The sequence below is a fragment of the Micromys minutus genome, assembly GCF_963924665.1.
Source record: "Micromys minutus genome assembly, chromosome: 4".
Lineage (NCBI taxonomy): Eukaryota > Metazoa > Chordata > Mammalia > Rodentia > Muridae > Micromys > Micromys minutus.
In genome coordinates this window covers 13,648,137-13,720,225 of record NC_137973.1, presented here as the reverse complement: position 1 = coordinate 13,720,225, position 72,089 = coordinate 13,648,137, and positions in this window count along the sequence as shown.

Genomic DNA, 72,089 nt, shown 5'->3' with positions numbered 1-72,089 from the left:
AACCGACAATCCACAGCACCTATTGTGTATCCAGCTCCTAAGAGACATGAAGTTATCCAGTGAAGTTTCGTAAAGACTGTGGATGACCTTGACCTTGTTATTGTCATATCAAGTGATCAATCATAAGTATCACTCTGATTACCTTAAAAACAAAGGATATGTATGCTGTTCCACCTAAAACTGCCTTAGCACACAACTGGGGAAATAATGCTTTATAGAATTGGGATTTTAAATCAAACTGAGCCAGGGTACAAAAGAACCTTCAGGAGGTTATCTCTGTAGCTGAGCATTTTGTTTCTTCACTATAGGAAGATAAGATGTGTCCAATTCATGAGAAACATTATGTCTTATTCCCAGTTATATATTGACAGGATTTGTATAACTTCCTTTCAAAAGGATGTAATTAGCTTCAGGATAAAGCGATATCCCTTTAGCCTAAGATCTCAACAGAATAATTGAGTAAAAAGGAAAGGTCAGAAGATGTCATTACTTCAGTGGCAGAATCCAAGTGTCATGTAATTCTGACAAGGTGTGATTTGTTTTTCTCTTAGTGTGTGCTGAGCTGTTTCTTTGGCTCTTTGTTAAAGGACAAAGTGTCAGGGCTGTTATCTATTAGAGAAGACAGGAAGTGATCCTGTGTCTAATCATTAGCAAGCCTAGAGATGTTTTATTGATAAATGAAGTACTAGGGTCCTATATCATCTTAATTGGCTTCTAAACTGTATCTTAGAATTGAATCAGAGTTTCCTGTTTCCAGTTGCTTACTTGTTTCATTGTGTGATTCTATGACAACATATTCAATTTAACTCATAGTTTATCATTGGTTTAATGTAATCATTAGGCTGATAACAATTACCTCTACTATTAGGGCAACTGTAGAGAATGCACTTCCCCATTTTACATGAATAAACTTAATCCTAGAATATATTACTGCTATATAGAGAAGAAATGAAAATAATCACTTTCTGTGTACATGTATTCTCTACCTATGCAACTTGTTTAAATATAGAACTCAAAAGAACACTGTCAGGCAAAAACAACCCCCTTTTTTACTAATAAAATATTCTTAAGAATTTGTGAATTCAAACATTATCTTTTATATTCTCTTAGCTATTTACTCCTTTTTCCTCTCTCTTGAACACATAGACCAAAGACAAAACTATGAACATCCCACACTTGTTCTGTATTCCTCCTGTCTGGTATCCCAAAATGAGGATTAAGCAGAATTATGTTTAGAATGAGCATCCTATGCTGGGGCTGGTTCATAGCCAACATATGGAGAAATGGTGGTGTTCATCCTTAGATTCCCAACTTAGCATCACAAGAACATCTAGAACGTTATCTAAAAGTCCAAACAAGTGTGTGTCCAAAGAGCCTTCATTTTGTGCCTGGAAGAAGCATTAGAAAAATTTACTACAGATGTGTTACAGATGAGAAAACAAGTGTAGTAGTTAAGCCTCATATCAAATTAGGGACAGCCGAGTTAAGAAAAGAGCTCATTTGATACTATTTCACAGACTTTGACCATTATGACATTTTTACTTGTGTTTTACTTAGATTTTTTTATTTGTGTGTATGTGAGAAGTATAAGTTTCTGGATGTGTCATGTGATGCAAACTCGTGGTGTTTTGAGCAATGGGAGGATGAGTGATGTCTGGAGAGAAAATAAAGAAGAATCATTATTTCGTCTCCAATGTGCACTTCATTGAGAAAGGAACAGTAGAGACCTTCTCAAAGCATCTTGGCTGGTTGTGTTGGGTGACAATGAACTGCTGGCATCCTGACAATGAAGATTGGAATGGCTCCGAAGAACTACTTCTAAACAGGTTGATACCCTCTTGTCCTATTTACCATTTTTTCTCCCCTCTCTTTGGACAGTAGACTATAAGGGGGATTGAAGCATCCAAGAACCCTTATTAAAGTGGGTTTAGAAAAAATCTGAGCCTATATATGTGTGCATCTGCATGAATTGAATCATGTGTGTGCAGGTGAGTTCAGAAAAGTGCCTCAAATCCCCTGGAACTGGACTTAGAGGTAGCTATGAGGCACACAATATGATTCCCTGCATGAAAATTGTGGTATATTTACACAATGGAGTACTACTCAGCTATCAGAAAGAATGACTTTATGAAATTCTTAAGAAAATGGATGCATCTAAAGAATATCATCCTGAGTGAGATAACCCAGTCACAAAAGAACAGACATAATATGCAGTCACTGATAATGGGATACTAACCCCAGAAAGCTCTGAACACCCCAGAAACAACTCACAGACTATATGAAGTTCAAGAAAAAAACAAAGCCCCCCCCAAAGAAAGAAAAAGAAAATAAAAAATCATTATGCTTAATCTTTGCATACCAAGAAAACTTTGACTATTTCCTGGTTACATCTTGTTTTACGTGTACTTTATGCTCATTGTAACTAGTAAGATCTTAATGCATACTATCAAACCTTTAAAAAATCAAGTACTGACAAAAAATGTACTCGTATACTTTTATGCAAAAATGCTTAAAATCTGTACATTTATCTTTGTGTTTTAAAATAAACTTCAATTAATAAAAGAGGTCTTAACCACTAAACTATCTCTTCCATCCCTGACTTTTAAATTTCAAAATTAATTTACTTATTGGTGATATGGATGTTCATATGATGCATGCATGGAAGAATGTGTCCCACAGGGATCCTGTAGACATCAGAGTATATCCCCCATGATTTAATTTTCTCTTTCTATCAGGGGTTCTAGGCATTGAAGTAAAGGTTCTAGGCTTACATGGCAAACACTCTTATCTGCTAAGCCATCTTCTGGCCATGACTTATCTTTTGGAATAGCAACAATATATATTCAATCTAGAAAGTTTTCTTTAAGAATTTTTACTGTGCACATATACAAATTTTTATAATGTGACTCTAATATGTCATAATTAGCAATCATTATATTTCATAGTTTATAGATCACTTTTATTATACCACTACCACAAGGCTTGATTTTAAAAGCATGATATAACACACAATGTTTTGTCATGGGGGGTTATATTTTCTAAGTCTTGGTCCTAGGTTGTATAAGAAAGCGAGCTGAGTAAGCTATGAAAAGGAAGTCAGGAAACAGTGCTCCCTCGTGGTCTGGGTTTCACTTCTTGTCTCCAGGTCCCTGTGTTATCTTCCCTCAGCATGAGTTATGATTGGGAAACTCAACTGAGATAAGTCCATTCCTTCCCAGTTTGCTTTTATGAAAAATTACACAAATGTAAAGATAACTTAAAAATTATCTGTATTAAATTTCTCTTTGTCAAGAAACATGGTATCACCATTTCTCTTTGGAATTGAGCATCTATGAACATCCTGGCTGAAATTCATTAATTTACTTCTTATTATACATCACTATCAAATAAGCATCATGATGTGTAGTGTCTGATAATTCTTAACCAAAAAAAATAGTACAAAGATTTGTACTTAAAATGGCCAATAACCTACTAAATTAACAAGGTATGAAGTTATCAGAAAGAAGCTATTCTGACAGTCTGACTCTTCCCAAAGATTTTCAATTTTCAAAAATCTAGTATTCATCTTTCTAGATACGACTTTATTTCCTGGCTTTTGTTCAAAGTTGTCTAATAATTCAGGCCTAATATATACTATTAATTGAATAGCTTGTGATGTGCTATATGTAATCTACTCAAAGACAGAATATATTCCCAAAAGTTGAAAATTTTGAGATTATTAATATTTTATTTCTATATCACAGTTAACAATGATGATTAAACTCAATTATTTATCAGTGAAGGAAAACATGCATTTTAGGAGTAGAACCATACATATTTAAGTTTAGACTTTCCAAAGAAGAGCTGCGAAAACTCATCTTTTTAAGAGCACTTTCTTCTAATCTCAAATTTTTATGATTTGCTAATGGCTAAGGATGCTGAACATTTAGGAGCCTCTTGGCCTTTTCAGATTCGGCTGTTGAGAATTCTCTGTTGAGATCTGTACCTCATTCTTACATTGGATTATTTGGTTTGTTGATGTCTATTTTCTTGAGTTCTTTATATATTTTGAAAATTAATCCTTGGTGAGATGTGGTATTGATAAGAATCATTACCCATTCTGTAGGCTGCTGTCATGTTCTTTTGACATTGTCATATGCCTTTCAGAAGCTTGCTTGGGTCCCATTTATTAATTGTTGACATCAGTATATGCATCATTGGTGTTCTACTCAAGAAGTCATGTTCCCTACCAATGTGTTCCAGGCTATTCTGCAGCTTTCTCTTCTATCAGGATCAGTGCATACAGTTTTATATTGTGTCCTTTGATCAACTTGCATTTCTATTTTGTGCAGACTGATAAATATAGATCTACTTGGTTTGTTCTACATGTAGTCATATAGTTGTAACAGCACCTTTTGGTAATGATGCCTTCTTTTATTTATTGTATAGTTCTTCCTTTTTTATCAAAACACAGGTGACCATAGGTTGTCCATTTACACCTGAGTATTCAATTCAGTTCCATTAGTCAACCTGTCTGTTTTATGGCAATACCACAAGGTTTTAAATATTATAGCTCTGTAGTAAAGCTTTAAATTCAGAGATAGTGATATTACTAGAAGTTCTTTTATTGTACAAGATTTTTTTAAACTTTATTTTAAAAAACAAAGATAAAAGAAAAAAAATTTTAAACATTTTTGCATAAATGTGTACAAATACAATTGTCTCAGTGCTTGGCTTTTTTTTTCTTTTTTCTTTTTAAGGTTTGATACTCTGCATTAAGGTCTTACTAGTTATTATGAGCAAAAAGTACATGTAAAACAGGGTGTAACCCGGAATTGGTCAACGTTTTCTTGGTGTGTAAGGATTGAGCATGACGTTTTTTGTTTTGTTTTGTTTTGTTTTCTTTTCTTTTCTTTTCTTTTCTTTTCTTTTTTTCTTGAACTTCACACAGTCTGTGAGTTGTCTCTGGGGCAGTCCCAGCCTCTGGGGTTAGCATCCCACTATCAGTGATTGCATATTATGTCTGTTCTTTTGTGACTGGGTTATCTCACTCAGGATGATATTCTCTAGATGCAACCATTTTCTTAAGAATTTGGTTAAGTCATTGTTTCTGATGGCTGAGTAGTACTCCGTTTGTAAATGTACCACAATTTTTTATCCATTCATTTACGGAAGGACATCTCGGGTCTTTCCATCTTCTGGCTATTATAAATAGAGCTGCTATGAACATTGTGGTGCATGTATCTTGGTTGTATATTGGAGTGTCTCTGGGGTATATGCCCAGAAGTGGAATAGCTAGATCTTCAGGTAGTACCAGTACCATGCAGTTTACAGCACAATTGCCTTGTACAAAGCTCAAGTGTAACTGGATCAAAGATCTCCACATTAAACCAGGTACCCTGAAACTATGAGATGAGAAAGAAGGGAAAACCTTAGAACTCATAGGCACAGGAGAAAATTTCCTGAACAGAACACCAGTGGCTCGAGCTCTAAGGTCAAAGTTTGACAAATGGAACGTAATGAGATTGCAAAGTTTCTTTAAAGCTAAAGACATTGTCAAGAAAACAAAATGGCAGCCAAAAGAGTGGAAAAAGAGCTTTACCAACTCCACATCAGAACAAGGCCTAATATCCAAGGTTTACAAAGAACTCAAAAAGCTAGACAACAGAGAATCAAACAATCCTATTAAAAAATGGGGTACAAAGTTAAACAAAAAGTTCTCAGTCGAGGAATATGTAATGGGTGAGAAACATCTAAGGAAGTGTTAAACATTTTTAGCCATCAGGGAAATGCAAATCAAAACAACCCTGAGATTCTACCTCACACCACTCAGACTGGCCAAGATCCAAAACTCAGAGGACAACAGATTCTGGCGTGGATGTGTACAAAGAGGAATACTTTTCCATTGTTGGTGGGATTGTAAACTGATACAACCACTCTGGAAATCAGTCTGGCGGTTCCTCAGACAAATGGACATAGTACTACCTGAAGAACCAGTTATTCCACTTCTGGGCATTTACTCCAGAGATGCTCCAACATACAACAAAGATCCATGCACCACAATGTTCATTGCAGCTCTATTTATAATAGCCAGAAGCTGAAAAGAACCCAGATGTCTTTCAGAAGATGAATGGATACAAAAATTGTGGTACATTTACTCAATGGAATACTACTCAGCCACCAGAAACAATGACTTAACCAAATTCTTAAGAAAATGGAGGCATCTAGAGAATATCATCCTGAGTGAGATAACGCAGTCACAAAAGAACAGACATAGTATGCAGTCACTGATAATTGTATACTAACCACAGAAAGCTCTGAACACCCCAGAAACAACCCACAGACTGTGTGAAGTTCAAGAAAAAAAGAATATATTTTAATTAAATTAGAACTTTATCACATCCCCCTTTCCTCTCCATAGCCCCTCCTAGTTTCTTTCCTCTCTTCTCAAATTAATAGCCTCTTTTCCTATATTATTGTTACATATAAACATATGTATATGTATATGTACCCACAAATACTTAATTTCAAACTTAAAAAATGTATTTGTATACTTTTATGCAAAAATGCTGAAAATTTGTCCATTTATCTTTGTTTTTTAAAATAAAGTTTTTCAATAAAGAAGTATAATTTAATGATTCGTTGGGTTTCCTCAATGTCTATTGTCATGTCCCACGTTTTGGTTTTCATTTTGTTAATTTGGTTATTCTCTTTGCCTTTATTTAGTTTGCATAAGGATTAATTTCTTTTATTTTCTCAAAGAATCAACTCTTTATTTACTTGATTCTGTGTACTGTTCTTTTTATTTCTGTTTTGTTGTTTTTTAGCTATCCATTTAGTCTTTCTTACCCTCTACTCTTCTTAGATGTGTTTGCTTTCTTTGGTTTTTGAGCTCATAGGTGTGGTATTGAGTTGCTAGCATGAGATTTTTCTAAGAAGATTTCCTCTCTTCTTTCCTTCCTTTCTTGTTTTATTTTTACACTCAAGGTTTTATTCTCTTCCCAGTCCAACTTTCTACTGTTTCACATCCCATACCTCCTCTCAAACCCCACCCCTGTATACATGAGGATGTCCCCATCCCACTCACCCTGCCACACCTCTAATCCCTTTGGAGCATCCAGTCTCTTGAGGGATTGATTGCATCTTCTCTGACTGAACCCACACCTGAGAGTTCTCTGATGTATATGTGTTGGGGGCCTCATATCAGCTAGTGTATGCTGCCTGGTTGGTGATGTACAGTCTAAGACATCAGGGTTCCAGGTTAATTGAAACTGCTGGTCCTCTTACAGGGTCAACCTCCTCTTCAGCTTCTTCCAGCTTTTCCCTAAATCAATCACAGGGGTCAGCTTCTGGTTGTTGGTTGGTTGGATGTACATATCTGCATCTGACACAGCTGCTTGTTGCATCTTTTGAAGGGCAGTCATGATTGGTACATTTTTGTGAGTACTGTATAACCTCAGTAATGGTTTTAGGCCTTGAGGCCTTCCTTTGAACTGGTTCCCTTTTGGGGCCTTTCCATGAACTTTCTTTTCCTTAAGCTTTTTTCTATATTTTTTTTCTGTTTTTTTTTTTTTTTTTTTTTTTTTTTTTTTTTTTGGAAATGAAAAATTATGGCTAAGAGTTTTGACTGTGTGATATCAAACCCATCTCTCACTTGATGCCCTGTCTTTCTGTTGAAGGTGGGCTCCACAAGTTCCCTCTCCCCACTGTAGGGCATTACATCAAGGGTCCTCTTCCTTTGAGTCCTGAGGGTCTCTTATATCTCTCTTTATAAAATCAATTAATGCTATGATTTTTTATTATGTTCCATAAGTCTAGGTATGTTAGGCATTCATTTTCATTGAATTCTAGGAAATCTTTAATTTATCTATTTCTACCTCAGTCTAACAGTTCTTTAGTAGAGAGTTGTTCATCTTCCATATTTATGAAAACTTGCTGTTGTTATGAAATCCAGCTTTAATCTGTGGTGGTCTGATTGAATACAGGGGGGTGTTTCAATTTTTGAATATTTGTTGAGGTTTGCTTTGTAACTAAGTATGTGATCAATTTGGAAGAAACGGGTGCTGAGAAAAATTTATATTCTTTTATGTTTGGCTAAAATGTCCTGTAGATATCTGCTATGTCCATTTAACTCATAATATCTGCTAGTTCTATTATTTCTATGCTTACATTTTGTCTGGATGATCTGTCCATTGATGAGAGTGGAGTATTGAAGTTTGCCACTATTAATGTATGTAATTCAATGTCATGTTTAAGTTTTAATAATGTTTGTATGACAAATGTAGGTGCCATAGCTTTGGGGGCATAACTGTTCAGAATTGTGATGTCACCTTGGTGGATTTTTCCTTTGATCAATGTGCAGTGTCCTTCTCCATTTCTTGATTAAATTTGGTTGGAAGTCTGTTTTGTTAGATATTAGAATACCCCTTCCAGCTCGTTTTTTAGTCCTTTTTTTGGAAAATCTTTTTTTTTCCAACCATTTACTCTGAGGTAATGTCTGACTTTGATATTGAGGTATGGTTCTTGCATGTAAACAGAAAGATTCTCTTTTCCCATCCTTTCTGTTAGCCTGTGTATATTGAATATGGAATTGAGTCCACTAATATCAAGGTATATTGGTAATCAATAATTTTTAATTCATGTCTTTTTTGTTGTTAGTGCTGATGGTAGTATGAATGTGATATTTCTCTTTATTTTGCTAATGTGAGATTTATAAATTTCCTGAGTTTCATGACTATACTTAACCTCCTTAGTTTGGAATTTTCCTACTAGTATTTTCAGTACAGCTAGATTTGTGGATAAATGTTGTTTAAATTTGTGTTTGTCATGAAATAAATATCTCATCTTCCCCATCTATAGTGACTGAAGGATTTAGTAGTTATAGTAGTCTTGACTAGCACATGTGGTCTCTTAGAATCTACAAGACATTTGTACAGGACCTTCTGTCTTTTAGAGTCTCTATTGAAAAACTGTGCACACATGTATACCTTTTTGTTTTTTCTGGTGTGAGATTATTTCCTATGTTTCCAAGGGTGTGGTTAGCTTTTTTGGGGATGGGGATTTTCTTTTAGTACCTTTTGTAGTGCTGGATTTTGTTTACATATTTTTAAATTCGACTTTATTCTGGAATATTTATGGTGATTAAAAGTTTTTCTGCATGCCTATGATCTCTTACAGTCTGCAAAGATCTATCCATGGCTTTTATTAGAGTCTGCACTGAGAAGGCAGTATAACTCTAATAGATATGCCTTTATATTTTACTTTTGCTTTTGTAGTTTTAAAAACTTCTTTGTTCTGTATGTTTAGTATTTTAATAGTATATGGTTGAGAAAATCTTTGTTCTGATTTATTTAGTTTTCTGTAACTTTCTTATATGTTTATAGGAATGTCCTCCTTGAGGTTAGAAAAGTTTTTCTGTAGAATTTTGTTTAAAATGTTTTTGGTCTTTGAGCTGGGAATCATCTTTTTCTCATATTCTATTACTCCCAGGTTTGCTCTTCTCAAAGTGACCCAGATATCCTGTTGTTTTGTTTCACAAACATTTATATGTAGAGTTTTCTTTGACCAATGTATCATTTTTTTTCTATCATATGTTCTGTGTCAGAGATTCTTTCTTTTCTTTCTGTATTCTGTTGGTGATGCTAGTGTCTGTGGTTCTTGTCTGTGGTTCCTGTTTGCTTACTTAGATTTTTTTCATCTCCAGGATTCTGTCAGTTTGTGTTTTCCTTATTGCTTCTATTTGCATTTTCAGATTTACTACAGCTTTATTTATTTTCTTTACCTTTTTGCTTGTTTTTCTTTTCTTGGCTTTCTTGGCTTACCTTAAAGGATTTCTTCATTTCCTCCCAGCATTTGCTTGTGTTTTTCTGGCTCTTTTTAAGGGATTTAATTGCTTCCTGTTTAAAGAGCTCAATTGTATTTGTAAAATTAGTTTTACAGTAATTTTGTTGAGTTTCAGCTGTGTTAGAATATGCAGGGCTTGCTATGGTAGGACAGCTGGGATCTCATATTGCCATATTGCTCTGGCTGCTATTGATGAGATTCTTATGCTGGCCTCTGGGCATCTAAGTTTGGGGTAACTACAGGTTTTTGTGCTGATTTCCTTTTATCTTAGTTCTATGGAATTTTATCTCTTCGTTTCTATTTTCTTTCTTGTCTTCTAGCCTGACTAGCCTGCAGTTTTGGTGACTACTGAGTCCTAAGGTTCAGTAGGTTGTGTCTGTTGGGTTTTTGGGAGACTGTGTGATCTCTTGGTTTTTGGGTGCCAGAGTTGCTTCTGGTGTTCTGGGTACTGCTGTGGTCTGTGGGCTTTTAGGTACCAGTACTGTCTCTGGTAAAGCAGGCGTCTATTGCCAGAGTTGAGGGTCTGGATATGGAGACAAGGGGAGGGGCTGCTATTGACGGAAGCTAGGCAGGCTCTAGGTAATGTGGGTTAGTTGTGGACAAGGTTTTATATAGGATTCTGGGGAGTGGTACGGCCTCCAGTAGAGCAGACCTTTTGCTGGGGTTTCCAGTTTGTTTTCTAATTAGAAAGAGCAACAAAATTTGTAGGATTGGGTAAGTGAGGAGATGGGAAAAAATCTGTGAGTATTTTGGCGAAAGAAAACTATAATTAATATATTGTACTAAATACTTTAATTTCAGTAAAATAAGTAAGAAGTTTGGGTTAAAGTGAAGGTGTATTTCTATAAAAGTATAAATTCTGTAGAAAACCTCATTTAAAAGTATAAAAGCTTTTCTCTAAGGAGTTAACTTGTTATCATTTTATTTTAGGTGTCATAAATTGTGTATTTCAGTGTTTACTTATGTAGTACTGTACACATGGGAAGCAATAACTAACAGTAATTGCAATATATGGATTGATAACATACCTAGTAAATTCTTAATGAGGATAGCTCAGTGAGTTTTATTGCTGTAGATACATGTGGTTCTGTAAGTTTTACACAATTATAAATTAGAGAGTTTTTCTAAAGAGCATAGATTCTGGCTCTTGTTTTCTCAAGATATTGCAGGTTCTTACTTAAACATTGCAGAATATGTGCTGTCACCTTTTCTTCTCTTACATATTTACTCCAGGGGGATAAAAACTCTGATTAACTAAGTTAGATTTGCATTTGCCCTTCCAACTACTATTTTACTCTGCACAGAGTGGTCTTCAATTTCCCTACAACTGGATCATAAAGTATTGGGTTGACAGTTAGCCAGGTTGGCAATTCAAATACACATTTCCGACCAAGGAGAACTGTGTTGGCCTAAAGAATGGTGAGCAGTGGTGCTGCATGGCTTTTGTCCCAGCACTGGGGAAACAACAACAGGAAGATCTCAGAATTCAAGGTCAGCTTAACCTACAGAACAAATTACAGGAAAGCTAGGATTGGGAAAAGATCTTTACCAATCCGACATCTAATAGAGGTCTAATATCCAATATATGCAAAGAACTCAAGAAGTTAGACTCTAGAGAATAAAATAATTCTATTAAAAATGAGGTACAGAACTAAACAAAGAATTCTCAACAGAGGAATAGTAAATGGCTGAGAAACACGTAAAGAAATGCTCAACATCTCTAGTCATCTGGGAAATGCAAATCAAAACAACACTAAGATTCCACCTCATACCAGTCAGAATGGCTAAGATCAAAAACTCAGGTGACAGCAGATGTTAGCTAGGAAATGGAGAAAAAGGAACACTTCTCCATTGTTGGTGGGGTTGTAAGCTGGTACAACCACACTGGAAATCCGGCAGTTCCTCAGAAAACTGGACATAGTACTACCTGAGGACACAGGTACCAGGCATATACTCAGAAGAAGATAGGACATCTAACAAAGACAAATGCTCCACCATGTTCATAGCAGCCTTATTCATAATAGACAGAAGCTGGAAAGAACCCAGATGTCCTTCAACAGAGGAATGGATATAGAAAGTGTGGTGCATATACACAATGGGGTACTACTCAGCTATTAAAAACAGTGAGTTAGTGAGTTTCCTAGGCAAATGGATAGAACTTGAAACTATCATCTTGAGTGAGATAACTCAGTCGGAAAAGAGCACTCATGGCATGTACTCACTGATAAGCCCAAAAGGCTCAGAACATTCAGGAAACCATCCATAAAACTTGTGAAGCTCAAAAAGAAGGAAGGCCAGAATGTGGATGCCTCAATCCTTCTTAGAAGAGAGAACAAAGCACTCATGGGAGGAAAGGACTGAAGAGCTGAAAGCGTCTGCAACTTCATGGGAAGAGCAACATCATCAACCAATTAAAGCACTGAGGTGGAGAGGGTGATTGGGACAGAAAGCACCTTCATGGAAGCAAGTTGAGGGGAGAAAGGGTAAAACTTTTGAAATGTAAATAAAAAAATATACAATAAAATTTTTAAAAAATTCTCCATTATATTTTAAAATGAGGAAGAAGGTGTAAATGAGGCCCTCATTTGATTACAACAAGTAATGGTCTATGACAAGTTGGTAGGTAGCACTGTGAAATATCAGCCATGAGTGTGGAAGTAAAGCTAGTCTTACCAGGATGTCAAAGATTAGTGGCCCCTGTCTTATGGCTCAAGATGAATCTGGGATTATGTATGGTTTTGCTTCACATATGCACACATGATACTTAAAATATGTTGGAGTCAGAATATAAGGTCCGCCACTGCTCAGTGCCAGTCTGAGCTGAAGTGAATTAACACAACTCTTCAGTCTTACATGGGGAATATATTCTAAGAAGTCTCATTTGTCTACCCCATAAATGCTACTTGGGCTGATAGTTGGCAGATGTACTTCAGTTTTATAGTTAATACATAAAATTTTAAATGCCACATTTAGTGGAGAGTTGTAAGAGTGGTCCTTGCTGTATATATCAACTTCTACCCATCATCAAACTTGACAGGCAGGTGTGATGGATACTTTCAAGGTCCGAGGATGTTATCTTTTACTAGGAAACACCACCATTGAGATGAATGACATTTCAAACAAACAAAATAAAGATATGTAACTATTTACCTCTGGCTATGCCAAGATATTGTTACTGGCTTATAAATGTATAAGCTATGCCTAATAAAGATTTGCTATAAAATATAGCAATTTCCTTTAGAAAGTTTGCTTTACCTCAGTAATAGTAGTAGCAATAACAACAGTTAAGCTAGAATAAGAATTTATTGTACAAACAAAATAGCTCCCTTGCTCTCTTGTGTTCCTGTTCTTTGCTCTCCTGCTCTTGCTCCACCCTTGTCCCTCCTCCTCCCATTCCCTTCCCCCACTCCATGTGTTCATGACCAGCCTCTACTTCTCTACTTTCCTCGGTATCTGCTACCCTCTTAACTTCCCTCCCTATGCCCTGAATAAACTCTATTCTCTTCTAAAAAAATAATTTACTGTACAAAATCAGCTAAGTGTTTTATATGCTCATTTTATTTAATAAGAATATAATGTTTTCATTTGATCTTTTAATTTTAATTTTTTGACATAGTTCCCCTCTTTTTACCTCCAAAGCCTTCTTTTAGCTCTTTTTAAAATTCATAAATATATTGATTTTTGAAGTAGGTAGTGGTATCATGTATATGTTCGGTACTAGACATCCTCTTAGTTATATTTCTTCATTTAAAACAACAACAACAAACTCCACAAAGTTTCCAGATTAAATGACACCCATGTAATGACTTGCGATTTGTTAACTAGAAGTCCAGGCTTTGTTCTCAGGATCTCCAATGTTGAAATCAAGATGTTGGCAAGGCTGCACTCTTTAGTAGCCCACTCTCTAGCACATTTATTTATTGGAAGGTCTCATTGTTGAGGTCCCTTACTAGTCCTCATCTTAAAATCACCCTAAATTTTTATAAGCTGTCCACACTGTCTTTCTATCTCTGAAGAAGGCAATGCACTTTTTTCAAATCTCTGGCTTCTTTCCTACTGACTATTAGATCCAGATTTAAAGAATCATTTTGTGGGGAAAGTCATCTATTTTTAAAGACAACTATGTCATGCCCATAGCCAAAGAGAAGAGAATTATGCAAGGGATATTTAATCCTTTGCCAGTGATACTTAATATTTGGCTTTTACTTCAAAACAACATAAACTGCCTTCCAGTGTACCTAAAACCTGACATCCAAGGGTCATAAATCCTTTGATTGGAACTAAAGATTTGACAAAAATACAGGTCCTACCTGTAAAATTTAAAGCTACAAAATAAGTGCAAATTTTCAGGTCATCATGTTGCCATTGATTCTTCAAGGATTTTCGTGGTCTTTATAGAGTATTTCTGTTTTGTCTTTTTATAGGGCAATACATACATACATACATATATATATACATATACATATACATATATAGTATACATATACATATACATATACATATACATATACATATACATATACATATACATATACATATACATATACATATACATCATATACATATACATATACATATACATATACATATATATGCATATACATATATATGCATATATATATACCTATATAGACATACATATACAGTATTGATACAAAACAGATATATAGAGTGTATTGTATGTGTATGTGTATGTGTATGTGTATGTGTATGTGTATGTGTATGTGTGTGCAGTCTGTGTATATGTTCATATACATGAGGAGGTGTATGAGTGCCAGAAGATGATGGGGAGTTGGGTATCTTGTTCTATAGCTATTTTAATTTTCTGTTTCCTTTTCTTTTCTTTTCTCTTCTCTTTCTTTCTTTCTTCCTTCCTTCCTTCCTTCCTTCCTTTCTTTCTTTCTTTCTTTCTTTCTTTCTTCTTTTCCCACAGGTTGACTTAGTTAGGGAGTTTTATTGCTATAAAGAAACTCCATGACCAGGACTACTGTTATAAAAGAAACCATTTAATTGAAGCTTGCTTATGTTCAGAGATGTAAGCATGCAGGCAGACAAGACACTGGAGAGATTGCTGGGAGTTCTGCACTTAGATCTTAAGACCTTAGGAAATAAAAGTGAACCACTGGACCTCACTTGAGCTTCTGAAGCCTTTAAGCCTACCCCAATGACACTTCCCCCAACAAGGGCACAGCTATTTCAACAGGGCCACCTGCCCGAATCATTTCAAAAAATGATACTTCTTATGAGCCCCTCAAGGAAGGCAATTTCCACTCAAACCACTGTGAGATAGGCCATGTACACAGAGCTCTGGAATTTATCTAGGCTGGCTGACCACTAAACTCTAGGAATTTCCCTACTTGTGCCTCTACACTTCCTGCATGAAGTGCAAGCTATCATGTACAGCATTTTTGGTGATTGCTAGCAATCCAAATTGAGGGTCTATGCCTATACACTGTGCCTTGTTAGGAGTCAATCCGGTTAAAGCTTTTAAAGATTTGCCAAGATACTAGAGGATAAACACGTTTCTTCAACATTTGTAGCATTTTGAATGACCTTTAAATATTTCAAGGAACACAACTACTCTTTTAAAAGATAAGAAGAAAGAACAAAATATAATTTAGTTGAAAGAACAATTTTTGTCACATTTAACAACAAGGTCCACAATTGGCAACTGTGAATGAAGGAGGTGGTCTAACCACACCAGTGACTGAAACTCCCATTGGATGATTTGGGAAGTAGGAAATACAGACATGCTTGACTGAATCATAGAGGTACAGTTGCTCTCTCAAAGAAGCAATTGATATTTTTAATTCTTGCCTTTTTGTAAACATCTCTTCACTAGCTCCCACTGTTAAACTTTCTACAAAGATTAAACAAAAGAAAAAGCCATGTGTCATTCACTTTAACCATATTTCTTAAAGTATTTAATATTTTGTTCTAAATAATTATCTTCTATTATCTTCCACTGTACCAGAGAAAGAGTAATGGTGAGGGAGATGGCAAATAGGGCCACTTTAGGGCTCTGATAATTAACAAAATCTACAGTATGTGTCTCCTTTGTCCTCTTCCTGGAAAAGCACACTTTCCAAAACTTAAATGCATCCTTGAATCCCATTGAAAATGACTCATTAAATCTTTTGAGATCCTTGGCATGATGCCACAAAAGCTTTTAAAATGGCATTTTAGGAAAGAAGGGTATTCTGGCCACCATCACCCACGGGCATAATCAAATTAGTGCCTCAAATTCCATGCTTTACTTTTCTCATTCTCCACCGAAGACCTCCAGTGACAAACAGTCTGGCCCTTGCACTAATTTCACAAATCCGGAGAAGGTTATTCAGCAGAACGTCAGCAACAAGTGTCCTTCTCTCCGGCTCTGGAGTCAAAAGTAGCAGCGACTGGTTCTGACTAATATGCAAACCTAAAGTCCTATATTTTGTTTTTTATAATATGGGCTGCACACAGAAATTAGTGATGGGAAGAGAGTTTAAAGTAGTATTACTTAGATAAGTGTGTTTTCTACCAGAACCAATCTTCAAGCTTTATTATGTCCTTATATTCCCATTATTTAAAATACATTTTTCCTAACAAAAATGTATCTGTTTTGTTTTTCTCCCTCTGTTATTGCCAGTGGCTCCGTCTCCCCTCCTATCTGCATCCACTCCTTTCTTTTTCTCACTGGAAAACAATTATGCTTCTAAGAGATAATAATAAAATAAAACAAGATAAGATAAAATAAAAGCCAAGTAACTAGAATAGGACAAAATGAAAAGAAGAAGACCCCAAAAAGGCATGAGAAACGGAGACTGTGTTCTGCATATTCAGGAATCCCATAAAAACTGGAGGTCATAATGAAAGTTCCATTACAGTTTTGCCATCATCTCAGACTTAACTCATTTCTGGTGCTAAGGCTCTGTCTCCCCCATTATTTGGTGATTTTATTTAGATCATGTTTATATATGTATATATTTGGAGAAGCTTTTACAGAATCAGGTTTCCATACTACCTTTTTACATTTAAGTGCACCTTAATTCTAGCCGTCTCTCTCCTGCATTAACTTCCGTGTACTTTTTTCTGCCCCAACACACTCGATCCTCCCATTCCAGCCCCCTTCTTGCATCATCCATGACTATCTTATTTCTCTTTCAGAGCAGGGAAGGGGGGGCTGGGTGGATGGTGGGGAAGAACCATCATAGAAGCAGGGGGAGGGAATAGGATGGGGGGGTCTGAAGGGGAAACCAGGAAAGTGGATAACATTTGGAATGTAAATATAAAAAAATTAAATAAAAGAAATCTATTTGTATCTCACATCACTTACTCCATACCTAACCTTTGTGCTTCTAGAGATTATAGTTCGATTATCGTTGCCCTAACAGTTTATATTCATATAAAAGCAATTACTTACTATACATGTCTTTCTGAGTCTGGGTTACCTCACCTAGAGTGATTCTTTTCTACTTTACTTATTTTCCTGTAAATTTAAGGATTTTGAGTTTCTTTTTAATTGTCTGAGTAATACTCAATTGTAAAAATATACATTCTCTTTATACATTCATCTGTTGATGATGGGTTTGGTTTGTTTCAATCTTCGACTACTATGAATAGAGCACCAATGAACACATTTGAGCAAGTGTTTCTGTGCTGGGATGAAGCGTTCTTTGAATATATGCACTCTGAATCCCCTCAAAAGGTGGTATATCTGGATCTTAAAGTAGATAAATTCCCGTCTTCCTTAGCAATTGCTACACAGATTGCCATATAGTCTACACAAATATAGATTCCTAGCAGAAATGAATGGGTGCTGCCCATCCACATCCTGGCCTACATGAGCTGTCATTTGTTTAATTGCTTCGTAATTCTGACTGGTATAAAATGAAATCTGAAAGTAGTTATCATTTTCAGTTCCCTGATGACTAAAGATCTTCAACATTTCTTTAAGTGCTTCTCAGCTATTCAAAATCCCTCTTCGGGAATTCTTTGTTTAGATCTGTGTCATATTTTCAATTGAGTGGTTTTCATATCTTCTTTTTTAGTTTTTTTATATGGTTTTGATATTAACCCTTTAGCAGATATGTGGTTGAAAAAAATAGTATTTTCCCATTCTGTAGCTGGCCAATTTTTCTGAGAGACAGTGTTCTTTGCCATGCAGATGTTTTCCAGATTCATGAGGTCCAACGTATTGAAAATTGATTAGTGCTATGCTAACGGTGATCTCTACAGAAGGTCTTTTCTTCTGCCAATGAATTCAAGGCTCTTCTCCACTTCTTACAAGGTTCAGTATGTCTAACATTAAGGTTATTGATTTACTTGTAGTAGAGTTTTGTGCCATAAGATTTTTATGACTCTATTTTCTTTTTAAAAATCAGGTTGTCCTGTCTGACCTTCAAGATTTGTTGAAGATGCTATCTTGTATCCAATGTGTATTTTTGGCTTCTTTATTAAAACAAATAAGTCCAGAGTGATACATAATTTTGAATGGGTCTTCAATTTGATTCCATTAATCAAGGTGCCTGCTTTTGCACCAAAATCATATAAAACATATTATATATAATATTATTATACCTCTGTACTAAAATTAGCCATCTGGTATACTAATATCTCCAGCAGATCTTTTATTATTCAGAATTTTATTAGCTATCCTGGATTTTTGTATTTCTCTATGAAGATGAAAATTGTTATTTAAAGATTTGCAAAGACTTATGTTGGAATTTTGATGAGGATATCCTTAAATCTATAGATTGCCTTTGGTAGGATGACAACTCTTACTAAATTTATCTTATTGATTCATGAATATAGGTGATCTTTTAATTTTCTGATAGCTCATTAATTTTTTCATACTCAAAGTTTGTAATATATTACATTTTCACTTCCTATATTTTTAGAGATATTGTGAAAATTGTTATTTGCCTTGTTTCTTTTTATATATGAATGCTAATGATTACTGTGAGTTAATTTAGTTTCCAGCTACTGTTCTGAAAGTCTTTATCTGTTGTAGAAGTTTCCTAGGGGCATTTTTAGTGTCACTTATGTATATTTTTATATCATCTGCAAGTAACAATATTTTGATTTCTTTGTTTCCTATTTGACTCTTCTTATCTCCTCCAGCAATCTTATTCTTCTAGCTAAGACTTCAAATTCTATATTGAATAGGTATGGAAAGAGTGGAAAACCTTGCCTTGTTCTCTTTTCTAGTGAAATTGCTTTAAGTATTCCTCCATTTAAGTTTATTTAGCTATGGGCTTTATGCAAACTGTCCTTACCAGGTCGAAGTATATCCCTTGTGCCCCTAATATCTCCAGGACTTTCATCATGATGTTGATTTTTTTCCCAAAGACTTTTTAGACATCTAATAAGATGATCATACCTTTATTTTACTTTAAGTTTATTCACGTGGTGGATTGCAATCATTGATTTAAGAGTGTTGAATCATCCCTTCATCTCTGGAATGAACCTGACTTGATCATAGTGGACAGTACTATGGATGTGCTTTTAAATTTGGTTTACATATCTTTTACTGAGTATTTTTGCATCTGTGTTTATAAAGGAAATGGTTCTATAATTCTCTTACTTTGTTGAGTTTTTATGTGTCTTGGTTTTTATGGTAACTAAATTTAAGAAATAATTCTGAAAATGTTTCTTTCTGGGGAAAAACAATCCCTCCCCAAGTGAAGACCAGCCCAGCTTTATCAGGACTGGAGACCTGTAGGTAGGTTACTGGGTGCTCAAAAGAGCCAGAGAAGGGCTCTAACTCCTGAGGCCAGGGTGTGAGGGCAGGGCGAGTCCAAACTCCCTCTCCACTCTCTATCCCAGGAGAGGCAGCCTGAAACTCTCAGGGTGCAGGTAGCAGTACTGCCTAGGAACAAAGCCAGCTCACTTGTATCAGAACTGGGCACTGCTATCAGAACTCACAGGCTAGTCAGAGGGCCAAACATTTGAAAGCAGTCTCCCTAAGGAGACCCACAGGAGAGACAATATCCAGTCAGAGCAAATATGATCACCTAGCATCACCCATAGCAATATGGCAAAAGGCAAGCACAAGAATCTAAGAAACGGAAACCAAGACAACCTGGCAATATCAGAACCCTGTTCTCTACCACACCAATAGTGGATAATCAATTCACCAGAAAAATGAGATTTAGACTTAAAAATCTTACTCCATTATGATCATGTAGATCCTCAAGAAGCACATAAGTAACACACTTTAAAAAAGTACAGGAAAGCCAGGAAAACAAACACAAACAAGCTGAAGGCCTTAAAGAGGAACCAGTAGAAAAAAAAAGTCACTTAAAGAGCTACAAGAAACCACAAACAAACAGGTGAAGGAATTGAAAACAGAAATAGAAATTACAAAAGGAGACAACCCTGAAGTTGGAAAATATAGGGAAAAAAATCAGGAGTCATAGTGGCAAACATTACCACCAGAATACAAGAAATGAAATAGAGAACCTCAGGGGCAGAAGGTACCATAAAAACATTGACACAACATTCAGAGAAAATGCAAAAATAAAAAAGATTCTAACCCAAAACATCCAGGAAATCCAGGACACAATGAGAAGACCAAACATAAGGATAACAGGTGAGTAAGAGAGCAAAGACTCCCAACTGAAAGGCCCAGTAAATATCTTCAACAAAATTATAAAAGAAACTTCCCTAACCTAAAGAAAGAGATGACCATGAACATACACGAAGCCTACAGAACCCCAAATAGATTGGACCAGAAGAAATTCTTCACAACCTGTTGTAGTCAAAAGAACAAATAATCAAAATGAATAAATAATACTAAAACAAATAAGGAAAAGGGACATGTAACATATGAAGGCAGACCAATTAGAATTACACCTGACTTCTCAACAGAAACTATGGAAGCTAGAAGATTCTGGACTGATGCCATACAGACCCTAAGGGAACACAAATGTCAGCCCAGGTTACTATATCCACCAACTCTCAATTAACATAGATAGAGAAACCAAGATATTCCAGGTCAAAAGGAAATTTACACAATATCTGTCACAAATCTAGCCCTGCAATGGATAATAGATGGAAAATACCAGTAAGAGAGAAACTTCTCCCTATGAAAAGCAAAAATTAATCTTTCTTGTAACAAACCCTCCAAAAAAGAAAAGCACACAAACATCATTCTAATTCTAATAACAAAAACAGCAGGAAACAATAATCACTATTCCTAAATATCTCTTCACATCAATGGACTCAATTCCTCAATAAAAAGACATAGACTATCAGACCGGATACATAAAAAGGAGCAAATATTTTGCTGCATACAAAAAAAAAAAAAAAAAAAAAAACCAAAAAAAAAAAAAAAAAAAAAACCAAAAAACAAAAAACAAAAAAAAATTCATCTCAGCAGCAAAGAAAGGAACTACCTCAGAGTAAAAGGTTGGGAAAAATTTTTCCAAGCAAATGGTCCTAAGAATTAAGCTTTAGTAGCTATCCAAATATCAAATAAAATAAATTTTTAACCAAAATTCACCAAAAAAGATAAGAAAGGACACTTTTTACTTATACTTATCAAAGAAAAAAATTATCAAAATGAACTCTCAATCCTGAACATTTATCCTTCAAAAACAAGTGCACCCACATTCATATAAGAATCTCTACTAAAGCTCAAAGCATATATTATACCACACAATAACAGTGAGAGACTTCAGCACCCCACTCTCATCAATGGACAGATCATGGAAGCAAAAACTGAACAGCAACACAGTAAAACTAGCATAATTTATGAACCAAGTAAATTTAACAGACATCTATAGAATATTTCATCCTAAAACAAAAGAATATACCTTCTTTTCAGCACCTCATTTGTACCGTCTCCAAAATTGACCATGTAGTCAATCACATAAGAGGCTTCAATAGATACAAGAACATCAAAATAATCCCAAGCATCCTATCAGATCACCATAAATTAAGGCTGGTCTTGAATAACAACAAACACAGCAAAAAGCCCACATACACATGGAAGCTAAGCAATGCTCTACTCAGTGATAACATGGTCAAGGAAGAAGTAAAGAAAGAAATCACAAACTTTTTATAATTTAACCGTAATAAAGGCACAACATACTCAAGCTAATAGGATACAAGGAAAACAGTGCTAAGAGGAAAACTCATAGCTCTGAGCGCCTCCAAAAAAGAAACTAGGGAGTGGATAGACTTGAAAACACACCTGAAAGCTTTAGACCAAAAAGAATCAGATACACCCAAGAGGAGTAGATGACAGGAAATAATCAAAATTAAAGCTGAAATCAACCAAATAGAAGTAAAAAGTACTATGCAAAGAATCAACAAAACCAAAAGCTGGTTCTTCGAGAAAATAAAAAAGATCGTCACATTAATAAAATAATAAAAATATTAGCCACATTAACTATAGGGTACAGAGAAAGTATACAAATTAAGAAAATCAGAAAGGAGAGGAGGGACATAACAACCAAAATGGAGAAAATTCAAGAAATCATCATATCCTACTACATAAGCCTATACACAACACAACTGGAAAATCTAGAGGAAATAGACAATTTTCTAAACAGATACTAGGTAAAAAAGCAAAATCAGGATTAGATAAATCATCTAAACAACCCCATATCTCCTAAGGAAATAGAAGCAATTATCAAAACCCTCCAAACTAAAAAAATCCCTGGACCTGATGGGTTTAGCGATGAATACAATCAGCCCTTCATTAAGGAGCTAATACCAATACTCTCCAATCTATTGAACAAAATAGAAACAGAAGGAACACTGACAATACTCATTATTTAAAGCAACAATGAAGTGCATTCCTAAACCACACAAAGGCCCTACAAAAAAAAAAAAAAGAAAGAAAACTTCAGACCCATTTCCCTCATGAACACTGATGCAATAATATCCAATAAAATTCTTACAAACAGAATCAAAGAGCACATCAAAACAATCATTCACCACAATCAAGAAGGCTTCATCTGAGAGACGCAGGGATGGTTAAATATACACAAATCCATCAATGTAATCCAGTATGTAAACAGACTCAAAACAACAACAAGATCGTCTCTTTAGATGCTGAGAAAGCATTTGAAAAATTTAACACCCTTCATGTTAAAAGTGTTGGAAAGATCAGAAATTTAAGGCTTATAACTAACCATAGTGAAAGGAATATACAGCAAACTAGAAGCCAACATAAAACTAAATGGTGAGAATCTTGAAGCAATTCCCAAAAAACCAGGGACGAGACATGGCTGTCCACTCTTCCCCTACCTATTCAATATAGTCCTGGAAGTACTAGCCAGAGCAACCAGGAAGAAAAAAGAGGTCAAAATGATACAAATTGAAAAGGAAGAAGTCAAAATATCACTATTTACATATGATATGATAGTATACTTAAGTGACCCCAAAAATTCCATCAGAGAATTTTCACAGCTGATAAACAACTTCAGAAAAGTGGCTTGAATATAAAATTAACTCAAATAAATCAGTGTCCTTTCTCTACTCAAAGAACAATCAGGCTGAGAAAGTTATTACAGAATCAAGACCCTTCATAATAGTCACAAATAATGTGAAATACCTAGGTGTGACCTAACTAAGGAAGTGAAAGATCTGTATGGCAAGAACTTCAAGTCTCTGAGAAAGAAAATTGAAGAAGACCTCAGAATATGGAAAGATCTCCCATGGTCATGAATTGGAAAGATCAACATAGTAAAAATTGGCCATCTTGCCAAAACAATGTATAGATGCAATGTAATCTTCATCAAAATTCCAATTCAATTCTTCATAGAGTTAAAAAGACCAACTTACAAATTCATTTGGCATAATAAAAAAACCCACGATAGCAAAAAACTCTTCTCCACATCAAAAAAACTTCCAGGGGAATCAACATCCCTGACCTCAAGATGTATTACAGATAAATTGTGATAAAAACTGCATTGTATTGGTACAGAGAAAGGCAGGTAGAACAATAGAACAGAATTTAAGAACCAGAAATAAACCAACACACCTATGGTCAGTTGATCTTTGACAAAAGAGTTGTAAACATTCAATGGAGAAAAAAACAGCCTCTTCAATGCATAGTGCTGGTTCAAGTGGCAGTCAGCATTCAGAAGGATAAAAATCATTCCATTCTTATCTTTTTGTACAATCCTCAAGTCTAAGTGGTTCCAAGACCTCCACATAAAACCAGGTACACCGAATCTGACAGAACAGAAAGTGGGGAAGAGCTTAGATTACATAGAAACAGGGGTAAATTTTCTGAACAGAACACCAATGGCTAATGCTCTAAGCTCAAGAATCAACAAATGGGACCTCATAAAATTACAAAGCTTGTGTAAGGCAAAGGACACTATCAAAGGACAAAACAGAAACCAACAAATAAAGAAAAGAGTTTTACCAATCCCACATATGATAAAGGGCTAATACTCAATATATATAAAGAACTCAAGAAGTTAAACTCAAGAGAATCAAATTATCCTTTAAAAATGGGGTACAGAGGTAAACAAAGAATTCTCTACTGAGGAATATAAAATGGCTGAAAAGCTCCCAAAGTAATGCTCAACATCTCTACTCATGAAGAAAATGCAAATCAAAACAACCCTGAGATTCCACCTCACACCAGTAAGAATGGCTAAGAGTAAAAATACAAAACAAAATAAAACAAAAAAACCCTCTGGTGACAGCAGATGCTGGAGAGGATGTGGAGAAAGAGAAACACTCCTTCATTATTGGTGGGATTGGGATTGTAAACTGATACAACGACTCTGGAAATCAGTCTGGTGGTTTCTCAAAAAACTGGACATAGTACTACCTGAGGACCCAGCTCTACCACTCCTGGGCATATACTGAAAAGAAGCTCCAACATCTAACAAGGACACATGCTCCACTATGTTCATAGCAGCTTTATTCATAACAGCCAGAAGCTGGAAAGAACCCAGATGTCCTTCAACAGAGGAATGGATACAGAAAGTGTGTTAAATATACACAATGGAGTACTACTTAGCTATGAAAAGCAATGACTTTATGAAATTCCTTGGCAAATGGATTGAACTTTAAGTTATCATACTGAGTGAGTTTCCAGACACAGTAGAAATCTCACGGTATGTACTCACTTATAAGTGGATACTATTCCAAAAACCTCAGAATACCCAAGAAATAATTCACAGAACTTATGTAGCTCAGAGAAAAGGAAGGTCAGAAGATGGATGCCTCAGTTATTCTTATAAGAGAGAAATGCTCATGGGAGAAAATAAACCTATGGATAAAAGCAGGAATTGGAGAAAAGAACACCCAGAGACTATCTCACCTAGGGATCTACTCCATATGCAGCCACTACACCCAAGCACTATTGCTGATGCCACGTAGTGCTTATTGGCAGGAACATGACATGAATTCCTCCTCATAGGCTCTGGCAGAACCATATTGATACACAGGAGGACATTTGCATATAACCATCAGACTGAACACTAGGACCCCAATGATGGAGCTAGAGAAAAGACTGAAGGAGCTGAAACCATCTGCAACCCCATGGGAAGAAAAAAATGATCAACTAACCAAACCCACCACAGCTCCCAGGGACTAAAAACCCATCCAATGAGTTCACAGGAAGAGACCCATATCCCCAGGTACATTTGTAGCAGAGGATAGCATTTTTTGGCATAAATAGGAGAAGAGGCCTTTGTTCCAGGAAAGGCTCCTTTTCCCAGTGTAGGGGAATGCCAAGGTGATGAGGTGGGAGAAGTTGGTTGGGAGAGAAAGCACCTTCATGGAGGCAATGGGAGAGGAATGGGAGATGCGATTGGGGGAAGGGAATACCACCTGAAATGTAAATGCAGAGAATATCCAGTAAAAAAAAAAAAGAAAGAAAGAAAGAAAAAAGGAAAAGAAAACAATACCAACCAGAGATATATTTGAATGAAAAATTTAAAAGACATTTTGGAACCCTCCAGGTTAAATCCCCAGCACTGAAAAAAAATATTTAAAAAATGTTTCCTATGTTTCTATTTTGTGGACTAATTGAAGAGTATTTGCATTAATTTTTCTTTGATAATCTAGTAGATGAAAGCACTGCAGAATCTATATTTCTAGTTTGGCTCAGGAACATAATTTTTCCTTTTGAAATTAATAAAATATATGGTGATGTTCCCTTATATAGAGAGAAGACATCAAGCAATATGACCTCCCACTACACTGATAACTGATGTTTCAGTGGGTAATCTCAGTGAATCTAGGACAGCATAAAAGAGGTCACAAAGGACAAAAATGATATATTCCGCCTATAAAATTTTATATTTCTGAAAAGTAATTCTTCATATATGGCATTATTTTGTGGTTAAAAAAATTCCTTTTGGTATATATGCTTTGTTTGCTTCAGATTTGGTCACTTGATGTTTGCTTGTATGCCTGCATTAGCTATGTGATACAAAATTATTCTTGTAAATAAATGGAAGTCCTTTATCTTTCACAGAAGCAATATACTTAAATCTTTATTTACTTTTTTACTAAACAGAAGTCAGCTTATCTATTTGTTGAGACTCTCTAAAAGTACAGTTATTGGCGACATAATCTATATAGAAAGGGCTATTGGAACTGGGGATATGCCACAGTGCTGAAGCAATCATCAATCATGGCAAAGGTTTATATATATATAGCCATTGATTCGCCCCTAATAAAGTGTTTGCACACAAGCTGATTCACTGAATAAGGTCCAAGAGATCGTTTGTACTGAATGTCCTCTAAAAGAGCTCTAAGGCTGAGATCTTCAGAGTCTGTCTCTCCCTGCCATTCATTGCCAGACGAGGATCCTGCTGACATACCCGGTCCAGACTTCACATCGTCCTCTCCCATCTGGTCTGCATTGGTGCCAGAGGCAGAGAAAAAATGTAACACAGAGCACATCGCCTATTCACATGTGATTTTGTGATGCCTACTGATCTTCCTCAGTGTCAAAGATTTAGACATTTCTGAGGGAGATTGGCATCTAGCCCAACTGTCATTAGAGAGGCTTTGCGCAGCAATGATGGAAAAAGTTAAAGAACACTGAGAAAAACATGAAGAATCCTGTAGAAGAATGGGAGGAAGGAATGAAGAAGGCAAAGGGGCTCACAGAGGGTGTGGACAAGGTCCTCTGCACATATGTTACAGCTGTGTACCTTGGTCCTCTTTAGGATTTCAATAATGGGTACACGAGCTGTCTCTGAAATTTCCGCCTACCTTTGGCACGCTTTCGCCTGTTGGGTTATCTTGTCCAGCCTTACGAGGAAACGTGTAGTCTTACTGCAACTTGGTATGTCGAGGCTGGCTGCTTGGTACTCATCATCTGAAGAGAATAGGAGGTGGAGAGCAGGGAGAGGGAAGAGAAGAGGTAGAAAAGGGAACTGGAAGAGATGGAGGAGGAGTAACTGCAATTGAGACGTGAAATCAATAAAATTTAAATTAAAAGTTTTAAAAGAAGAAGACAAAGAAAGTCTGGTAGTGTTCTGTGCTAAAACAATTTTACTCTGGATTGTTTCTGTAGACTTTTAGTTACTGATTCTAATTCGTTGCAAGTTTGAAGTTCGTTTAAGTTGTTGATCTCAGCTTGATTTCACTTTGGCAAAGCATATGTATTGAGAAAATGATCTATTTCCTTAGGATTTTCAAATTTGGGTGAGTACAGGTTACTAACCTATGTTATGATTCCCTGGATTTCCTTGGTATCTGGTTTTCTGCTTTCCTTTTAATTTATCATTTTGTTAATATGAATAATCTCTCTTTGCCCTTTGGTTACTTTGAGTGACAGTTTGTCAATCTCACTGATTTTTTTCAAAAAAAGAAAAAACCTCCTAATTTAATTGATTGTGTTGTGTGTATGTGTCTCTATTATATTGATTTCAGCCCTCATTTGCTTTTTTTCTTGCCATCTACTCCTTTCGTATATGATCTTTTCTTTTGTTGTAAAGATTTAAGGTATGCTGTTGTTACATAGTATCATATCTATTTTTCTGTGGGCACTTCGTGCTATGATCTTGTCTCTTGGAATAGACTTTCTTTTGACTTTAGATATGTTGAATATTTATTCTCATTAAATTATAGAACATCTCTAACTTATTTCATAATTTCTGTCTTTACCCACTTTCACTCAGCAATAAAGTATTCAGTTTCCATTTGTTTTTAAGCTTTTTGATGCTAGTGTTATATTGATATAGAATTTGTGGCCGGGTTGTTCAGGTTTCTCTCTCAGTAGCCTATGGAGTATCTCCTTACACCAAAGAGACTAGAATTTAGCGGTGAAAGCTTCATGCAAGCACCAACTCAGCCCCTCTTTATTCAGCGAGCTATATGGAAGTTGTTTTCAGAAATGGGACTCCACTGTTAGAATTCAGAGAGTCACCCTCTTTCCTAACATCAGCCTGGGTTGCTTTGTGGTTCGTCATAAGACATCCTTTGCCAACAACTGGCAGCCCAATTCTACTACTGGAAGCTCTCTATGACTACAAAAGGTGGCCAGTTCAGACTCTGTTTTTCTCCATTATTAGTAGTCCCCACTAGGATCATAACTTCCAAAATGTTTCCCCTGAACTAGACTTCCACATTACTTTCTAGATGTCCCAATTTCAGTCTCTCTGATACTCTCTTCCTCCATCATTTTCCTCCAACCTGATCCTATTCATTACTGTCCATCCCCACACCCACTACACCTGTAAAATCTATACTACTTACCCTTCCCAGGGAGACCTATGTATCCCCCTAGAGTTCTCTTTTCCAACTCTCTTTGCGTCTATGGATTATAGTTTAAAAAGTAATATCTACTTACATCTGGACATATGCCATATTTGTCTTTCTGGGTCTGTTATCTTACTCAGCATAATATTTTTTTAGTTCTATACAGTTGCCTGAAATTTCACAACATCATTTTTTGACAGCTGAGTGATATCACATTATGTAAATGTACCACTTTGTCTTTATAGATTCTTCAGCTGAGGGATAACAACTAGGTTGTTGTCAGTTTCTGACTATTCTAAGTGAGTTTGCTATGAACAAAGTTAAATAAGTGGCCTTGTGGTAGGATGAAGTGACTATTGGGTATATTCCCTAGGGCAGTAGAGCTGAGTCTTGAGAAAAATAAATTCCTAATATTCTGAGGAAATGCCATATTGATTTTCATAGTGGCTATATAAGTTTTCACTCCCACCAGCAATGGAGGAGTGTTCCCTGTGTTCCACATCCTCATCAGATGAGCTGTCACTTGTGTGACTAGTGTTAGCCATTTTGACAGGTGTGAGATTCCTCTTCAATAATGACAAAGCAATTAACTATTAAGTAAAACTATCTAAGGTGACTTTCATATATATATATATATATATATATATATATATATATATATATATATATGACTAATTAATCAATCACCTTTTTGAAGTGAAGCTCATACTGGTGAAAAAGGCTTTATGCCCTGTTTCTATAAGCATATACCTGTTCAACGACAAGATATATTTTCTTCACTTTTAAAATATTGTCTGTCTAAAACACATTATAAAAAATTGCATTTTTTTTCTCTTAACAAATTATCATGGATCAACATAGAAAATGTCTTTATTATAAAAGGAGATATTCACAGTGAGAGAATAAGAATGTGTTTCCTTTTGCAATAAAGTCTTACTGTTCAAGTTCTCCTCATTTCTGAGGACGGCATCTGTGCATCCCTGTCTCAGATCTTTCCATGTGTAATTTTCTTCAGATCTGCCATCTACACAAAATGAGACCATATAAAGTAGCTCTTACTAAGAGCTGTGAAGTTCAAATCACATCTAGATGTGGTGGCAAGTTCCGCAGATGACTGAAATATTTTGGAATGCTTTCAGTGTAACATTGGCTTAACACCTAAAATACTCAAGATTGTATAATGCTTCCTAGATCTTTGGCTGTCATGTAACTTCTCTTCTAGCCTTAAAAAATCGTTGTACAACAAAATAATGGTTTGGGATGCAAGAGCCTTCACACTGTCCTTGTGTACAAAGCTGTCTCCAAGGACTCCTTTTATGTTCTGGTCCTCAGATTCACCTAGACATAGATACTCTGTTCTCCAAAAATCGGAGTAGATAGAAGAAAGAGTTAATTTGATATTAGCACAAATGACAAGGTAGATGACTAATTTTGTTTTTCAACTTGGCTGGAACAATCTTATTCTAGATGTTTCTTTTAAAAGTTTTTGGATGAAGTTACCATTTAAATGTTGTAGATTTGAATTCAAATAATTCTTCATAAAAGAGTGTCATTCAATAAGGTGAGGATGTGAACAGAAAGAGATTGGCTCTCTGCTCTGACCACTTACAAAGGAATTTTACCCACAGAAGCCTTTAATCTGGAATTGCTCTGCACATTCTTCTCTTGTCTGAGACTTCCCTTCCCTCTTGAACCTCTCCTATTTTTCATTTCTCTCTCCCTTCCTCTCTCCGTTTCTCTATTTTCTTTCCTGTCATTTTGTTTTTGGTTTTCTAAAGAACTTTAAATAATATACAAGGTAATCACCTTCAAATGTATATTTTTTGAGCTTCTACTTTTTCAAGCCCTATTTTTTTTTAAAAGTTATTATTACTTACTGTCTTTTATTTCATGTCTCTGACTCTTCTTTGTTTTTTATTTTGTATTTTATTGGGTATTCTCTGTATTTACATTACAAATTTTATCCTCCCACTTACATCCCCCCTCCCTCCACTTGTTCCTGTGAAGGTGCTCCCTCTTCCCATGAGGTTGCAAACACTTTCAGCTCCTTCAGTCCTTTCCCCATTTCCTTCATTTGGGGTCCCGTGTTCACTCAAATGGTTAGCTGCAAGCCTGTTCAGCTCTATCTGTATGACTCTGGCAGACCCTCTGAGGAGAAATACATACCTGGTTCCTGCTGACAAGCACTTCTTGGCATCAGCAATAGTGCTTGGATTCGGTGGCTAGATGTGAGGTATATCCCCAGGTAAGGCAATCTGATTGATCTTTTCTTCAATCACTGCTCCTCTATTTGCCCTTGTATTTCTTCCCATTTGTGGGGCAGGTAGGCCATGCCTGATTCTTGGTCAAGGCAGTCAAAGCCCTGGGAATAAAAAATGAGATGGCAGGAACATTACCAAACTCTCTAGAATTGGGAATCTTCACACTGTCATAAGCAGTGCATGGCTCCTCGGGATTTCGCCATGCCCCAAGTCCTGCTTCTGCAGGAGAATGTGACATGGACCCCAGCCACATCAATCACACCTCCAAGTCCCTCCCCTGCACATACACATGACCACAGGTCACCTAAACTCTAGGTAGAAGCAAGACCACCCCAAAATATATAGACAAGGTAGTCCCAAACCAATAAGAAGAACCAGTTGTCAGACCCTGAACAATTTCAAAACTGTATTTATACAGGAGCTTGGGATTAAAGTAAAGAGAAACATGTGTAAAAATCATTTCTCCTCCTGAGTTTTTTTGTTCTAAAGAGCTGATAACACCTCTGACTGGGAAGAGATTTTCCCTCCCACAGTTTCAACCTCTCACTGGCCTTACTTAGCCTGGCCTGATACCCTGTGGCTACGGCAGAAACACATGTCCCACCAAGTCCAGCAGGAGAGGTGGCAGAGGCTGCCCTTTCCCCAGCCAAAGAGCTGTATGGGATTCCTAACACAAGAAACCACACACGTGAATGTTTTTTTCTCCCTTCTAAGAAGGACTGAGGCCACATTCTGGCCTTCCTTCATTTTGAGCTTCGTAAGGTCTATGAAGTGTTTCTTGGGTAATCAGGGCTTTGGGAGGCTAGTATCCGCTTATCAGTGAGACCATACCATGAATGTTCTTTTGTAACTGGGTTACCTCACTCTGGGTGAGAGTTTCTAGTGCCATTCATTTGCCTGGAAATTTCATAAAGTCATTGTTGCTAATATCTGAGTAATACTACATGGTGTAAATATACCACAATTTCTGTATCCATTCCTCTGTTGAAGACATCTGGATTCTTTCCAACTTCTGTCTATTATAAATGAGTCTGCTATGAACATATGAACATGGTGGAACATGTGTCCTTGTTATATGTTGGAGTGACTTTTGGCTATATGCCCAGAAGTTGAATAGCCAGGTCCTCAGGTAGTAATATGTCCAATTTTCTGAGGAACTGTCAGACTGATTTTCAAGTGGCTCTACCACCTTACACTCCCACCAAGAGTGGAGGAGTGTTCCTCTTTCTTGACATTCTTTTTACCATCTGCTATCACCTGAAATTTTGATCTTTGCCATTCTGACTGGTATGAGGTAAAATTTCAGAGTTGTTTTGATTCGCATTTCCCTGATGACTCGGGATGTTGCACATTTCTTTAGGTACTTCTCAGCCATATGGTATTCCTTTGGTGAGAATTCTTTGTTTAGCTCTGTACCCCATTTTTAATAGGACAATTTAATTCTCTGGAGTCTAACTTCTTAAGTTATTTGTATATATTGGATATTAGCCTTCTGTCAGATGTAGGATTAGTAAAGATCTTTTTCCAATCTGTTGGCTGCCATTTTATCTTCTAGACAGTGCCCTTAGTTTTATGGAAGCTTTGCAATTTTATGATGTTCTATTTGTCTATTCTTAATCTTAGAGCACAAGCCATTGGTGTTCTGTACAGGAAAATTTCCCGTGTGCCTATGTGATTCTTCTAATGCATCTTTTCTTTTTCCTCTTCTGTGATTTACTTATCTTTCATGTTACTCCATCTGTTTGTGACTTTTAAACTTAAAAGATATAATTCAAATAAAAATCTGTCTAGTACCTCATCCTTTTTAATAAATGCTTAGCTTGTCAAAATATTTTGCTATGTGTTTTTAAATGTCACTTAAAGGTCAAAGCTGAACAATGACTTTTTGTTTTGTTTTCTAATAGTCATTCTTAGTTTAATATCAATGTATATTTGTGTGCCTGTGCTTTGAGAGACCTAATCAAACTATATTGTTTTGTTTTGGGTTTTTTGTATCTTTATCACATTAAAATCAATGCATATTTGTATATCTCTGGTTATGGAGTCAGAGACAAAAGAGATTATTAGAGAGCTTAAAATTAAGATATTATTTTTAAATATTGTCATTCTGCAAGATAGTGGCATAAAACAAAAATCTAAGTCCTGTCGTTAATGGACTTTGTATTACTAACATTACTAACATTCTGAAAATTAGTTGCTATGAGAACAAACAGAGAGACTTGAACAGTGGCTAATTCAAATATATGTATACTATATACATGGGGAGACAGAGAGAGAGAGAGAGAGAGAGAGAGAGAGAGAGAGAGAGAGAGAGAGAGAGAGAAAGTCAAATAAATTATGTTCCAACTCTGCAGTGGTGATGTAGAATTACTAAAGAATCTAGTAGGATGTTTTTGTTTTTTGTTTTTACTGTCTTTTGCATGCTGATCAGACGCCAGCATCAACTTAGATGTAGTACTACATACAGTCATACTCCCTGAGGTGTTAGCCTAGCTCAGGGAGATTTTAATTGATTTTTTTGATGTATTTACATTTCAAATGATGTCCCCCTTTTCATTCTCCCCTCCACACACCCTCCATCCCATCATCCCTTTACTTTGCCTCTAAGAAGATACTCTTCCACTCACACATTCCTGCTTCACCCCTCTAGCATTCACCTATGCTTGGGCAACAAACCTACACACCACCAAGGACCTCCCCCCCATTGATACCAGAGAAGTTAATTCTCTGCTGCAGAATCCAGAACTTTTCCTGTTTAAAGGAAATGCAGGAACAAAATGTGGAGCAGAGACTGAAGGAAAGGCCAGACAGAGATCTCTCCACCTTGGGTCCATCCCATCTTCAGATACTAAACCCTTATAATATTAATGCTGCCAAGAAGTGCTCAAACACAGGAGCCAATGATGGGTGTCTTCTGAGAGTCTCTGTCAGCATCTGACTAAGTCAGATGCAGAGATAACAACAGCCAACCATTGGACTGAACCTGGGGACCCTAATGAAAGATTTAGGAGAAGGTCTGAAAGAGATGAATGGTATTGCAACCACATAGGATGACTTTCTATATTTATGTTAAGGCGTTGCATGATTGGACTGGGAGAGGTAGGCAGAGAAAAGGGAGAGAATTGGGTGAGGAAGAGAGAGAGAAAAAGGGAGGAAGAGCAAGATCGAACTCAAGAAGAATGAGCTAGATCCAAGTGGATATAATTGGTGCTAGGTAGATATGAATATTCTAAGGGATTCTATAAGTCTTTTACCTCATGTAGTTTGTATCTTTGCCTATTTGATGAAATCTTTGTAGAGGGTTTGTGGATTGAGAGTTTGATATATAAACATGTATAAAAAGCTATCAGGTCTTAGAGTCATGTATGTGCTGGGTGGCGGAATAAAGAAACTTGCCAGGGCAGAAGCACTAGGGCAGGCAAAATGAACTGCATGGTAAGGGAGTCGTGTGGAGAGAGCATCATGTGGACCAAGGGACAGATTCTGTGCTCACGGCTCCATACTAAAAGTAGTGCCAGCAGAGTAAGACCGTGGGGACTGATGAAGAGATAAGACAGATTTAATTAAATATTTACTGCAGCATGACTTCATCTTTTAAATTATGTCTCCAAAAAGAGTGGGAAAATTAGTGTGCTCTCACTAGGAGAACAAACTGAGGTCTGAATGTTATAGAACCATTATGTGTAGGACCTTTATTGTCATGTGATCATATTAAAAGATGAGACTCTCAAGTGGTAATAAAATTATAGACAAAATAGAGTTATATCCATTTTAATATCAGACAGAATATATATACTTCAAGCCAAACCTAATCAGAAGAGATAGAGATGAATATTATTTACACTTCAAAGGAAAAAAAATCCATCTAAAACATTACCATCCTTAACATCTATGCAACAAACTGTGAACAGCCAAATGCTTGAGACCTGGAAGACTTAGTTAACATTTAGGAAAACTGTTATTCCTAATGTATATCTATAAAAGCATTTGAGTTTCATATGAAAGCACAGATGACTTTTTTAGAAAAACACATTCTCAATGGTCTGTATAGAGATAAACCACAGTCATGATAACCAGCTAAACAAAATGCATCTTATTGCGAATTGCGTTTTGGCTCCCAAGTGCCAATAAATCTAGTAAATTGTATTGAGATTTACTAGAACTCAATTCAAAATAAGAAATACTTCTGTCATAATAGTAAGCCTATAACTGATATTTGGAAATTACCTGTTCCCTAAACAAAGAGATGTACTGTCTCAGCTCAGGAAAATATGCAAATAGGAAAAGAAGTAAGTAGAAAGGCTTTTGTTCTATTTGGTTTAGCTTTCAGCTAAGACCACCTGCCAGAGGCCCAAACACACTTCCTCTCTATGTGTTTTTGCTCTATGTATCATCAGAGAGGACTCGAAGGGAAAAGGGCATGAACTTTGAAGGGTGAGAAGGAGAAGGACTGACCAGTAGAAAAAGCCAAAGAAAGCAGCTATCTGAATTTTTTTTTCACTAAGTGGAAGAAAGAATATTAGGAAAAAAAGACTTCCAAGCCCTCTTCAAATTCCCAACTATAAATTCTTTAGCTGTGTTGTTAATCAGAATGAAAGCTGTACAACCTCAGTTATCAGAAAAGGAACAATGAGGGCAGAAATTTTGGTCTGATTTGGTCATGGGAAGAGGTGAAAAGTAGGTCAGAGCAAGTCCAAGATTAATATCATCTGCAGCACATAAAATTATAAATTCTGAGGTTTTTAGATTTTCAAAAAATTAGTTTTTAAATCCTATGCCTTTGGTTACATTAGACTTTATGTTATTAATGCTTTTCCTGGATTAGTAATCAGTTTTTCTTTGAAGACTTAATCAAATTTTACTTGTATATATGACATTCATTGATATTTCCACCTAATTATTTGAGATATATAAAGAGGAATGAAGATTCATGAGGCTTTGAACATGGCTCAGTGTGTAAAGCCCTTATGACAGAAGTGTGAACATCTGAGTTTAGATCACCCAAAGCAACGTAAATCTCGGCAAGGTGTGTGGTGTGGCAGTCCCAAGGCTCCCGGAGAAGATGGGAAGCGGAATGTGCAGTCATGGAGTCGATGCTTTGTCTCAAACAAGATAAAAGGTAGACCCTACCTCCAAGGTTGTCTTCTCACTGCCTATGATTGTCAACAATGCACACAAACCCCTGAAAGTACACATATGCACACACATACATTTGCATTCCATAGGCTCACTTACACAAACACATACATTACACAATTATAATCAACTCATATACATTGATACATGTATCAATCATATAATATACATGTGTAGAATATCATATGTTTATAATTTGTACAAATCATATGCATACAACTAATATATCAAACACATATCATACCAACACAACCATAAAAAGGTGTCTCTACTTTTTATGAAACATGTATTCTGTGCTATATTGTAAAGAGTCATTAGAATATGAAAAATAAATGAAAATACAACATAGAGCATGCCTTGTTCAAGGACACTAACACACTACAGAAAGAAAAATTCATTAGCCATGGGTTTTACGGGCATTTTATAAAGTAGTACAAATGTGTTGATGTGACCTTTCAAAGGTTCTAAGGAAAAAAAAAGTGTTTGTTTCTTGAAATACAAAAAGCAATAAAAGCAAATATACAATTGCAGTAATGCAAAAAAAAAATTGTTTCAGAGCACTAAAACTATCAGAAACTCATTTCATGTCTATAATTAGCCTTGTTAAAGCTGCCACTTCATCATTGTTATTTGGTAGCATAATAACAAGAAAAAGTTGCATTTTTCTATTTTAGAAAGAAATAATAACTGAAAGTAGATGGCATGTAAGAATCAAGTAAATATACTGTCTTCAAATTATTATATGGGAGACTTATTTTGGGGATCTTTCATTTTTCACTGCCTATATCTTAAAATGACTTAAGAAAACTACAGTCTTTGTATTGTTTATTTTTTCTTGTTGTAAAACACCATGACCAAAGCAGTTTAGAGAAGAACAAGTTTACTAGGTCTATAATTTGAGAATGATACAATTTCATCACGGAAGGGAGCCATAGCAGCTACCCTGGTGGCAAGAACCACTGAGGGCTTATGTCAGAAACTACAAGTAAGATGCTAGAGCACACTGGGAATAACATGTGGCTTTGAAACCTCAGAGATTTTTTTTTTTTCACAGAAGGGCTATGCCTCCTAATCCTATCCAAAACAGCCCTATCAATTAGAGAACTAGTATTGGAATCCTGAATCTACAGGGATGTCTCTCTCAAACTACCTTAGTCTATCTCTTGCCTTGTTTCTTTTCAGTTCACATCCCACTGTTCCAGATATGAACTGGAAAGTTCTTAAGAGTATAGGGTTGGCCAGGTAGACAAACATGTAGGGTTTCTTATATAGTTCTAGTCAATGAAACTCTTATATCAGAGGAACTGTATGAACTGTGTGTCTCTTTTAGTGTGTTATAGCATCTATAATATTTAACCTGACACTGTTTGTGACTAAATTATCAGTATTGTCATGTAGTAGAAAATACTTAAAGTCCTGGCCCAAGGCTTCTTCCCACCTGAGACCATTTATGTTTCCAGATGAAAGACACACATAGCCTTTATATTTTGATATGCCCTAAGCATAATTGACTTTCCTTTCGATAACCCTGAATTATTATTTGCTATGCTTCATCTTGGCTGCTCTTAGTTTCTATTGGGAAGTTCTGGAGCCATATTCTCTTGATCCTTATTCCAAAGAAAGATCCTTTCTTTCCTGCATGTTCTTCTTTTACCCCACAGTGTGTGGCTTCTCCTTCCTCTTCCTCCTCCTCCCCCTCATGTTTCTCTTTCCCAATTTCCAAAAAACCTCACCCCCCTATGTCTCTTTTGCCCAGCTATTGGCTGTTGGTAGTTTTATTCACCAATAGGAGTTAACTTTGGGGCAGGGTTCCAGGGGCTATGTAAAGACTCCAGGTCTTGGGGTCCTATATTTAGCACTTTTGTCAGTAAAAACCAAAACCCCAACACATGAAACCTTTAGGAGAAATGGATTTGAGACATAAAGTTCTATATAAGAAAACATGTGCCATTCATATAACCTTATGGTTGTAGAAACATTTCAGCATTATGATCTAACTAAACATTTCATGGGAGATCTGTTGTTCTTCATCCACAAGTCAGCTCCTTTTGCAAGCTGTTAATAAAGTAGCATAATTACATATTTAGTGCTAATTTGAAAAGTCCCCACATATTTTTTGGTATAGTACACCTAAAGGTAATGCAAAAACGGAAGAGTGAGTCAGGTTTCTGTGCATTTTAGAAGATATAAGAAAAGCCATTTAAGTAAACATAATTGAAATGCCATAATTTCTGTGTAAAGCATGGGAAATGCTAGAGTTGGTGAGCAGAGAGTTTAAACTCTAGGCCTGTTTTAGTTATTCATGTAATTTCTCCACTCACTTCCCATACAGCACAGGCAAGAGTGACTTAAGCCAAGCCACTTCGACTGTCCTGACCAGAGAATATCGTTTTATTTTAAGATGGTGGCTTGATTTTTGACTAAAGAGCTGAAAACATTCAATGGAAAAAGGAAAGCCTCTTCAACAAATGGTGTCGGCTCAACTGGCACTCAGCATGCAGACGAATGAAAATAGACCCTTTCTTATCTCCTTGTACAAAGCTCAAGTGCAAGTGGATCAAAGATCTCCACCTTAAACCAGGTACATTGAAACTATTAGAAGAGAAATTAGGGAAAACCTTAGAACACATAGGCACAGGTGAAAAATTCCTGAAAAGAACACCAATGGCTTGTGCTCTAAGGTCAAAGATCAACAGATGGGACTTAATGAGATTGCAAAGTTTCAGGAAGTCTAAGGACACTGTCAAGAAAACAAAAGAGCAGCCAACAGATTGGGAAAAGATCTTTACCAACCCCACATCTGATAGAGGTCTAATATCCAATATATACAAAGAACTCAAGAAGTAAGAAGCCAGAGAATCAAACAATCCTATGAAAAACTGTGGTACAGAGCTTAAAAAAAATTCTCAATTGAGGAATATTGGATGGCCGAGAAGCATCTAAGGAGGTGCTGGACATCCCTAGTCATAAGGGAAATGCAAATCAAAACAACCCTAAGATTCTACCTCACATCAGTCAGAATGACTAAGATCAAAAATTCAGATGACAGCAGATGCTGGCGAGGATGCAGAGAAAGAGGAACACTTTTCCACTGTTGGTGGGGTTGTAAACTGGTACAACCACCCTGGAAATCAGTCTGGTTGTTGCTCAGAAAATTGAACATAGTCCTACCTGAAGACCCAGTTATTCCATTTCTGGGCATATACCCCAGAGAAGCTCCAACATACAACAAAGACACATGCACCACATTGGTCATAGCAGCCCTATTTATATTAGCCACAAGCTGTGCAGAACCCAGAGGTCCTTTAGTAGATGAATGGATACAAAAATTGTGGTACATTTACACAATGGAGTACTACTCAGCCACCAGAAATAATGACTTTATGATATTCCTAGGAAAATTAATGCATCTAGAGAATATCATCCTGAGTGAGGTAACCCAGTCACAAAAGAACAGAAATAATATGCTGTCAATAGTAACTGGATACTAGCCCCAGAAAGCTTTGAGTACCCTCAGAAACAACTCACAGGCCATATTAAACTCAAGAAAAACAAAGGCCAAAAAGTGAAAGCCTCAGTTCTTCTTAAAAGAAAAATAAGTGTATAACACCCTCTCAGAGTGTAGTACAACTGGACCTTAAATCATTAATAATCTAAGAGCTAAGAATATAGCCTTGTGGCAATCTTTGGTATTCAAAGATCACTATGTTTAATCTATACACACCAAGAAAACTGTTTCCATGTTACGTTCTATACTACATATACCTTATGCTTATGGTAACAAGTAAGATTTCAATGCATACTATCAAACCTCTAAAAAATTAAGTACTGACAAAATATATTCATATAGTGTTATGCCAAAATGCTTTTAAAAATCTGTACATGAGTCTCTCTTTTTTAAATTAAAGTTGTAAAAAAAAAGAAAATGTAATTACAAGCCAAGCATAAACTTTTTTGGAGATATTGTGAGGTACATACTGACATCCCTAAGGTGAATCCTGAAGTGAAAATTTCCGGTTTCTCTGGAGACTCAATTGTGCCACATGATGTTTCTGGAAACCATCTCATGAGAGGATGTTTTGGTGAGAACATACACATGGTGTTTTTCAAAAAGCTGTCTGGTAAAAGAGAAAGGAAGTTATATGAATGACAGAAAGTGGGACCAGAAAAAAAATTTGATTCCATGTCGTAAGGCACTTGAGCATCATGCTGAAGTTACTGATGCATATAGCATATATGAAGGAAAACATTACTGACTAAAAGTGGATTAAGTTTATCGTTGGGTATTTATTGTTATCCCTTTCCCAGGCTGCTTCTTGGAAGTGTGATTTGGGAGTACCTGACCATATTTGTAATGAAGAGCAAACTGATAAACAGAACAGACTTTGCCCATGACTGAATCTGGCAAACCTCATAACTGAAGGTTGGATCTGCCCTGGATGGATGACAGATGAAGGGATTACTTCTATCTACAGAACAGCAGAATATACAGAAGATCTTCAACTGCCTCTCCTGCTCTTCAACCATTTGTGTTTTGTACAAAGGTCACAGCCAGTCTACATCTTAAAAGGAAAGGCCTTCATTTGATCTTCTCTCTTCTACTTTTACTTTACTCCTTGTCTTTTATTGATATGTAATTTTAAAAAGGTTTATATAAAATTATGTCTGATGTAGATGATTAGAAAATATAGAAAAAAGGGAGGAAAGAAGGAAGGACGGAAAAGAGGAAAGAAAGAATGAAAGAATGAAGGAAGAAATGAAGAAAGGAAGGAAGGAAGGAAGGAAGGAAGGAAGGAAGGACAGAAGTAATGAAAAGAGGGAGGAGAAAGATGAGGAAGGAAAGAAAATTTATCTCCTGGCATACATACATGCACATATGGTCACAAAGCACAGTAGTATAGCTTTCTATTTGACCTGGTTCCTCCTCCCCCCAAATAAACATTTACAGAAGAAATTAAAAAAGAGCATGTGATGTTTTGCTAGAATGATGCTAGGGAAGACACACGATGTTTGTGAAGAGTATAAATATAACCAACTGACAATGAACGACACTCTTGCATTGGTTTGCCTTACAACTCTTTGCTGATCTTCAACCAACCGAGGCTGGTTGAAGCTGCCTCAATTTCTTAGTTGGTCTTAGTTAAATTAACTATAACTTTGTAAACAGAAATGCACCAAAGAACTTCTGATAGTATTCTGCTTGTTACTTGCCACTTCTGCGGACTCCTGCAGATAGGTGGAGCCTCACGATTTTTTCTGGCTCAAGCCACTTACCAATTCATGTTTGGTGTTTGCTGAAGAGACTGTACTGCTGAAAATAAAATTTTTGAATTGCCCCAAATAACTATTTTAAATAGGTCCAAAGCCCTGGCTTCCTATTAGCCTTTTGCCCCCTACCTCTGGTGGGTGGTGATCTAGAAGACATATGGAAGAATTCAAGAACCATAATTAAAGTTGGAATAAAAAAGAACCAAAATGAGAGAGGCTAGCAACTATTTCTCTTTTTTCTTATTTTTAAATTGATGAACTTTATTTTAAAAAATAAAGATAAATGTACAGATTTTAAGCATTTATGCATAAAAGGATATGAACACAGTACCTGATTTTTTTAAAGGTTTGATAGTGTACATAAAAATCTTACTAGTTACAATGAGCATAAAGTACATGTAAAACAAGATGAAACCTGGAAATACTCAAAGTTTTCTTGGTGTGTAAAGATTGATAAGCATAAAGGTTTTTCATTTCCTGTTTTTTGCTTTTTCTTCTGTTTTGGCCTTTGTTGTTTCTTGAACTTCAAATAGTCTGTGATTTGTTTCTGGGATGTTCTGAGCTTTCTGGAGATAGTATCTAATTATCAGTGACTATATATAATGTCTGTTCTTTTGTGACTGGGTTATCTCAGTCAGGATGGTATTATCTAGATGTATCCATTTTCTTAAGAATTTCATAAAGTCATTGTGTTTGATAGCTGAATAGCACTCCATTGTATAAATATACCACAAATTTTGTATCCATTCATCTACTGAAGGACATCTGGGTTCTTTCCAGCTTCTGGTTATTATAATTAGGGATGCAATGAACATTGTGCTGCATGTGTCTTTGTTGTATGTTGGAGTGTCTCTGGGCTATATACCCAGAAGTGGAATAACTGGGTCTTCAGGTAGTACTATGTCCAAATTTCTGAGGAACCGCCAGACTGATTTCCATGGTGGTTGTACCAGCTTACAACGTCACCAACAGTGGAGAAGTGTTCCCCTTTCTCCCCATCCTCACCAGCATCTGCTGTCATGTGAATTTTTTATTTTAACCCTTCTGACTGGAGTGAGGTGGAATCTCAGAGTTATTTTGATTTACATTTCCCTGATGGCTAATGATGTTAAGCACTTCCTTAGATGCTTCTCAGCCATTCGATATTCCTCAATTGAGAACTTTTTGTTTAGTTCTGTACCCCATTTTTAATAGGATTGTTTGATTCTCTAGTGTGTAACTTCTTGAGTTTTTTGTATACCTTGGATATTAGGCCTCTATCTGATGTGGAGTTGGTAAAGATCTTTTCCCAATCTGTTGGCTGCTCTTTTGTTTTCTTGACAGTGTCTTTAGCCTAACAGAAACTTTTCAATCTCATTAAGTCCCATTTGTCAATCTTTGACCTTAGAGCATGTGCCATTGGTGTTCTGTTCAGAAAATTTTCTCCTGTGCCTATGTGTTCTAAGATTTTCCCTACTTTCTCATCTAGTAGTTTCAGTGTACTTGGTTTTATGTGGAGATCTTTAATCCACTTGCACTTGAGCTTTGTACAAGGAGATTAGAAAGGGTTTATTTTTATTCTTCTGCATGCTGAGTGCCAGTTGGACTAACCCCATTTGTCGAAGAGGCTGTCCTTTCTTTATTGAATGTTTACAGCTCATTTGTCAAAAATCAAGTGAAAATATATGTGAGGGCTCATTTCTGGATCTTCTATTCTATTTCATTGATCCATGTGCCTATCTCTGTACCAGTACCATGCAGTTTTTAGCACAATTGCTTTGTAACATAGCTTGAGGTCAGGGATAGTGATTCCACAGGTGTTTTCTTGTTGTTGAGGATGGATTTCACTATTCTAGGTCTTTTGTTATTCCAGATGAAATTGCACATTGCTCTTTCCAACTCTATGAAGAATTGTGTTGGAATTTAGATTGGGATTGCATTGAATCTGTAGATTGCTTTTAGTAAGATGGCCATTTTTACAATGATGATTTTTCCAATCCATGAGCATGGGAGATCTTTCCATTTTCAGAGATCTTCCTCAATTTCTTTCTTTAGAGATTTGAAGTTCTTGTCATACAGGTCCTTCACTTGCTTAGTTAGAGTCACACCAAGGTATTTCATATTGTTTTGACTATTGTGAAGGGTATCTTTTCCCTAATTTCTTTCTCCTCTCCTCTTTATCCTTTGAGCATAGGAAGGCTACTGATTTGTTTGAGTTAATTTTTTATCCAGCCACTTTGCTGAACTTGTTTTTCAGCTGTAGAAGTTTTCTGGTGGAATTTTTGGGGTCACTTAAGTACACTATCATGTCATCAGCAAAGAGTGATGTTTTTACTTCTTCTTTTCTAATCTGTATCCCTTTGATATCCTTTTATTGTCTAATTGCTTTGGCAAGGATTTCCAGTACTATGTTGAATAGGTAGGGGTAGATTGGCAGCCTTGTTGAGTCCCTGATTTTAGTGAGATTGCTTCAAGTTTCCAACCATTAAGTTTGATGTTGACTGTTGGTTTGCTGTATATTGCTTTTACTATATTTAGGTATGGGCCTTGGATTCCTGTTCTTTCCAAGACTTTTAAAATGAAGGGATGTTAAATATCCTTTATCTCTTTCTTAATTTCTTCTTTGACCATGCTATCATTTAATAGAACATTGTTTCATTTCCATATGTATATGGGCTTTTGTTGTTTTTGTTGTTATTATACACCTACCTTAGACCATGGTGGTCTGATAGGATGCATGGGAGTATTTCAATCTTCTTATATCTATTGAGCTAGCCAGTTTTTCTAAGAGATAATTACATCAGTCCTGCACCTCTTATTTTTCATATATAAAACCTATGATTTTACTTGCTAGTTATGTTTTTCCTTACATGTAGCAGAAAATCCAATTTAAACTATTGTAACCAGGAAAACAATATTTCTCTGTTCCCCAAAGATGTTCAATTTCCAGTTTCTTATGACAGTCTTAAATTTTCCAACTCCAAAGAATGTTTTAAAATTAATTTTACTGAAACACCTAAAATTGCATTCTACCTTTTACTTATGGTAGGTACTATGGTTTTCCATACTGGTCTCATGCATTCACTTAAGATTTTGAATGTATAGTTTGCTGTTTAGGATAGAAGGATGCATATTACTGGGAAGGCCTGTTTCAGTCCTTAAATTTATGGAGCTGTCATGTAGTGGAAGTAAGTGTATTGTAAAACATCATGAAACTCTTCTTTGTCTATATAAATCTTCCCTAAAAATGGTGATGACTCCATCCCTAACCACAGGCATGTCAGGCCCTGGAAGTGACTTTTATCTTCCTTTATTCTCACTGGTGTGATATCGATTTTTTAAAGAAATGTAACAAAAAACAAACATGGGCCTCAAATTTCTGTCTGTAGAAGATCAGTAACACATTCCATTTTCTTACTGGTGAAAAAAAAAAAAAAAAGGTCTGGCTTTAAAAGAAGGGGAAGTACATTCTTGTTTTAGAGAAAACATGTGGATGTGTGACAAGAAATGCAATCAACCCTGTGACATTAAAACTTGGTGCAGAAATCAATACAATACATGGTATTGTTATTTGGAAAGACAAGATTTCCTGAGACCGTGCCATAACACTCTTACTTTCCTATGTTGTTTATGTTAGATTTTGCTCTACAGGGGCGAGGTGAGCAAGTTCAACAAAAACACAGCCACAGTACATCAGACAATCCTTCATTTGTACGGTGTTGAGAAATTGATCATAGTGCATAAACTTCATATTTTCATAGCTTCATGCTGTGCTGTATTCCTGTCCAGGAAATGGTCTCGTAAAGAAACACTCTCCTACCATAATTTCAAGACAGAATACATACTGCATATGTATATATTACACATTTATATATTATGCAAATATAAATTTATATAGTAGATAATGATGTATTCTTATTATGCTTAGCTTTTTGTCAACATCAGTAACTATTTTATTTTATTTCTATGCAGAGTTATGACAAAATACATAATTTAGAAAAAATATTCTGGAGGAGAAAAATCTTCTGGTAACTTCAAGATTCCATCTAGAATCTTTAAGTTTGGCAAACACAAGTACACTCTAAAACAAAAGAAAAGAAAAATTAAATAAGTATATTGAGCAAAGAATTTTATTTTACTTTCTTTATGAATAAATATATTTGGCCTATTCCACTAAGGTGGGGTGCATGTTTATCACTTTATTCTGCTCTCTATATATTGAAGAGGAGTTAAAACACGACATTGTTTATTACTTGAGCTAATGACTTCAGCATAGTTTTCCCTCAGACATAATTGATCTTTCAGCAAGTGTAAATATTGATCAAAGAAGTGAGACAGAATTCAGTCTGTTTTTTATAAAAGAACTCCAGTCCTGTTTTCATAAAGCCCTCTTAGAAAAAAACATCAGTGAGTGGATTCAGCCAATATACTATAAAAAAATCTATCTATAGGGCAAATGTGCCTGTTCTAAAGTTAACAGTTCAATGAGGGTTTGCGGGAAGGCAGTGTTATTTAGTGAGAGCTCAGAGAAAAAAATCAGGATGAGAAATATATTTTGTAAGCTATTTTGTCTTGACAGAATGTTCTTCTGGGGGCCATATTTCTAAGTTAGGAAGTCAACTACAAGGTCAAAAGAGATCTTTCTGATCAGTGTATTAAAATCCTGATCATATGAAGAGAACTGATACAGGGCAGAGCCTGCCTTCAAGTGGGCAGGCCCCCTACATGCGAAAATTCTTAGACTACAAACAAATAGAATCTACACCTTTCACAATGAAATGGAAGATCCTCAACCTGTTAGCTAATGGTGCTGCTGACCTGCTTAGGACTTCCTGTGGTCCAGTGCCTGCTTTTCTGAGCAGTAAAAGTACATTCTGCTCATTATTCCACTTAGTCTTCACATCAGATCTATCAACTTGATTCGAATTCCCTACTTTAAGCATTTTATTCAGGACCTCAGTTTTAGCCAGAGAAGAACTAAAATCTTAGTTCTCGAGGACCAGGGTTCAGACTTAGCTTGTGAGATTCCATCACCACCCCAAATTTTCAGGACACAAAGCTGTGATGAAAATAATAATGACACTGGCTTCTGAAAAATGGCAGATAATTTAGCTTCTGCTAAATGAACAAATCCCCTCATCTCTGTTCCTTCTTTTTAGAATCATGCTGTCTGAACATGGGGAGTAAACAAGAAAGAAAGTCATAATTCTAGATGACAGCATCTCAGAGGTTCTCCATATAAATAGCTACCAGCAGGATGCCAAAGATCTCTAGAGTTTGGCCAAAATCTTGCACATGAACACCAAATAAATAAATAAATAAATAAATAAATAAATAAATAAATAAATAAATGGTGTATTATCTTCAAAGTGGGGATTACTGGATTGGTAACTGAACTCAAATTTAGACAGGTTTCAAATTTTGTCTTATCTGCTCAGCATGAGTATAAGCTTAAGTCCTTTGTTCATATGTTAAAAACCTCTTCATCCCTCTCACTTCAAAATACCCCTTAAGTATCCAGTCAACACATCCTGCCTTTGTAGCTGAAAAGTCTGTATAGATCCATTTCAGGCCCAATTCAACAGAGTTAGTGCTGGAAAAACAGAAGAGATGTATTCTCATCTGACTGTATACCACGTTATAAATCCTGAAAACAGAATTATCGTAAAGCAGCAGGGCATATCAGATTCCAGACGTTGTTAATGTTCTTACTGTAATGTGGCTTTTGGAGGAAGCCAAGTAACTTGATCTGGCTGATACCAAGATGCTTTATAAAATTCTACATATTAACAAATCTAAAATATCATAGAATTAAGTTATCCTCATGAGTAAGAATGTGACTTCTTATGAATGATGTTTAAATGTCTGCCTAAGCCTCCTCTGAATAAAGAAAATATTATTTTAAACTTTAAACCATTACTGTGAAAAATATTAGCTCAATATTAAAGTCACTACGCTGCCAGTTTTCACTGCTTTGTAAAAGCAATTTGAAATTTTGCTTTCCAACTATAGTCATAGGGGAGACAACTGTAATAATAAGATTCATGTAGTAACAACACAGATTAGAATTCAAATTTGACAATTTTTCACTGTATGGCAGGAGTTGAACAATAGAGCATTACATAAAGCTGTTTTGCTATTATGGGAAAATTAGCAATTATGAGAATGGAAGATAGAAAGAACCACATCTGTTATTGAAAGTTGGTGTCTGCAAAGGGTTCCCATCATAGAATGGGATTAGACTGTCCCCAGGGATGATTTAGTAGAAAAGAATTAGCTGAGAGATAAGTTGATCTATAGTCATATGGGAATAAATATATGATTAGAATTCATTTATTGTTTTTATCTTTCGATTCCCATGTGAATACCAACAAGGATTTGCTGGAGATGTTTATCTGTTTTTATTCTATCTATCTATCTATCTATCTATCTATCTATCTATCTATCTGTTAATCCATCTATTTATCTAACTATCATTAGTCTGTATCTATCAATAAATCTATCTATCCTCTGGCCATTTATCTATTATCTATCTTCTTTTTATCTGTTGATCTGTCTATCATCTATGTTAGTGAGCATTTGCTTAGTATGCAATCCAAGGCTGTTTAAGTTCCAATAACATCATTAGGGGTGTGCCCAGCAGTGACAAAATAATAAAACTGTTGCTTCTTGGCAGATTGTTAAGTTCATTCAGTTACTGCAGTAGATTTTTTTTTAGACTTTATTTTTAAAAACAAAGATAAAAAAAATTAAACATTTTTGCATAAATGTATACAAATACAACTGTGTCAGTGCTTGGTTTTTTTTTTTTTTTTTTTTCTTTCTTTCTTTCTTTTTTTTACAATGAGCAAAAAGTACATGAAATACAGGGTGTAACCTGGAATTTGTCAATGTGTTCTTGGTGTGTAAGGATTTACTTTTTTTTCTTGAACTTCACACATTCTGTGAGTTGTTTCTGGGGCAGTTCGAGCCTCTGGGGTTAGCATCCCACTATCAGTGACTGCATATTATGTCTGTTCTTTTGTGACTGGGTTATCTCACTCAGGATGATATTCACTAGATGCAGCCATTTTTAAGAATTTGGTTAAGTCATTGTTTCTGGTGGCTGAGTAGTATTCCATTGTGTAAATGTACAATTTTTGTATTCATTCATCTACGGAAGGACATCTGGGTTCTTTCCAGCTTCTGGCCATTATTAATAGAGCTGCTATGAACATTGTGGTGCATGTCTCTTTGTTGTATATTAAAGTGTGTCTGGGGTATATGCCCAGAAGTGGAATAGCTGGGTCTTCAGGTAGTACTATGTCCAATTTTCTGAGGTATTGCCAGACTGATTTCCAGAGTGGTTGTATCAGTTTACAACCCCACCAACAGTGGAAAAGTGTTCCTCTTTCTCTGCAACCTCTCCAGCATCTGCTGTCATCTGAGTTTTGGATCTTGGCCAATCTGACTGGTGTGAGGTGGAATCTCAGGGTTGTTTTGATTTGCATTTCCCTGATGGCTAAGGATGTGGAGCACTTCCTCAGATGTTTCTCAGCCATTCGATAACAAAAGACCTAGAATAGCGAAATTCATCCTCAACAACAAGAAAACATCTGCGGGAATCACTATCCCTGACCTCAAGCTATATTACAAGGCAATTGTGCTGAAAACTGCATGGTACTGGTACAGAAATAGGCACATGGATTAATGGAATAGAATAGAAGATCCAGAAATGAGCCCTCACATATATGGTCACCTGATTTTTGACAAAGGAGCCGTAAACATTCAATGGAAAAAGGACAGCCTATTCAACAAATGGTGCTGGTCCAACTGGCACTCAGCATGCAGAAGAATGAAAATAGACCCTTTCTTATCTCCTTGTACAAAGCTCAAGTGTAAGTGGATCAAAGATCTCCACATTAAACCAGATACACTGAAACTATTAGATGAGAAAGTAGGGAAAACCTTAGAACACACAGGCACAGAAAAAATTTTTCTGAACAAAACACCACTGGCTCAAGCTCTAAGGTCAAAGATTAACAAATGGGACTTAATGAGATTGCAAAGTTTCTGTAAGGCTAAAGACATTGTCAAGAAAACAAAATGGCAGCCAACAGAATGGGAAAAGATCATTACCAACTCCACATCAGATAGAGGCCTAATATCCAAGGTATACAAGGAACTCAAAAAGCTAGACACCACAGAATCAAACAACCCTATTAAAATGGGGTACAGAGCTAACTAAAAGTGCAGTAGATTAATAAATTACTTATTTGTATGTGTTGCCCATGGATCATCATGAAATTAAGACCAGAGAATAAGAAATATATAAGACAATCTTATAAAAAAAACCTTTTAGAAGTTTGTATTTAGAGAAAAGCTAAAGACATGGTAGCTCTTCAATATATGAGAGGAAATATACCAAATTTGGAAGCAAAATGGAATTTTGTTGTATGTATTAGAAAGTACAGAGATCAAATGAAGACAGCAAGTGAAGATAAAACAATGCTTTCATATGACCCTATAAAGTTGAAAGAACTATAATCTATACATTCAAAAGGAAGACAAGGCATTGGAAAGGCAGGGAAGGCTCACACTCAATACCTGATTGTTAGCGATTAGATCAAATGTAGAAATATAGCATGCTCAATTTATAAAGAAAGTGCAGGCTATAAGCTAGTTCTGTGAACAAGTCAAGGGGGAAAAACTTTAATATGGCCCCCACTCTGGATTCACAATTTAATGCAAAAGGAAAATCTTTGGAAATAATGATATTAAAAACAGAAAATTCAATGATGGTGTAGTATGTGAATCAGACACTGAAGAATTACCCAGTGCCACATGTTCAGCATCACGATCTACTACCTCATTAAGCCATCTTCCAAGAATGTATTAAAAAAAAAAAAAAAAAAAAAAAAAAAAACTTGGCACAACCACATATACAAACCCTAAAACATCCCTCCAATTTATTAAGATCATGAAACCCATAGAATCTTATAGCCACAATAATATGTCCTGAATTAAAACTCAGAGGAGTGGTTAGAATATGAACAATAAGAGAACGTTAGGAAAGGCTTGGCAAACTGAGAACATTGAGCTTCAAGGGCTTCTAATACAGACGTGGCTGCTTCTGAAGTTAGTATTGTATTCCTGAATGTGGTTAGAGATGACACCCACTCTTCTTTGCATATGGGCTGAGATTTAAGTTGTTGAGCTGCACCTCCAGTGCAATGTGGAGTTATCACAACAGAATCTAATAATAACCTAGTCCCATACTTCGACTTAAAATTATGGTTGATTAAATAATGTAACCAATGAGATCAGCACAAAAATAATAAATCCCAGAACAAAATGTAAGAACTCTGTCACAAATCAGGACAATAAGATTTATTTGAAAATTACTAATTCAGTAATAATGAATTCCAATGACAATAAGTTAAAGAAATGCACCCCAAAGAAACATTTCAAAATAATGGTTATAAGATTGTTTGACTAAATGAAAAATGAGGGAGCTAGAGACATTGCTCAGTGGTTAAAGATCCTGGTACTGTTATGAAAGATCAGATTTCAGTTCTCAGCACCCACATTGGGATGTCTACAATTGCCTAAAACTCCAGTTCCAACAGATCTGACACTATATGCTGGTCTCTGTAGGCATAAACATGCACACAGTACATATACATACATACAAGTTAAACATTAGTTCTTATTATTTTTCATTCTATGAAAAGAAAATTATAATCCTAAATTTGTTCAAAGAGAAAAACTGAATGAAACAACTAAATGAAAGAAGGTCAACTTATAATATTAAAACAAAATTCAATGAAGATTTTAAGATACTGAAAAGTAGTCAATGTAAATTTTGAAAATGAAAAGTACAGTATGCCAAATAAACACCTTAGTGGAAAGTTTGGCCGAAGGGATTAATTAAGTAGAATATAAAATGGCAGGGCTTAAAGAACAGGTAGATTAATTAAAACAGAAATAATGATAAAAACAAGAAGAAACAAGCATTCGCAAGGGAAGTAATACCATTATTTGTCTACATCAATTTTTAGTAGATATACAAAGCAAAGAATATTTCAAGCTGCAAGAGGGTATTACTAAATCACTTATAAAGGTAAATCCATCAGAACAGCACCATTCTTAAGACTTTACAAGGCTCCAAAGAATGTAATAATATATTTTAATTTCTGAAAAATAATAACCAGCAACCTATGTGTCCTATAATAATACTTTTTATAAAGGAAAAAGAATATTGTATCATGACTAACACAAGATAAAGAAAGACATGGTAACTAAGCAAGCGTTGAAGAGGACAACTGAAGGAATCCAAAACACTGATGGCAAAGACAGATGCATCATAAAGTCCCAAGAAGAAGTCAACAATACTAGAGAATCGGAAAACAAACAAAAATTCTCAAAATACCAAACAGAATAAAAGTAGAAATATGGGAAGTATTAGTATATACTTAAAAAAAAACTAAAAGAACTAGAACAACTCTTCGGCTAAAACAAGTAAAGTCCTGGGCTGTAGATCACAGAAAAGTATGCTCTGTCTGAGGAACTAGAAACAGAAAAACATGTGTATACACACTAAGATCTGATAAGCTACACTTCACCCCAAAATTATGAATGCGTACACCGCACACATGCTGCAGATACCTACATGGAGATGGTGTAGATGTGTGACTCAGGCATGCACATATACACATGAAATGAAGAGCAAACCTTTGCTAAGTAAATGTCAACAAGAGAGGAACAGCATACAACATGGCTAGAGTTCAGTATTCAACAAAAGATAACTCAGCCTTTTGAACTTTACTGCTTCCTGTAGTTTTGGTGAAATTCACAGGGGTTCCTCTTCAAGGTGAGAGATTCCAGTGGTGTGCAGCATAAACTGGAGAGGCCAGCCAATGTGGTTTTAAGCCAGTGATAAATGTTGTATCTGAGGTATCTTTAGTAGTTGTTAGAAAGATGTAAGATATTTTTTGCTCATATTTAAAACTCTGAAGCTGGAGACAATATAAGTTGCATCATTTGCCTTTGTTAAAATTCTTTATTCCTCCCTCATACAATATATCTGAACTTTAGCCTCCCCTCCCTCCACTCCTTCCAGTTCCCCACCACCACCACCACCCCTCTTCCCCAGATCCATTGTACCCTGTTTCCCTTCAAAAACAACAGGCTTCCTTCTAATGTGGGAAGTGAAGTACCAAATTCTATACCATCTTCCAGTCCTTCTAAGATCACAACCATGACAGAGTGTCCATGAGAATTACCAAAAGGACGTTACAGATCCTGAGACCTGTTCACCACTGGAGAGAACAGAAGGGGTAGACCAGAAGCCTGCTATACACCTGTATCATCTTCTCTTCCCATGTGTTAAATGGGTGTTGAATAATCCATATATCTAGAAAAAGTGATTAGTTCCGTACCATTTCCCCAGCATAAAAGTATATACAAAGTAAACAACTTGTGTAGAATGTTGACTCTAAGTAATGAGGTTGTTATTCTTCTTGTTTTGTGTACCTAAAAAAATTCTATGAGAAAATCCCATTTTACATCAGACGTAAACCTTGATTTATATAGAAGAGAAACATACAGCACCCTTGAGAAAATAAAAATATGTTAGACACTTATGTTCCATGTGTTTTCTGATATGTAATATCTCCTTATATTTTTTGCCTTAAAATCATAATTATATGTGACTGTGATGATGGAAGTCATAATTCAAAGTTTATTTCTAGCAAACTGCCTGTCTTAGTTGGGGTTTCAGTTCCTGTACAAAATATTATGCCCAAGAAGCAAGTTGGGAGGAAAGAGTTATTCTGCTTACGCTTTCCAGACTGCTGTTTATCACCAGAGGAAGTCAGGACTGGAACTCAAGCAGGTCAGGAAGTAGGAGCTGATGCAGAGCCCATGGAGAAATGCTACTTACTAGCTTGCTTCCACTGGTTTTCTCAGCTTGCTTTCTTATAGAACCCAGGTCTGCCAGCCCAGGAATGGCACCACCCACAATGAGTTGGGCCCTCCTCCCTTGATCACTAATTGAGAAAATGCCTTACAGTTGGATCACATGGAGGCATTTCCTCAACTGAGGCTCTCTTCTCTGTGATTGACTCCAGCTTGTGTCAAGTTGACACAAAACCATCCAGTACACTGCCTTAAGGAAAAATATATTCTTTATGCGTAAGCTGCATTTAATACCACAAGAAAGAATCAGTACACTCTGATATGAGAACTCTTACTGGTAAATACAGGGCAACAACCAAAGGACACCTAGAGCCATAAAATCAAATGAAGCCTCAGAATTCATTTTTCCTTTTGCATATCTAATATCTTCATTGTTCTGCCATTAATTTATTCATTTCCATATAAACTTTATATACCTTAATGATATCTTAAATAACTTTTGCTGTCTGCTCTTTACCACTTCAGGACCTTGGCATTTTCTAACTGTGAACTCAGCTAGCACTTTCTGCTGCTCTGTCCTCTGTCCGTTCTCTGAAATCAGTCCCCTTCACAGTGATCAGTCAGGTTACCCTCTCTGTCCTCTCATCCTGACACATCGCACCACCATATAGAATAACTCAACCCCAGATGGCTTCAGGCAGAAAGACATGAGACACAGGCAAAAACCTAGAGGATAGTAGCACAGCTTTTCTGATAAAGGAGAGGTAGCTATGGATGTGTATGCATTATATTTCTCTTCTTCCATTTAACAATTTGGAAGATGTAAAATATGAATCACATTGGTAAAACTTTACATTATGTATCCTCTCCTTAAAAAATAAGGATGAAGAAAATGTATTAAGAAAGCATCAGAATTAGACTTTTCCATACATATAATACTCCAAGTCAAACATTTCTAGTTCAATGTTCTAAATATGCTCTGAATCTCTATGACCACCCGATTGCTTTTGTCGTATGTTTATTTCCATTAATATTGGCAAGATACAGCTATACATACCTTCTACCTTATTTAGCCAATTAAATCAGCAAGGTTACTAAATAAGTTGGTGTTGAATAATGCATGATTTGTGTGTGTGTGTGTGTGTGTGTGTGTGTGTGTGTGTGCTACTATCATAGATTTTTTAAAAACTTTTTGGTACCTTAAAACTCATTTTTAAAAATGAATAGAAGTTCATTGAAATGCTATGTACAGTTCACAAAGACTTTGAAAATGCATGAAGATGGTGAGAGATACAGGGACACTTTGCATATACTGGCCTATTTTCCATCTCCCCAGCTGTCCCTTCTCTATATGTTTCTGTAGCCTCATCAACCCACCATCAGTGACGCATCGTAATTGCTTTGGGATTTACTTTCCTTTTAGGAAGAGCCTTTGTTTCTATACTCACTGTTTTTATTTCCTTTCTGCTGTAGTGGCAGACACTATGACAAAAGCAGCTCTGGGAGGAAAGGGTTTACTCAGCTTACTAGTTACAAACTATCACCTGGGAAAACTAAGACTAGGTCTTCGAACAGAACCCATGGAGGAAGGCTATTTTCTTAATTACTCTCAGGATTATGTTCAACTAACTTTCTTACATAGCCAGGCAAACCTGCATAGGCATAGAAAAAGACTCATTGAGATGGGGTCTTACACATCAAATAGTAATCAAGAAATTGCCAGGAAGACATGCCAGCAGACCAATGTGATAAAGGCAATTATTACGTTGACATTTTCTCTTCACACATGTGTCAAAGTGACAACAAACCTACTCATGACACTATTCTAATCAATTCCTGAAGACTCTTACGGCTTTCAGAAGCTCATCCCCCCCACCATTTCTGCCTGATGGAACTGATAGACTCTCTCTTCAAAGACTGTTCTTACACATCACTGACCAGAAATTCAGAATGGTATTCACAATAAGAATTTGAAAACATTTGAAAGATTAAAGGGTCCATACAAAAAATATTTTGTTTAAACAGCAGCCAACAGATTGGGAAAATATTGTTACCAATGCCACATCTGATAGAGGTCTAATATCTAATATATCCAAAAACTCAAGAAGTTAGAAGCCAGAGAATCAAACAATCCTATTAAAAAATGGAGTACAGAGCTAAACAAAAAATTCTCAATTGAGGAATATCGAACAGCTGAGAAGCATCTAAGGAAATGCTCTACATCCCTAGTCATCGGGAAAATGCAAATCAAAACAACCCTGAGATTCCTCCTCATACCAATCAGAATGGCTAAGATCAAAAACTCAGATGACAGTAGATGCTGGCAAGGATGCAGAGAAAGAGGAACACTCCTCCACTGTTGGTGGGGTTGTAAGCTGGTACAACCACTCTGGTAATTAGTCTCAGAAAATTGGACATACTCCTACCTGAAGATCCAGTTATTCCACTTCTGGGCATATATTCCAAAGATGCTCCAACATATAGTAAGGGCACATGCTCTACCATATTCACAGCAGCCCTATTTATAATAGCCAGAAGCTGGAAAAACCCAGATGTCCTTCAATAGATGAATAAATACAAAAATGTTGAAATAGTTACACAATGGAGTACTACTCAGCTATCAGAAACAATGACTTTATGATATTCCTAAGAAAATGGATGCATCTAGAGAATATCATCCGGAGTGAGGTAACCCAGTCACAAAAGAGCAGACATAATATGCAGTCACTGATAATTGGATACTAACTCCAGAAAGCTCTGAATACCCAGGAAACAACTCACAGATCATATGAAGCTCAGAAAAAGAAAGGCCAAAAAGTGGAAGCCTCAGTCCTTAGCAAAAAGGTGTATAGCACCCACTCAGAGTGGGGTACACCTAGACCTTAAATCATTAATAACTCAAGAGCTAAGAAGAGAGCCTTGTGGCAATTTTTGATATTCAAAAATCATTATGTTTAATCTATACACACCAAAAAATTTTTGACTCTTTCCATGTTATGTTTTGTTTTACATATACTTTATGCTTATGGTAACTAGGAAAATTTTAATGCATACTATCAAACCTATAAAAAAATCAAGTACTGACAATAATATATTCATATAGTTTTATGCCAAACTGGTTTTAAAAATATGTACATGTATCTATTTTTTTTAAAAAAAGGTTGTAAGGAAAAAATACAAAAGAGCTCAGTACTTGCTCATAATCATGTTTTCTTAATATTTAAATATATTACACTAAATTAAAAATGTTATTAAACTAAAAAAATTTTTAAATCTTTAATTTTTTTCTGTTCCCAGGAAAACAACATTTATGTTTATAGTATGTAACCTTGAAAGTAATATTCTTGTTAACTAGAATATAATCTTTCTAGAATATCATCATGTAAGTGTTTAATAAATGCAGCTCAGTAATAATTAATACCTTACAACCATTATATATTTGTTTAAAAAAATGAAAGTATCAAGTATCAACCTGGAAGAAAACAGAGTTTTCATTTTGAAGTACGACATTTTGAGTAAATGATTTTTGTTTTATTTGCTTTAGCACAAATGATCATTCCTAAGAATTTGTGAATGGAGGTATACTCTCTGTATACAATATATATATTGTATATTTCATATATATATATTTCATATATATATATGAAACAAGCAAATATTAAATTCAGTACGGTCGCAAGTACCTTGACAATCACATGGCACTTAAATCGACAAGTGAATTATCCACCAACCAAAGGGTTTCAACTCTAATAAGTCTTCTAAGAATTCTGTTAAAATTTTCATCTTGATTAGGGTCCCCTAAATCCTGAAATGAAATATTCAATTTCTGAAGGAAAAAAAAAGTAATAAATTACTGCAGTTATTATTCCATATGTGATAACGATTCTTTTGTTAACTTTAATTTAATCATCATCTTCTTCATCTTTGATAATAATCATCCTCCTAAACACTAATTGTATTGCCAGAATTATTAGGGGAAACTGGGTGCTGATCAAAACTGCTGAGTGATATGAAGTCAGAGATGAATGAGAGAAGAGTAGGATCCTCAAATGATATTCTGAGACTTTTCTTGGGTGCATAGATTATAATACATAAAAATCTACTGGATAATGACTATTCTGATTGATCACTTTATTGGCCTATTCTAGAAATAACATTTATAAAAAAATGTTGCTCAGACACTAAGGTCAACATGTAATAAATGGGACCGCATGAACCCCCCCCAAAAAAAAGCTTCTCTAAGGCAAAGAACACTGTCAAAAGGACAAGATGGCAGCTTATAAAACAAAAAAAAAATTTTACCAATTCATTATGTGACATAGGGCTGACATCAAAAACATAGAACAAACTCAAGAAACTAGACATTAACAAACCAAATACTCCAGTTAAAAATGGGGTACAGAGCTTAACCAATATATCTTGATAGAGAAATTTTTAGTGGCTAAGAAGTACTTAGCCATGACGGAAATGCAAATCAAAATGAGATTCCATCTTACACCTAATGAATATCTAAGATCAAAAACTCAAATGACAGCACATACAGGCAAGGATGTGCAGCAATGGGAACTCACCTCCATTGCTGGTGGGAGTGCAAAGTTGTACAACCACTTTGGAAATCAATTTGTTTGTTTCTTAAGACATTGCGAATAAGTCTACCTCAAGACCCAGATATACCATACTTAGGTCTACACCCACAGAATGTTCTGTCCTACCACAAGAACACTAGCTCAACTATGTTCATAGCAGCTTTGTTCATAATAGACAGAAACTGGAAACAAACTAGTTGTCCCTTGACTGAGGAATGGATAAAGAAAATGTGGTACATGTACACAGAGGAATATTACTCAGAAATTTTAAAAAATGATATCATGAAATTTGCAGACATATGAATGAAACTAGAAAAGTAACCCAGACCCAGGAAGAATTTTTTTGTACTTACTTATAAGTGGATACTAGTCATTAGTACAAGATAATCATGTCACTGAACACAGACCCAAAGGCACTAAGTATCAAGGAGGACCCAAGTAGGGATGCTTAAATCTTGCAAAGAAGGGGAAATAGATTAGACGTCAAGAGGTACAAGGAGGGAATGGAAACTGGAGGGCTAAGGTGTGCAGACGATGGGGAGAAAGTACTAGGAGACATAACTGGATTGGGGGTATATACCTAGAATGAGTTGAAACCCATGACAATGGAATTTCCTAGGGTGACCATAGCTAAGACTCCTAACATTAGGAGATATTGAGCCTGAACCGTCCAAACCTTATAACCAGACAAGACTTTAAATGGGGAGATTGGGATACCAAGCCAAACACTAAACCTTAGATCCATCATGTACTGCTTACAAGATAAGCAGGGGCACAAGATTTAGCAAAAACTTAAGAGAATGGCCAACCAATAACTAGCCCAACATGAGACCCATACAATGAGAGGGAGCACAACTCTGGAACTATTAATGATATTATGCTGTACTTGAAGGCAGGAGCTAGATAGCTGTTATCAGAGAGGTTTCACCCAGCAACTGATGGAAGCTGATACAGAGACCCACAGCTCAATATTAAACAGAGTTTGGGAAATCTTGTGGAAATAGAGAAGAAGGATTGAAGATGTCAGAGGGGTCAAGGACACCACAAGAAAATCTACAGAATCAATTAACCCTGGGCCCATGAGAGCTCACAGAGTCTGAACTGCCAACCACAAAGTATGAATGGAATGGACCTATGCCCTCTGTGTATATGGATCAGTTGTACATCTGGGCCTTTATGAGGAACTCTAAAAGTGGATTGGAATAGGGCCTGTCTGACTATGCTGCCTGTCTTAGAAATCTTTCCCCTAACCTTGCTGCCTTGTCCAGCCTGAATAGAAGAAGATGGACCTAGTCTTACTGTCACTTAATATGACAAGGCTAGTTAATATTCATGGGAGCCCTTCCCTTTTCTGGGTAGAAGAGGAGGAGGGGTGAATGCAGAAGGAGGTGAGGGGAAAGCTGAAAGACAAAGGGGAGTGTCTGAAGAGACAGGAAGCTGTAAATTAAATGTTAATATCCATCAAAAGAGGATATTATTCAAAAGATGAAATGTGGTTGTTTTTAAAGTAAATACAAGTGCATATCTATAATTTACTTTATTTCAAGGCAGTAATTTAATGTTTATTTGTAAAATCTTTCAACTTTCAAGTATAGGAAACCAGTACTACTCCTGGTGGTAACACTGTTCTTGAAACCTTCATTTCTTTTTGTTGTTGTTGTTTTTTGTTTTTGTTTTTTTCATTTTAATAATTTTATGCTAACATAATAATAATAATAATAATAATAATAATAATAATAATAATAATAATAATAATAATGGTAACCTCATTATTAAATATTTTAAGTAAAATACTTGTCTATATTTAAGTAACTACAGACAACTTACTTTAGAAAATTAAAGTCTTATATTGGAGATATTGCTCAGTGGACAAAGTGTTTGACACTGAATAGTGAGAACACAAATTTGAACATGTAGAAAGCATTCAAAGAGTGAGCATGATAGCAAACACGTATAATCCTAGTTCTGCCATGAGATGGGAGGTGGACAAAAGGGAATCCTCAAATCATCCAGGCCAGCAAGCCTGACATTGGTAGAATGAACAAAACTCATATACCTGTCTCAAAAAAAGATGAAAGATAACAACCTCTCTCTCACCTGAGTCCACAAGATACCTCCTGAAACTCTAGGGGCCCAGGTAGCATGGTGGTGTCTGGGAACGGGTATGTTCTAGCACGGAGACAGAGCCGGGTCTCTGCCATCAGGACTCAGGTCCTGCCTGCAGACTGCTGAGCACCCAAAAAAGTCTCAGAAGCTCTCTCCCACCTGAGCACATGGAGACAGAGCCAAGTCACCACCATCAGAACTCACTGCCTGCCCTCAAAGAGCAGAACACCCAGGAGCAATCTCACTCTTGAGCCCATGGGCCCTCAGACCCACAAAGGAGACAAGGTCCAGACAGAGACAGCAAGATCACCTAACATCACAGATAACAAGCTGGCGAGAGGAAAACAGAAGAATCTTAGAAATGGAAATCGAGACAACCTGGCAACATCAGAACCCAGTTCTTCCACCACAGCAAATATTTGATTTCCCATCACACCAGAAAACCATACTTCATGACAATGCTAAAAGTCCTTGAAGCACATGAAAAGTTACAGGAGAACACACATAAACAAATAGAAAACTCTTTAAGTGTGTTTTCTCTTTCCCTTAAAGAGAAAACACACTTAAAGAGCTACAGGAAAACACAACCAAACAGGTGAAAGAACAGAAAATGGAAAGAGAAAGAAATTTAAAAATCACAAAAAGAAACAACCCTGGAGATAGAAAACATAGGGAAGAAATCAGGAATCATAGACACAAGAATCACCAACAGAATACAAGAGATGAAAAAGAGTATCTTAAGACCAAAAGATAATACGCACAACAGTTAGAAAAATGCAAAAATCAAAAAGTTCACAACCATTCAATAGATAAAGGGCATCCTCTTCAACAAATGGTGTTGGTCCAACTGGAACTCAGCATGCAGAAGAATGAAAATAGACCCTTTTTTATCTCCTTGTACAAAGCTCAAGTGCAAGTGGATCAAAGATCTCCACATTAAACCAGGTACACTTAAACTACTAGATGAGAACGTAGAAAAAACCTTAGAAAACATAGGCACAGGACAAAATTTGTTGAACAGAACACCAATGACTCGTGCTCTAAGGTCAAATATTGTTAAATGGGACTTAATGAGATTGCAAAGTTTCTGTAAGGCTAAGGGCACTGTCAAGAAAACAAAAGAACAGCCAACAGATTGGGATAAGATCTTTACCAACCCCACATCTGATAGAGGCCTAGTATCCAAGATATACAAAGAACACAAGAAGTTATACACAAGAAAATCAAACAACCCTATTAAAAAATGGGGTACAGAGCTAAACAAAACGTTCTCAATTGAGGAATATCGAACGGCTGAGAAGCATCTAAGGAAGTGCTCGACATCATTAGCCATCAGGGAAATGCATATCAAAACAACCCTGAGATTCCACTTTCAGTAGATGAATGGATACAAAATTGTTGTATATTTACACAATGGAGTACTACTCAGCTATCAAAAACAATGACTTTATGTGATTCTTAAGAAAATGGCTGCATCTAGAGAATATCATCCTGAGTGAGATAACCCAGACACAAAAAACAGACATAATATCCAGTCACTGATAATTGGATACTAACCCCAGAAAGCTCTGAATACCTCAGAAACAACTCACAGACTATATGAAGTTCAAGGATCAACAAAGGGCAAAAAAAAAAAAGAAAGAAAGAAAAAAAAACATTATGCTTAATCTTTACACACAAAGAAAACGTTGACTATTTCCAGGTTACATCTTGTTTTACATGTACTTTATGCTCATTGTGACTAGTAAGATTTTAATGCATACTATCAAACCTTTAAAAAAAATCAAGTACTGACAAAAATGTATTCAGATACTTTTATAAAAAAATGCTTTTAAAATTTGTACATTTGTCTTTGTTTTTTAAAATAAAGTTGTTCAATTAAATAAATAAAACAAAACAAAACCCAAAAAAGTCATAACCTAAAACATTCATCCAGGACACAATGAGAAGACCAAACCTAAAGATACTAGGTGTAGAAGAGAACAAATACTCTCAAGTATGAGGCTCAGGAAATATCTTCAACACAAAACATAGAGAAGAAGAAAACCTTTTCTCCTTCAGAGTGATAAGACTATGAACACACAATTCTCTCTCTCTCTCTCTCTCTCTCTCTCTCTCTCTCTCTCTCTCTCTCTCTCTCTCTCTTTTTCTCTCTATATATGTATGTATATATGTGTGTGTGTGTGTGTGTTTGTGTATGTATGTATGTATGTATGTACGTATTAGCCAAAACACCAAATGTTCAAAACAAAGAAAGAATACTACAAGCAATAAGAGAAAAAGAACAAGTAACATATAAGGTAGATTGATCAGAATTACACCAGATTTCTCAACAGAGGCTATGAAAGCTAGAAGATCCTGGACACACATTATACTACCTTAAGAGAATACAAATGCCTGCCCAGGTTACTATAAACAGCAAATGTCTCAATTATCATAGATGGAAAAACCAAGATAATTATTACAGGAGAAAGGTAAATTTATACAATATCTGTCCACAAATCTAGCCCAACCAAGGATAAATATATAGAAAACTCTAAAATATGGAGGTAAACTACACCCTGGAAAAAAACAAGAAAATTATCTTCTTGCAAGAAAACTAAAAGAATAAAAGCACACAAACACAATTCTACCTCAAACAGCAAAAATAACATAAATCAATAATCACTATTCCTTAATACCTATTAACATCAATGAACTCAATTCTCCAATAAATAGACACAGACTATCAGACTGGATACATAAACAAGATCCAATATTCTGCTGCATACAGGAAACTCATTTCAGCAATGAAGACAGGTACTACCTCAGAGTAAAAGGTTGGGAAGCCACTTTCAAAGCAAATGGTCCCAATAAACAAGCTGGAGTAATCATCCTAATATTGAATAAAATAGATTATCAATAAAATTCAACAAAAAAGATGGGAAAGGAAACATTTTACTGATCAAATGTAAAACCTATCAAGATAAACTCAAAATCTTGAACATCTATGGTCAAATACAAGGGCAACCAACTCATTCTTTGAAGCCACAATTACACTCATACCTAAACCACATAAACACCTTACAAAGAAAGAGAACTTCAGACCACTTTTCCTTATGAACATTGATGCAAAAATACTCAATAGTCTTTCTAACCAAATTCAACAACACACCAAAATGATCATTCATCATGACCAATTAGGCTTCATTCCAAGGATGCAGGGATGATTCAGTATACAAAAATCCATCAATGTCGTCCAATATAAAAACAAACTCAAAGAAAAAAAATACATGATTATTTCACTAAATGCTGAAAATCATTTGACAAAATTCAACAACCTTTCATGTTAAAAGCCTTGGAAAGATCAGAAATTCCAGGCTCATACTTAAACATAGTAAAAGCAATAACAGAAAACTGGTAGCCAACATCAAACTGAATGCTGAGAAACTTAAAGCAATCCCACTAAAATCAGGAAAAATCTGTCCACTCTTTCCGTACCTATTTAATATAGTACTGGAACTCCTGGCCAGAGCAATTAGACAGGAAAAGGAAGTCAAAGGGAAAGAAGTCAGAATATCACCATTTGAAGATCTTATGATAATACACTTATGAAATACTTTGGTATGACCCTAACAAAGCAAGTAAAAGATCTCTATGACGAGAACTTCAAATCTCTGAAGAAAGAGATTGAAGAAGATCTAAGAGGATGGAAAGATCTTTCATGCTCATGGATTGGAAAAATTAAATTGTAAAAATGGCCACCTTGTCGAAAGCAATCTCCAGTTTCAATGCAAACCCTGTCGAAATTTCAACTCAATTCTTCTTAGAGTTAGAAAGAAAATTTGGCAAATCCAGTTGGAATAACAAAAAATAATGCAGTAGTGAATACTATTCTCAACAATTAAAGAACTTCTGGGGAAATCACCATTTCTTTTTTTTTTTTTCTTTTTTTTAATGTATATTTTTTGTTTTCTTTATTTCTTGGACTTCATACAGTCTGTGAGTTGTTTCTGCAGGAGTGCAAGCCTCTGGGGTTAGCATCCCACTATCAGTGACTGCATATTATGTCTGTTCTTTTGTGACTGGGTTATCTCACTCAGGATGATCTTCTCTAGATGCAGCCATTTTCTTAAGAATTTGGTTAAGTCATTGTTTCTGGTGGCTGAGTAGTATTCCATTGTGTATATGTACCACAATTTTTGTATCCATTCGTCTTCTGAAGGACATCTGGGTTCCTTCCAGCTTCTGGCTATTATAAATAGAGCCGCTATGAACATTGGAAATCACCATTTCTAACCACAAGCTATATTACAGATTGATTTTGATAAAAACTGCATGGTATTGGTACATAGATAGACAGGTATATCAATGGAAGAGAATTGAAGAACCAGAAATGAACCCACACACCTATGGTCACTTGATCTTTGACAAAGGAGCTAAGAACATTCAATGAAAAAAGGACAGTCTCTTCAACAAACAGTGCTGGTTTAACTGGCAGTCAGCATGCAGAAGAATGCAAATCAATCCTTTCTTATCTCCTTGTACAAAGGTCACGTCCAAGTGGATCAAAGACTTCCACATAAAACCAGATACACTAAAACCTATAATATAGAAAGTGGGGAAGAGCTCAGAATATATAGGCACAGTAGAAATTTCTCTGAGCAGAACATCAACAGCTTATGATCTAAGATCAAGAGTTGACAAATGAGACATCATGAAATTGCAAACTTTGTAAAGCAAAGGACATTTTCAAAAGGACAAAATGGTTATCAACAGATTTGGGAAAGGATCTTTACTAATCCTTACATCTGATAGAGGACTAAATAGACACTCCACCTCACAGCAGTCAAAATGGCCAAGATCAAAATCTCAGGTGACAGAAGATGCCTGCAAGAATGCGGAGAAAGAGGAATACTTCTCCATTGTTGGTAGGATTGCAAGCTGGTACAACCACTCTTGAAATCATTCTGGTAGTTCCTCAGAAAATTGAACATAGTACTACCATCTATTTCACTCCTGGGCATATAACCAAAAGTTGTTTCAATGTATAACAACGGCATATGCCCCACCATGTTTATAGCAGACTTAACCATGTTTATCGCAGACTTAACCATGTTTATAGCAGACTTATGTATAATAGCCAGAAGCTGGATAGTCCAGATGTCCTTCAAAAGAGAAATGGATACAGAAATTGTGGCACATTTACACAATGGAGTACTACACGGCTATTAGAAACAATGATTTTATGGAATTCCTAGCCAAATTGCTGGAAATAGGAACTATCATTCTGAGTGAGGTAAACCAGTCACAAAAGAACACACATAGTATGCACTCACTGATAAGCAGATATTAATCCCATAAAGCTCCGAATACTCAAGAAACAATTCACAGACCTTATGAAGTCAAAAAGAAAGATGGCCAAAATGTGGATGCCTCAGTCCTTCTTAGAAGGGTGTACAAAACACTCATGGGGGGTAAATACAAAGTCAAATAGAGGATCAGGGATTGAAAAAAATTCAGAGTCTGCCTCACCTGTGGGTCTACCCCATATGCAGCCACTAAAGAACTATTGCTGATGCCAAGAAGTGCTTACTGGTAGAAACCAGATATGGTTCCCTCATCAGTGGCTTTGCCAAAATCATACTGATACAGCTGAGGATGGTCACAGATAACCATCAGACTGACATAGAGACCCCAACGAAGGAGCTATGGAAGAAACTGAAGGAGCTGTAAGGATTTACAGCTTCATGGGAAGAACAACATTTTTAACCAACCAAATCCTCCACAACTCCCATGGACTAAAACACCAACCATTGAACATACATGGAGAGACCCATAGCTCCAGATGCATATGTAGCAGAGGATAGCATTGTCTGGCATCAATGGGAGAAGAGTCCTTCAGTCCAATATAGACATGTTTTCTCAGTGTAGAGAAACGCCAAGGCACTGAGGTGGAGAGGGTTATTGGGAGAGGGAGCACCTTCATGGAAAGATGTGGAGAGGAATGGGAACAGAGGGTATGGGATAATTTTTGAAATGTAAATACAGAGAATATCCAATAAAAGAATAAAAAAGATTAAAGGTAAAGACTGATAAGTAATGATATTCTCTGAGCGCATGTTCTATATAGTATGTGTACATCCACACAAATGTGTATGCATGCATGCACACAAGCACAGACACAGCATACATATAGGAAAAGAAGATTGAATGAAACACAATTCACGTTTTTTTATATTCTAGACCAGTTGTTCTCAACATTTACTTTAATACAGCCTCTCATGTTCTGGCTACTCCCACTCATGAAGTTATGTTTATTTCAACAATATAACTGTAACTTTGTTACGATTATGAATCATAATGTCAATATTTTGACAATATCGGTTTGCCAAAGTAGTCATGAACTCCAGGATGAAAAAAAAAACACTGTTACCATTGAACATTACACACTTTCATTCTTAAAGTGCTGTTTTCTATAAGCACAAAAGGCTCTTTTCTAAAAATAAAACATAAAGAATGAAGGAAGGCATCACCTAAACACCAAAGTCACCGAACAGTTTTCTTATTTTCTGTTACTTTGTAACTAAGTCTTCCATTGTAGTCTAGAGTTTATCAAGTCAGCTTTTTATAGTTACCCAAAGGTTGATTATGTTTTTGATGATCATTGATTAACAAGCTCCATTGACCTTTATGCTTGCCCCGTCCTTTAAATTACAGTTCTAAAGAGTAACTAGAGCAACGTAATCACCGGCAGAGAGAAGGCTGACACTGGAGGTCAGAGCTTCGGGTGAACTGTTTATCTTTCAAAACAAATGAGTAAGCACACTGTTAAGTTTGAAAAGAGTAGTATGTGTGCATTTATTTTATAGGCTGATTTAAAATTAATCTGAAAGGAAGCATTACATTGTAAATGGCAGTCTGGTTTTACATCTTCCAGATATAAGCTCTGCAACCTCGAACAAACCCCCAGTTGACTCTTGAAGTGGATTAGAGTAGGGCCTGTCTGACTACACTGCCTGTCATAGACTCTCTCTCCCCTAACCTTGCTGCCTTGTCCAGCCTGAATGGAAGAGGGACCTAGTCTTACTGCAACTTAACATGCCAAGGCTGGTCGATAGCCATCGGAGCCCTCCCCTTTTCTGGGGAGAAGGGGAGGAGGGAACTTTTTTTGTGTGTGAGTGTGTGGCTTAGTTTGCTTTGCTTTGATTTGTTTTCTTGAACTTCTCAAAGGAGAAAATTTAAAACAGACCATCTTAGAAATTTCCTTCTATGCACTGAATCTACAACATACAAAGTCAAGCTGTAAAGTTAAGGATTAAGCAGGAGACCCCGACAAAAAACAAGAAGCTTCCACAATCACATTCACCTCTAGATGACCTAAAATTTCCAAGTGTCATGTAATCATTTCCACACAGTTGCAAAGGGGATGACTTTTTTCTTCTATTGCTAGCAATGCTAGCAACAGTTTTGCCACATAAGTATGCAGTCCTCTGCCTATAGGTGAATTTTTAAGAGAACTAATTTAGAACCAAGTGATCGCAACCACTGTTACCTGTGCAGTGAATGGCATGACTAATCAAGCTGTCTCAGGGACACCTAATCAGCTGAGCCTCATGTGAAATCACAGCTCAGATCCTCCCTGGTGAAAAAGTTTATTTGTACAAATTCCATGCAGAGAACTTTGGCTACCTTAGCTATTCACGACTTACCGAGATAAGTCCATCAAGGAATTCCAGGTAACTTAATAATCATAATGCATATTATTATAATAAATTTAACACTAAAATCTTTTTCTTTTTGTTTTCTGTGTGTGGATGTTTTTCATGTGTGTATGTCTATGCACACCACATGGAGGTAGTGCCGACAGAAGACAAAGGGTCACAATCTAGGACTGAAATTAGAGACAGTGTGAGCTACAGTGTGGGGTGTGGCAATTGAACCTGTGTCCACTGGAAAAGCAGTCAGTGCTCTTAACCATGAAGCCATCTCTCATGCCCTAAATTTGACTTTCTTTTAAACAAAGGGAACAATTTCATTTTCAGTTATTTTCAACTTTTCCCAATGCTTAACGATATCATCATGTAAGTAGAAAATACATAACATTGTCCAGATTAAATTGCGAAGTGGAAAGAAAGATGAAGAATTTGAGGTTCTTACCTGGAGATGCTGGTTATTTTGTTATTTATCCCGGATATTGCCCCATAAGAATGATGTGCTGTATGAGATTATGAGTTTTCAAAGAACTCATGTGAGTAGCCCATTGTTCTTAGTGAGTGATACTGGAATTGATCAGCAGGAGTGTAGGCTTTAGCAGAACTCACTTTGCAGTCTTCCCAGTTTTCCTGTAACCATGTTTTTCATTCATTTTTCTCAAGTACTCTTTTCTTTGGAGGCAATGTGCATCCCATCTGTCTGGAAAGCAACCGTTCTTCAGAGGGTCCTGAACCAGAGGCACAACATGAAACCTCAGTCGCTAGGAGCCCAACACAGATATATTTGATTGATTTTGAGAAGTGTTTGAAACTTGAGTCTCTATCTGAATGGAAAATAACATGATTTAATCATCTCATTTTCATTATTATGCCTAGTCCAGGAAAAAAGAAGCTGGATCACTTGACACCCCAAAATGACTTTATTGCATTTTCTACTTTTTGAAGGATTGCCAGAAATGTTTTTCTTAAAATTTGCCCATTGGACTTCTTCTTATATCTTGCAAAGTACAGGACAGCCTCTGCATCCACAGGTTCTCTTTCTATCATTGGTTGAAACTAAGGATGTAAAAGCTATGGTAGAAGGTCAAGTGGGAGGCTAGACTCTGATTTGAAAATAGGGAATCAGATTTATACATATGACCTCTGACCCTATTCTCTTTACTCTTCCCATACTGGAAAAGCCTTGGCTAATGGCTTATCATCTAAATATGTCCATCACAAGATTTATTACATAAGAGGAGAACTGGAAAACAATTTTATTTCTTTTCATCTATTAATTTTAATTTTCAATAGAATTTAGAGAGAAGAGAATTTATAGTTGCAAATTATTTAAATTTAGATACATCTAGATACATCTAGATATGTATAAACTAATATATATGTATAACACACAAGCATACATATATGTAAACACAGATACAGATGCATACAAACACAAACACATGTACATACAAACACATACATACACACAGACACGTACACGAACACAAAAATCCACTCTACATTCATTCTGAAATTTGAAGTAGCATGTTACCAGAAAAAAAACAGTTATTAGACTATATATTATTTGCTGTTTTATTAGACCATCCTAAATTCTGAGCATAGAATTTTTTTTACAACTTTATTTTTAAAAAAGAGAGATACATGTACTATTTTTAAAAGCATTTTGGCATAAAACTATATGAATATATTTTGTCAGTAATTGATTTTTTAAAGGTTTGATAGTATGCATTGAAATATTATGAGTTACGATGATCATAAAGTACATGTAAAACAAGATGTAACCTGGAAATACTCAATGTTTTCTTGGTGTGTAAAGATTAAACAAGATGATTTTTAAATACCAAAAATTGCCACAAGGCTATCTTCTTAGCTCTTGAATTCTGGGCATAGGTTTTTAAGTTCAAATACAATTCAATTTTTCTACATCTAGTATAAAGTAAAAGAAGCTACTTAATTAATGCAGGGAAATTCACACATGTAGAATTAGCCAATAGGCCCATGTAAATTGTATCTACAACACAAAAGTGAGAAAGACAGCAGTATCTCTAGTCTTGATGTGTGTGTGTGTGTGTGTGTGTGTGTGTGTGTGTGTGTGTGTGTGTGTGTGTAGGAGTGTGAAACCACTCCCAATTTTCTCTTTTTGGTGTCCCAATTCAGTGAGTTTTGTTTTTTTTTAAATTAGTACAGAATAGAGTTTATTCAGGTCATGGCTGGAGTAAAGGGGGTAGTAATGGCAGAGAGAGAGAAGAGGAGAAGAGGAGTAGAAGAGTAGAAAGTGGCCATGAGCACGTGGAGAAAGCGGGAAGCAAGGGAATGGGGAGAGGAGGAGCAAGGAGGGGGAGAGCAAGAGAGGGACAGCAAAGAACAGGAACACAAGAGAGCAAGTGCAGTGGGTTCTTTATCTGATCATTTTTCAGTTTGAGATTATGTCCCTTCCTTTTCAATGTCTGCATACTCAGATCTCATAAAGCTCAGGCTGCTTTTTCAGGGATCTCCTTTGACGTTGTTACCAAACCTCCAGGCCACATTTGCCATGGAGCATGTGCGTGCAGAGCAGAACAGGCAGGACTTACTCCCTGCCCACAAACCCTTTCTTGTCAACAGAACCACCCACATCTTATCCCAATTTGTATTTCCAAAGCAATTTCCAACAGTTATCCAGTCTTCTCCTACACATAAGATTCATTCACAGTTCTCAAGGTTAGGAAAGGTTGTTCTGTTTCTAATCTTTAAGTGGGCAGAAAAAAAAAACATGATTCTAGATAATGGATTTTCAGGTACTGACCTTCAGTTCTTTGTTATCTAAATATTCCTGAAAGGTCAGAAGCAAGGACCCAAAGCAAGCTGAGTTTGGATATAGAACATATTTGTTTTGTATTTATGATTATTTATAAGACATTTATTTCCAAAAAGAATTGGCCAACGTATGCTTTTTAATTTCTACAACCTGCTGCATGGTTTATTGAGGTACCCAAGCAAAGCTGATCCGTCTATCATCCAGGGCCATGGAAACAACTCAGTGGTGAGCTTTCAAGGCTGCCTCCCAGCACAGCATATTGTATTTATATGTGCTGTACCCATGTCCTTTGTCCACATTTCTGTAGCTCTATATTTCTATAACTCATGGCTCCACGCTTTTCAGAGATAACAAACATATAAAAAGAAACCCATGGAAGCACCACAGGCTGACATTGCCCACATGACCCACATGACATGTTTCTTTAGACCAGAGGTTCTCAACCTGTGGATAGCAATGCCTTTCCAGGTGGAATGACTCCTTCCCATGTGTCACCTCACACCATCAGAGAACACAAATACTTATACTACAATTTATAACAGCAGCAAAATGACAGGTATGAAGGATCCATAAAAATAACATATGGCTGGGGTCACCACAACATGAGGAACTGTGTTGAAGTGTTGCCGTATTAGGAGGCTGAGAATGTAGGTAATGACAAGAGGTAATGGTTTCATTTTTGAAGAATTTATGGAGGCAATGAGAAAAAGAACCCACGGTTTCATTGTCTTGACACAAGCACGAGGTGTCATCTATCCTACCATCTATTGCTGTCAAAATGAATTGTACTGTAGGAACCCAAGACATTCTTTGACCCCTGACTGTGGCAGGGTCAACAAATTTGCTAATAAGATAGCCTGAGCTAAGAAATGGTCTTCATCAATAAAGATGACTGGAACTAAAATCCACAGTGTAAAAAGCTTGAAAAACCGACTCAATTGACTTTAGGTACCAGCACACAGTATTGTCTTGAATGCACTCAGGTTTGGTAATGCCCATAGTGTGCTGAATACCCCGAAGTTTTTAACCTCTTCCCTGTACTGTTTCCTTGAATGCTATTGACTTGCTGTTCTTTGAATTATTTCTCTTTGCAGTAGATTCCAAAGATCTTTTTGGTATTGGAAGCCAAAGGTCATTTCCTCTGTAAGAAGTTACATTAAATTGGCATTCCTTTAAACTGTGTTAGTAATTGAAGATATATCTTAGCACCTAAGACTATAGAGAAGAATATCTGACAGCCCAGGGATGCTCGCTCTCCCATGCTATCTCTCACCTCATTCTTTGTCTCCTCACTGGATTTATGACTAGAAATGGCACTCAAACAATCACTTTGCTGGGAGATTTTCAATTGAAATAAATCAATCCTTTAGAAGGATTCTGCTAACAACTGGTCTGTTTGCTTCATTTAATTGGATGAAGCTAAGTCAATCTTGATCCAGCGATCAAAGCTTCAGGAAAGTGATGTTTATCACATACCAGATAACCTTGTTTTCCTTACCAACTCAGGATTAGACAGTTGGGACAACTGAGACCAACGAAAATAATTTTGATAAGTGGATCCGGACTTAATCTCAGAGGAGGATAATTCTTATCAGTGTGCTCTTGAAAACATTTGTTTTCCATCTCACAAAACAAACTTAAATCAAATTGAGGCCATTTGAGAATGGACATCTATTTTCTTTATAGTTTAAGGTGATGGGATAATTTTTTTTTTCACAGTGTTTTCCTTCCCTTAGGTAATGCTCTGTTTCTTTTTGACTGGTCATGTAGGAGAGATTGGGTTCTGTTAATGATCTAAGGAAAAGAAATGTGCCTTTATCTCAGAAGAGCAATGGTGGCCTCTGCATGAATGGTTACTATTGTC